At 38.9% G+C, this 72,089-nt stretch overlaps 3 protein-coding genes across 3 annotated transcripts; all 3 read right to left on the bottom strand.

The window, feature by feature from the left end:
- Window positions 1-1,517: 1,517 nt before the first annotated feature.
- Window positions 1,518-14,235, bottom strand: UBE2G2 (ubiquitin conjugating enzyme E2 G2). Its single transcript, XM_083364446.1, has 6 exons — window positions 14,063-14,235; window positions 11,483-11,518; window positions 11,361-11,406; window positions 4,689-4,807; window positions 3,462-3,602; window positions 1,518-2,631 (listed from the first exon to the last, which is right to left on the bottom strand). Exons 1-6 carry the CDS (start codon window positions 14,103-14,105, stop codon window positions 2,519-2,521), a joined length of 498 nt encoding a protein of 165 aa, XP_083220572.1. The 5' UTR covers window positions 14,106-14,235; the 3' UTR covers window positions 1,518-2,518.
- Window positions 14,236-15,651: 1,416 nt separating this feature from the next.
- On the bottom strand, window positions 15,652-25,348 carry SUMO3 (small ubiquitin like modifier 3). The gene is made up of 4 exons (XM_083364337.1): window positions 25,165-25,348; window positions 23,224-23,352; window positions 22,355-22,426; window positions 15,652-17,431 (listed from the first exon to the last, which is right to left on the bottom strand). Exons 1-4 carry the CDS (start codon window positions 25,183-25,185, stop codon window positions 17,369-17,371), a joined length of 285 nt encoding a protein of 94 aa, XP_083220463.1. The 5' UTR covers window positions 25,186-25,348; the 3' UTR covers window positions 15,652-17,368.
- Window positions 25,349-26,619: 1,271 nt separating this feature from the next.
- Window positions 26,620-48,273, bottom strand: PTTG1IP (PTTG1 interacting protein). Its single transcript, XM_083364335.1, has 7 exons — window positions 48,101-48,273; window positions 45,651-45,706; window positions 41,950-42,058; window positions 40,427-40,532; window positions 36,098-36,163; window positions 32,565-32,611; window positions 26,620-28,940 (listed from the first exon to the last, which is right to left on the bottom strand). Exons 1-7 carry the CDS (start codon window positions 48,198-48,200, stop codon window positions 28,894-28,896), a joined length of 531 nt encoding a protein of 176 aa, XP_083220461.1. The 5' UTR covers window positions 48,201-48,273; the 3' UTR covers window positions 26,620-28,893.
- Between the last annotated feature and the right edge of the window lie 23,816 nt (window positions 48,274-72,089).

Consider the following 72,089-nt stretch of genomic DNA (forward strand, 5'->3'; position numbering starts at 1 on the left):
CAGGCACACCCTTCTCAGCCAGCCAGGAATCCACGGGGTGGTTCAACACAGGCGCAGCCGGCCGGGAATGTGCAGGTAGCCCGGACTTGACGGGCGGCGTGTCCACGGCAGGAACGGTAAGGTCCGTGCTTGCTGGCTGCGACCCCCCTGCCGCAGGGTGGGCGGAGAGGACCCGTGGGTGGGGCATTCCAGCCGGCCACAACCCCCCTGCTGAATGTCGGGCCCGCGGGGCTCAACAGTTGGAAGGGACCTTTGAGGTCTTCCAGTCTAACCCCCTGCTCAAACAGAAGACACTATCCCATTCTGGACAAATGGCTGTCCAATCACTTCTTAAAAGTGATGGAAACCAACAACTTCTGAAGGCAAGCCGTTCCACTGGTTTATTGTTCTGTCAGGAAATTTCTTAATTCTAGGTTGCTTCTCTCCTTGGTTAGTTTCCAGTCCTTGCTTCTTGTCTTGCCTTCGGGTACTTTGAAAAATAGGTTGATCCCCTCTTCTCTGTGGCAGCCCCTCAAATATTGGAACAATGTTATCATGTCTCTGCTTTAATACTTCAAATTACTCATTTGTGCTAACACAATTTGCAAAGCACATCTTCTGAATGCTTTCCGGTCCTAATAGGCAATGTAAAAATCTCTTCAAATTTAAATAATCTCCCATCAAATGCCAATTAAATTAGAAGTGTTACTGACATTATCTCTACAATATTCCATTCCAAATTGGTTCAAATATTTTTGATCTCAGCAATGATCTGCATTTTACCAAGATGGACTTTAACTTCAGCAAAATACACCCTCTTCCACATTTGTTCCATGATGAAGTACAGTATTTTCCAAAGTATTAATATAATTAATGTATTTTAAGAAAAAAAATATTTTCACTTTATATTTGTATATAAATACAGGTAGTCATCAACTTGTGACAACTGAACTCAAAATTTCTGTTGCTAAGTGAGACAGTTGTGAACTGAATTTTGCTCCATTTTACAACCTTTCTCAACATAGTTGTTAAGTGATCTTTACAGTTCTTAATTTGTCCTCGTATGGTAGCGTCTGGGCCGTGTGCGATGCCCACTTGCAGATCTCAGCAGCTGCGTTCTACTGCAGCTTTTTGCACAGGCATCTTGCAATAAGTGCTTGTGGGTACCCATTATGCTTGAATTGTTCATGTCTACATGTACGCACAAGCATTTATTACAAAATGCCTGCATAAAAAGCAGAGAAAAGAAAGAATATAAAAGACCAACTATATGGCATAATCTGCCATACATCAAAAATATTTCAGAAGCTGTAAGAATGCAGCTGCCGAAATCTGCATCACACACTGCCCAGAGGCTATCATACAAGGACAAATTATGCACTGTAAAGATTGCTTGGAGGTGGGAGATACTTCCAATGTAATCTACCAGATCTCTTGAATAGATTGCCCCTGTGACTATGTAGGGCAAACAGGGAGGAAGCTAATCACCCAGATTGCAAGAAAACAAACAAGTGGTCAGACCAGGAGATCTGAACTCATTGCAGTGAGCAAGGACATACATTTAATTTTGTAGCAACTAAGAACATTGGACATGCAGGTACAAAGATAGCCAGAGAAATGATTGAAGCCTGGGAAACAGGCCCCTTGTCAATTAACAGGAATGCTGAATTACCATCAGCCTATCAAATACTTAGGAGCCGAGGGCTTGGGAGCCCAAGGAAACAGCCAATTGCCAGCCATCAACACACTGATCAGCCAATATAAACATGAGTCACAAGAACAGATCAAAGCATATATTCCAGTAGAGAAATTCCCTAAAGATGAGGTCGAGCATGAATCCAAAAGTTCGAAAGAGTAAACCTCTGGTCCTGGTGATTGACCCAAATACTATGTCATATATTCCTTTTGAATATCTTCAAGCCCAATCACAAAAAAATGTTATTAAATTAGGCAAACAGAATGCTATAACAGGAAGTAAAATTACACTGACCATTTTTTCCCCAGGACAAAGATAGTTCACTTTATTGTATAACATTTTGATGGTCAACATTCTTTTTTTTATTAAATGAGGTTATGTAAATAAAAATCCTTAAAAGGATAATTCTCATTGGCAATAAATAATTTCCACTAACAATATTTCACTACTTTTCTCAGCAGTAAGATATTCAAAGATCATCTCAATCCTACTACTTACACAGGTGAATGGTACTGTAATGAAAGATAATATGATCATTATTATAAGTATAACTGCAGAGAAGTTTTAAGTTTTAAGAAGTTTTTACTAATAGAAACTGATTACAGCTCTATAGTACTTGCATCCCATCTATTGGTATGTTTTAAATTGAGAAAGATTTTTCTTCCAAAGTGTAAAAAGGTTGGTGCATGCTTATATACAGGGAGGAGCAAAATTTAATGGACAGTTTTGCAAGATTTGTCTTTTGGTACCAGCTCAGAGTTCTACTATCATCTTCTCTCTATAAAATGTTCAACAGTAAGATTGTCAAGAATTTCAGATGTTTTGTTTTGTTTGGTATTTTTTTTAAAGACCAAGTGATTTCTGGACAATTTGTTTGGCTATTTTGTTGAACTGTTCTCTGTCTTCTCGCCACATTTTAGAAGCATCCACATTGGCTCCACTTTCATCATTTGGTTCTAAAGTGGGGAAAAAAGGCTGATCAATAGGGAAAAAAACAGTAATAACATCAGCTTATTTACAGTGTTTTTCATTAAAAGAACCACACACACTATAAGTAAAACATATATAAGTTCAGAATTCCAAAATTTTATTTCATTTCATGCGTTGTTCCAAAAAAATGGAGTACAATAACTCCAATCACTTACAACAAATACAAGCTATCAGGATCTTCTTTCTTAATAACTACATAAAAAATTGAACATATACCTATTCACCTAGATATTTCTTTGATTTTAGAAACTGTCTCCATTATTTATTTTAATTGCTTAATTGTATTTTTAATATTTAAATCTATATTTATATTTTTAATGAAAAGCATTATAAAAATAATAAACTAAAATGTTTCTATTAATTTTGTGTCACTTTGCAATATAAGCTAGAACCAAAATCTAAAATTAAAAAAATGTCTTAATTATTTCTTTAACTTTCAAGAATGGCCCTTTAAACTTGGCCTTCTAGAAGCTTAGCAAAAAGACTTCAAATTAATTCTTCATAGTTCCTAGCATTACATGGGTCACTACTGAGACCAACTGTATAACCATTAATCTAGATCAGCGTTTCCCAACCTTAGGAACTTGAAGATGCGTGGACTTCAACTCCCAGAATTCCCCAGCCAGCTGGGGAATTCTGGGAGTTGAAGTCCACGCATCTTCAAGTTCCTAAGGTTGGGAAACGCTGATCTAGATTAAACAACTTGGGACATAAAATGTTCTAGAAAAGTCTAGTGATTTGTGTTTTTTCAAATTATCTTCCCTGTTGTCTCTATGAATGCTAGCCTTTCTCATACCTGCTAGCATGCTAACCACTGACAAGAGGATCTTCTCCACACTTTGCACAGGACTCCATCGTTCTGCACTGCTCTCATAGCCCATTGGATCATCTCCAGGAGCATGAAGAATGGAAATGCAAACTCTCCCATCTGGATAAACTGAGAAGATCAGACAATAAAATGGGAAGAATTTTTAAAATTAGTGCAATAATGATTGAAGAAAAATTGTTAACAGAATTGAGAATATATTAACAAAAAAAGAGTTATTATAAAGGATGGAAACTATCTCATAATGCATCATTTGTTGAGATGTCTGACAGCAATTATATACTCTTTCAATTCTAATCTAGTTTTCTATAGGCTGGAGTTAATGCTGAAACTTAAACATCACTATAGCTTTCCTATATATTTTCATTTTTGTCAGAGAATGGCATTATAGTAATTTATAGCTAAGCAGCTATTTATAGGATTAATAAAGTTGACAGATAAAAGAAGTAAAGAAGAATGCAAGACAGGGAATATGTACTGGGGCAAATACCAGTTTCATCATAAAATAGCAAGATATCAACAAAAAAGAGGGAAGCTCTGTCTTTATGAGTTAATAAGTGTAGAATTGGCTTTGCAAAATTATGGTTGTATTTAAAATAAGTTAGCTTCAGTAAATAGCAATTTGCTGATCTAGTCTGGGCTTGAAAATTAAACAGGGTCAGGCCTGGTGCATACGGTATCTGCATCAGAAAATACCAAGGAATATCATGGCTGCAGGCTAGAATGAAGTGTTAAAAACATGCTGGAAGAAGGTGATGATACTTCTATACTGCTCCCAAGAAAACTGACTAAAATCATTAGAAGCCGAGTTCATTCTGCAAATGATTTTAGTTAAAATAAATTACACCTGGGAATTTATAAATGGGATAGAACAATTCTTAACGTTTAATATTCTTCTAATGTGCATATTCTTTATTTTCTTTGTTTTTAGTAACATTCACAAAATAGTATCCCGTAATTCAAAATATATTTTGAAATACATTGTTAGCTAAAGTTAAGAATTAAGAGTTCATATTGTAAAACTAAATCTCAATGGAAACTCCAGTTGAAAGTATTAGATCTTTCTTATTTATATTTTGAATATTAACAATAAAGCTGCTTCAGTCAAGTTCAACTACGGTACTAGTGACTCTGGCACATACCACCTATAGGGTGAGAAGGGAATTTTTCCAGTGTTAGTGTGTGTCAAAAACGTACTGTTGGGATGAAACATTTCACATGTGAATCTCATCTTTGGAGGACTTAAAGGATAATCAAGAGGAAAACTCAGAATAGCAGGAAAAACTCCATATTCGAAGCACGTGTCTTCTGGACCCCTAGCAGCACAAAAAAACAACAACATTAAATTAGCCACACATAAATGAATTATGTACAATCTGTAGCATTTCAAACTTTATTATGTATTACATTTAACATTTGTTTTTATGTAACTGTAATAAGAGAAATTCATTTCCAACTTGAAATAAGGAAAACCATTAAGGAATACCTACTGTACTGCTTCACTAAATGAGAAAGAATATATGTACTAGAGGCATACAAATTGTTTCAATATCAAAATATTCTAGCTGTAAAACATCTCATTCAAACTTTAGAAGAAGTATAATGCTCTTCCAATTTACTAGTATTTTATCCTTGAAAGGAATCATTCTGACTGTGAAACAGTGCTTGGGGATAAGAACATTAGATCCTAAATATTTAACACATATTTGTGTTACAGTTAGATGCAAATGAGAAAAGTCCCCTAACTTGCATATGGTTGTATAACTACCATAATTTTTTCCTTTTATTTCTTAAAAAATAAAACTGGCTATCTAATAATTACAAAAGTGTTTTTTTTAAACTAGTGACAGTGTCAGTTATCCAAAGAGAATAAATCAAGGCAGCTTCTCTAACGTATAAGACTTCTCTTATTCAAATATGGCTAGGGCTAATGGTATAAAATTTCATAGGTTTCTTAGCTGGAACCACCTCTATATCGTTAATTATTTTAGTAAAGATTACATAATGTTCTAATGAAATTCTGAAACATTAAGACAACTTTGGAAGTCTTAAATTTGAACTTTTGCTGAATTCTCTCTCTTTTGGTTTAGCATTTGCCAAATCTGAAGCACACGTTTAAAATACAATACATATAACAGAAATTATCAAAAAAGACAGCAAGTCTCTGCTCTCTACTGATCATTCTGCATTTCATTATCAGTTGATAGTCACAGCACAACAGTTCTGCACTGAACAGTCCCTGTATAGTAAATCTATACCAATTTCATCAGACTATTTTATTTTAGGAAAGAAGCCTAAAGGAGTTTAGGCTAAACTTTCTCATATCCATTACTCCTACCCTAAAACAAAAAAAGCTGAAGGGCTGAGAAATCAAAGTTTGTACATTTAAGTTATAAGGAAGGTCACAACACTACATAATTGCTAGGGTGTGTTTAATTATATTCAATCTATCTCTAAGGCATGTTCCAGATTTTAGTACCTGCACGTCAAGAAATATTACTAGCAAGTACTGAAAGTGCTGCTTTGAACACACTGTTTATTCATCATGGACAAAGGTGTCAAAAGCTGCAATTTAAAAGATTTTAAATAGCCAAGGCTTATAAGATAACTTTAGTAATGGCCTTATAAAAAGATGCATGTAATAAAATTTAACCCATCAAGTCAAATAATAAAAGCAACTTCAATATTCATAATTAGGAAATGCAGGCTGTCCTGGCTTAAGGAATGCATCCAAAATGCATGCCTAGCTTTTAAATAACTGCGTTTACAGTTATTTATACACACTAGAAACATATAAGTTTATTGTAGCAACTTAATGGGAAAACTTCTGAACATGTACAGCATCCACACAGGTTTCTTTAACCATTTTATCTGTAGAGAACTAGATTACTATGTGAAAAATATCACTATAGCTCTTATGTTATACTTCATTTTTTCCTGTTCTTTTTGCATTTCTCTAATTTCACTTATAGATCTGTCATGTTCTTCTTTTAAGGTTTATTTCAACAAAGCTTCATTTATTTCACTTGGCTTTACATTCAATGCTACCCTGTGTCCAATATAGTATGTTCATCCTACATAATTATTAAGCCTATTCTCAAGTTCAAATTTTTCTTTGAGAACTAGTGATACAACCTAGTGGTACAATACTATTCCATTTTCCTACCCTAAATCTTTCACTCTCACCATATTTTTTCCTGTGTATGTCTCCAACAGCATATCCAGATATGATTAATCTGCCCCAATACTTTATATTATTTAAATTAGCAGGAAAAAGGCCAATTTAAATCATATTTCCCACTAATACATCCACATATTTCTTAAGACATTGTACAAATATACTGTATATTAATGTACAGCATACAACTTGAATGTTATGTACATAAACAACTTTGAATCTTTTAATTCTAATTTTCTAATTTCTAATTCTAATTTCAATTCTCTAATTCTAATTTTCTAATTTCTAATTCTAATTTCAATTCTCTCCCAGTGTATCCCAGTCCAACAAGAACTCCAGCTTCTATCTTCTCAGCTATATCAAGTACTAGGCCTTGCAAAGATATCAAAGAATATATATTTGTTCAAAACAAAGCCCCACTATAGTCATTTGGGTGTACTCACTTACAAAGGGTATTACATTGCACCCAGGCGTGGAATACAGGCTTTTGCACACTAAGCAATTTGTGGTTTTCTACTTTCCAGTGTTATTGTATTCTAGTTGGCCCACCACACAAAAGCAAAGTAGAAAGGAAAAAAAACCTGTCCTCAATTGAAGCTGTAGTTTGCAAATATTTCATACACTGAGATTTCATCACTTGAAAATGAAACTACCATTTGATACAATCTTATTACAGCATTCATTCAAGTAAAAGATTTTGCTTAAAACTGAATAGTTTTATTGATAATTTCAATAACTATTATCTTATGTTATTTTTCTATTTAACATGTATATTGTAAATGCTTATTAAATTTTGAGGTTGTTTTTGGACCAATTGTCTGCAGTTTGTTTCCATATCTTTAGGAGGGGTGTTCCTCATATCCTGGAAGTCAATAACTGTAGTTTAACAAGAAATTATTTTTAATGTAAAAAAATGAATTGCAAGAATTTTCACTATACGTCAATGATTTCATCTTAAATAAGAAGAGATAAAATGGAACACCTCAGAATATTAGTTTTATACAGTCATCAGATATACCTGTATCCTGTAATGTACACAAAACATTCAACTACAACTTGCATTGTACAAAGTTAAAATATTGCTAAAGAAAATAAAAAGGTGGAGAATGTTCGTGCAATGATATGCTTAAATAGGCAAACATGAAGTCAGTTAATGAGATAATCAGTGTTTTATGTTCATAGGAAGCTTGTTTCTTCTGTTTTCATTTTATCCCACTCCCTTCCACTTCCTAATGCACAAAGGGGAATTCCAAGTTGAAACAAACTCACATATCATATAAACTAAAACATCTAATTACATATCTAGATAACCTTTGGAGATATTGGATTAAAGTTGTACTTATTATTTTAAAAATTAGCTGTAGGCTAAACCAAGTTCCAACAATGACCAGTGCCTACATTATTATAATAATGAACACTAACATTTTACAAATTATCAATTCCAAATCTAAGATATTTTGATAAGAAATAGAAACATATTAGCCTGCATATAATTCAGTGCATTTATTTGCATACAACAGTATTCACAATTATAATCTAATTTAGTAGTCAAATTAATTCATTTGTTGGAAGAAAGATGAATATTTGCATGCTTTAGACACTTGCGGAAGATTCTAAATGCTTTAAACAAGCATAGTTTATTAGCTATGGAAGAACTATTAAGCAAATGATCAACAGCAACTCTGCAAGAAAAAAATCACTCATATTTTGGAAATCATTTCAAGAAAAGTTATTACAGATAGTCTTCAACTTGCAAATATTCGTTTAGTGACCATTTGAAGTTATAATGGCACATGGTCACAAGATCAAAAATCAGGCACTTGGCAACTGACATCTATTTATGACAGTTGCACTGTCCAGGCTTATGCAATTACTATTAGTAATCTTCCTAGCCAGCTTCCAACAAGCAAATTCAAAGGGGAAAGCCATATTTGCTTAATGACCGTAAGATTTGCTTTACAACTGCAGTGATTCACTTAACAACTGTGGCAAAAAAAGTCATAAAATGGAGTGTAACTCATTTAACAACTGCCTTGTATAGCAATGGAAATTTTGGGCCCAGTTGTAGTCATAATTCAAGGACTACTTGTACAATAGTTTTGGTTTTTTAAAACTACAGTTTTTATGCAACAGTTATATAGTTATATTTCTATTTAGTGCTGTAAACATAAAATTATAATAAAACATGAACTGTGTGAAGAACTTTTAATTTATATTTTCTGTTGTATATTTTTAGCTTTATAATTATGAATATTTTCAGAGTCTGATGTATTGTATATGCCAGTACTATTCAACTTGGCAATTTTACGATGAGTGGACTTCAATTCCCAGAATTCTTCAGCCAGAATTGAAGTCCACCCATCTTAAAATTGCTGTAGTTGCTAACCCCCATACTGCCTAGAGAATTCTGTCAGTTGAAGTCCGCCCATCTTAAAATTGCTAAGGTTGCTAACTGTCATTTTGGGAATTCTGACAATAGAATCTACCAAACTTAAAGTTGCCAAGGCTGAAAAACACTGCCTAAATTCACTGTACCCCATTCTCTTTATGTTGGCCTTTGATCATATTAAGAGATTTGATTTGATTTGAAAGTGCAGGTCAGTTACTTAATGATGATCTTTAATTTATTTTAGTATTTCTATAATATATTGCATTTGTGTAATTTTAAAGCCTCACAAACATAAAAGGTCAAGAAAACAGTCAAATGCCAAGGGAAAAATACATTTCCAAAGAGAAAACCTGTGACTGCAAATCTTCCTGATGCTTACAATTTGTTTGACAATGTTATTACTGAAGAGGAAATGTCCAGGAGATCTCTTTCCTCTCTACCACCTTTCAGAAAGTTGAAGATGGTTAAGATATTCACTTTTCCCAGGTAGACTGTGAAAGAAAAACAGTGTACTGCACCATCACGTTTCCCTGCCTGCAGATCAAACCTCTCAAGACAGTATCCCAAACAGAACTGCTTCTTCACAGAATGCAACCTGTAACTCTGTATTCCTAGCAAGGTTGAGAAAGCCAGGATGATCTTCTGAAGCATCCATGTGTGTCTTGCAAAAAAACATGGCTTTAGTGCTTCAAAGAAACCTATTTTATTCACACCCATTCTTTAGTGCTTCAAAGAAACCTATTTTATTCACACCCATTCTTTCCAAAACATCTCTTCTAAATCCCAAAAGTGCTTTTTCAAGAGGCAATTGGACTTTTTTAATTTTTCCTTGAAGACATTTTATTTCTCATCCAAGGAGATTCTTCAGTTCTGAAGAAGACCAGGATGACTGAGAATCTCCATAGCAATATCTTCTAAATGCTTCCAAAAACCTTACTTCATATGAACAATTCTTATTGACCATGTACTCCATCCATCAGTCTATTTGGATGCATTTGGATGGCCAAGAGAAGGTAGGAATACTAATGAACCATCCTACTGCATAGAATTCTCTCTTCCTCATCCAGTCATGATGATGTTGGCATGGCATTGAAACTGTTTTCAACTAGGTAAATGTCCTAGTCAAAAGTCAAACAGGGTCTGTGTGTGAAATATAGATGTCTTATTCCTCCTAGGTCAAATCTATAATTTATTATATTTTTTCTAAAATTTAGCAGGGTTAGGTTTTAGTTACATTATTTGCAGTGGATCTGGCAAGTCTGAGTCAGTAAAACAGCACTGACCTACTCTGTGGTCAAAGATTCAATGTTATCTATTCTGCTCATCAACATCTACAATTAATCAACAGGAAAAGATTATCTGGAGCTTTGAAGTACTGTTTCATCACTTTGCTAATGATGCCCACTTTGCTGCTCCTCACCAACCAGTTCTAAGACAGCAGTTGTCCAAGTTCAATAATAGCATAGATACAAAATAAAGACCTTAAATTAAATCCAGACAAAATATCAATACTGTTGATCAAAAGGAAAATGGGCAGAGTCTGTTTTGGATGGGACTATACCATGTCCCTGAAAGAGTAGATCCATATTCAAAGAGTGCTCTCTGCCTCTCAGCTCATTCCTGATGGCAGTTGTAGCAAGGAACACCAGAACTCATTCATGGCATTATTATTTTACTAACAATAAACTGAGTAAACTAACTGGTGGGATACAAAATATAAGAAACTAAAAACCACTGCATTAGAAATTTGGTAAGTAAATTTATCTTTTTGTATTCAAATTGCATTTTGCAATGATTGTATTAGGTAACACAGAAGACTTCAATAAAATTCTCGTTCCACATTATAAATTTGTTCAGGAAGATAAACTGGCATCTTCATATCTACAATACATCTTATAAAGTACTATAATACTATGATAGTACTATAAACATTGAAGGTTCTTTCAGACATTGCAGAAAAGACCAATACAAACATTTATGAGCAAATAAAATGAAACCTACTTGATCAGCAAATTATACCTTTTATTATTTATTTACTTATACTTGTTAGGGCCACCTACTATGGGTGGCTTACAAAATCTTGTCTTATTGAGACAAAAAAAAATAGTGCATTATAGAATTCTATAAACTTGCAAGCATAATAGTAACTTATGTGGACAGATAAACAAAGTTTGAACTGTTTCAAAAGAATTCTAAAATTTGACATTCTGATTATTAGAGCATTCACAGTCTTTTTTTATTTAAGATGTTCAGCAGTGGAAATCCATCCATAATTTAAATGTACAATATTCAAATAACTTACATTATCAAAGCTTCCCACTCAAAGAAATTTTCTTCATTCATGGGCCCTATTTAAAAAAATATTATGTTAATATAGGATTTCTAATTTCAAGATTCAAATATATTTTAAATAGAATGTCATACCTGCTACAATGCCTTCAGGAGGATTCAAAGTCAACTCTATAATTAAGAATAAACATTTTAAGTATTTATTTATACTTCTTACTTTTCAGAACAAGAGATGTATGTACATTACCTTGATAATTTTTGTCTAGTAATAATGGTTAAATAAGCAAAGGAAAATCAATACAGTTTACAATAAAATGAACAATAAAAATGGCTACATTTTAAGAGGATATTCCCACATACATTTGCAAGAGAGGCTGCAAGGAGCACAAACTAAATCTACCTCCATTATGCACGTGATTGCACAGTTACAGTGGCAGTGTAGTTTGGAAAATTCTGGAAAAGCTTCTTGCTTCTCTTTGAAATTATCTATGTTAAAAAACAACTTTTTTAAAGTATGCAGCACATTTCTATTATTTTTGTTCTATCATACATATTGTTGAGAATTATTAGATTTGCTATTTCCTGTGAAATCTTTAACAGCAAATGTTTCATCTTCATCCAAAAGTTTAGATCCTCAATAATTTTTTAGGGAAAAAAATAAAGTAGAAAGGTAGGTGAAAAGGAGAATGAGAGACACCAACCATAGTGAAAAGAGGAGCTACTGCTCTCTCTAGTGGAAAAGATGCAACATCAAAAGACCATATGATTTTTTTATACTGAGTAATCATGGCCCTCTGTATATATGGACTAATAGTTAACTGATAGAATACATGACTGTCATTCATGAAATCCTTATATATATAGTTAATCACATTTTAAGGCAAGATTGAACTAGGTTACAATATACAGAGTTCATTGTATTCATCATTTTCATTCTACCATTTACCTCAGAGATAGCTACTATAGAGTTCTCCAGATATTATTTTTGAACTAAACTTCCCATTATACTTCACAAGTGTTTATGCTGCCATAAGTTAGTTAAACATCTGGAAGTTATCTCTAGTTTGTTTACCTAGCTCCAGTTTATTTAAGAAGAGATTGAAACAATAAAACAATGTTTCCTGTTAGTTATTGCTTTAGTACAGAGTTTGTGTATATGTCATGCAGTTAGAACACATGGTGAATGACACAAATTCTCCAGAGTCAGACTAGTGAAAACATAGAAATGACTGACTTTAGGCCAATCTGTTCTGTAATCAAAACAAAAGCTTCACCACTGTGCTTCAATCCAGAATCAGGTAACATTGCTGGTTCAATCACCATACTTGAACTCTGAGGATTAGTTAATATGGGAATACTCTCTCTGTTGAGTTATATGAAATACTACTTTCTCTTTTACATTTTCTGGTTTACTATTTCAAGCTGTCCTACGCAGAGGCAGTTTAATAACCAGTTTACACTCTCAATAAGAAACCATTGCAAAGTGGTTCAAGAACTGTATTAATCCAGACTATTCCATATTTGTTTCCTTATGAAAAAGAAAACAGCCATCTATATACTGCTGAAACTCTCTTGTACTTCTGTTTGTAACCTTCGTGACTAGATGACATACTATGAAACAGTATGTCATAGGACAAAATTTTTTGATTCAATGTACCTCAAATGGGTAAACTTATGGAATGCATCCAAAATCAGGGACCTATGATTCCCACGGAACTGATATTTTAAAGATTTTCTGATAGTTTGTATTGGCCCCTGCTGCATCACTGCATGATATGCATTCACATGCTTACAATTTCCAACACTCCCTGCCAACTTCCCACAAGCAGAGTCACAGGGAATGTTAAAAGGTAGTTGGAAGTAGCTCCTGCTCCCGTGCATTATGCCATAATAATTTTTTTAATCAAGGTACCTCAAATCCACTAACTTACCCAAGAATGCATTAAAAAATCTAAGATCCATTACTGCCATGAAGCTGAAATTTCCAGATGATCTAATAAATCATAGGTTGTCTACTTTTCAAGTAAGTTTGTATGCAGAATTACCTTTAAAGAAGGTAACACATACTGAACTCCTGTCATGCTACTTTTCCTCATGTAGGCATTCCTGATATCTAAAAGCATCAAGTGACTCTGACCTAATGACATTTATTCCATCATTCAGACGAGAGGTAGAAGGATATTGTCCTTTGGTGTTAAATCGCCCAAGAAATGAGATCATGAAATAGAATTTCTGGGCTGAGAACCAGACTCCCAGGCTTTTTTTCCGGCTTAATTCTCCATCTGCCTTCTATTTTGTTTCAGTTCAATATTTTTTCTACTTGGCAACAGGCGGGCTGGGGAATCGTGAGAGCTGAAGTCTACACATCTTAAAATTGTAAAGTTTGAAAAAGATTGCTGTAGTTTTAAAATTTGACTTGGCAATTTAAAACAAGGGGGCGGGGGGGTGGGATATCTGAAAGAGGAGCGATAGCCCAAGCCAGTCAAGCCCGCCTTCTCCTCTCCCACAGCAGCCTCCTTGTCGATAGTAAGACACGCAACCCTCGACCTCCTTCTCCGCCGTGCCAGGCAAAATTGTCGTAAGGACATTATCACAGGCCCAGAAGCAATCAACGCATGACCGGGCTAGAAAAACAGCCGACGCCACCCGAGAGGCAGTCGATCCATCCCGATCTCTTGTTTTCGCACACAGGCAACACAAAACCTAATTACTCACGCTTGTACTCCGCCATTAAGCGCTTGAGCGCCGTGCCCGCCATGGCTCAAGTAGCCTCGAGAAAGCCCAGTCGCCCTTTTAACTCGGCCTTTTGATTGTTTGCTCCGTAGCTTGTCCGATGCGCCACTTCCGGGCGGCTTTTACCATAAAGAAAATGAGACCAACCACAACCGAAATCTATCCCCCCCTCCCTTCGCAATCAACATGTAGAGCTACAAAACGTGTAGAGTCATTCAGGGCAGCTGACATACTTTGTTGCTACGGGCAAAAGCCGGAAATGAGACCAACTAAAACATATAAATTTAATGCTCTAAGTTTCACTGCAGAATTGAAGTAAAGTATTTCCTTCCTTCTGTCTTGATTTGATAGAATGCGAATCCTGAAAATACCTAATATATTTATCTCTATAAGGCAGCATATGACAAATATTTATGTTTCTCTAATAGGCGTGTCTATACAGGGCAGGAACCTCGTATTTTTGAAGTCTTCCCAGCCTGAATGAAACGTTTCTAGTCCTGCCCCCGGAATTACTGATAGATTTAGTTCAAACATTTCATGTATTCATTAATCCTGTTGCCCTCGACCCTAACATTTTTCAACAATAATGACTGCTCGCTCATTCCCTATGTGTTGGGCACCCTCTAATTGGGTAACGAAAGATGTACAAGCGAATCAGAGAACACAAAGGACCGCACAATTCAATCCTGAGCTACATACTTTCTTGCCCATTGACTGTATTGCAGATTGCCAAAGTTTTATAGGTGCCAATTACATTTTCTTAACTCAGATTTTGTCAATTACAAGGAAAACACCTTCAATTTCCTCAGGGAGAAGGGCGGTATATAAATGTTATTAAATAAATAAATAAATAAATTTGCGTGCAAAATAAAAAAAATACCGCAAACCATGGCATATTTCTAGTGCTTTGAGGATTTTAATTCTAGGTGGGAACAAGCATTTCAATGCTATTTCTCATATTTCATGACTGCGCATCATGGGGAAGAAGACATTTACTTTAAAGAGCTGGTTAACCTGTTTTCTTGAGTCACTAGATTGAGAGAATGCTTTCATTAGTAGCATGAACCAACGAACACATGAAATAGGTTAGTTTCTTTTGCAAAGAATTGCAAAATTGCTATTGCTAATATCTGCTTCAACTAATGTAAATTAAGTTACATTAAATAGCAGTTAATGAGGAAACCCAAATTTGAATCTCTCAACCATAAAAATGTTTTGATCTAGTCATGTTCTCTACAGTACCAGGTTATTGTTAGATTAAATGAATTGGCTTCAGTGAAGTCAACCTGCATTTTAGAGAAAAGTAAATCAGTCTATTTGGACATCACCAGATGGAATCAAATAAATTATCTAATACAAAATAGAAAATTTGAGATATGCAATTTAGTTACCCAAGGACACTTCCAAATGCAAATTTTGGAACAGACCATAAATTATTGGCATCAGATATGAATGAAATTCAGAAAATATGTAGACTGACCTGGACACTTAAAATTTAAGAATGTAAGGAAGAAAGTCAGTATACTTAGTGGGCAACCATTTTTGGAAAAATGAATGTAAAACATGGTCTTGCTCTTTTAATTGACTTATCAAGATTTTCTCTGCTTTTATAAACATTTTAAATACAAATTTAGACCAAGCTAGAACAAGGAAGTAACACATCAGCATCTGCTACAAAGTAACAAGTATAGAACCTTCAAGATGGACCAGTTACTAAAATTGTGTCTTTACTAGATACAATACCCTAAATATTAAATCCACTCAATAAAAGAATTTTAATAAAGATGTGCAAATGAATAAATTGTCAGCATTTCAGTGATACAGCTTTGAATATAGTCATGAAATTCAGCAGCATTAAACATAAGCCAAGAGACAGAGTACCAAATTAGGTTTACTGTGTACAGTAATAAAGGACAAGTATTGTACAATTTAATAAACAATTAACAATTTTAAATGAATATCCCTTCCTGGACCATTTACAATTATAGGGAATAAGTAAAGATAGGCAGTCTTCTCAAAAGGGTTTCTTGCAAATCAGTACTCTGTTAAATATAGATATATAAAAGGCAGAAATGTACTTTCCCAAGCAGCAATGAAAAAGCTTACAAAAAGTAAACAAAATAGTTTTAATTTAATTTAGGTGCATCCAAATCACATGTAATTACTAAGTCATTTAAATGTGAAATATTTTGAAAAAGGTCCTTTGCATTCAATATTTTCCCAATGATACACTTGCACATTTAATAGCCACTAATATTGGAATTCCTTGTTTTTAAAAATAAATTTACTCATCAGAAGATAAATTCTTGTATTGCATTCTGCTCCACTGGATTTCCCAAGTAGTGGTTGCAACAAAAGAAGCATAAGATCCTAATGCATAGGCAAAATACAATACACGGCTGTTTGAATCCCAGACCAGGCTATAAAGCAATAAGCCTATAAGGTCAGCTTTTAACAAAATATAGCATTTATTGTCCAATAAATAATTGACCAAATGCTTTGTGTGAAAACTGCACAAGGAGTTCCACAATTAACAAGAATTGCACAGGAGAGCTTCTTAAAACATCCTGATCAATTAGTTTAAAAATTATTAAATACTCTGGTACTCTACCCTGGTTATGTGAACTTTATAGTAAATGTGGAATATTATGTATGCAAATAGTGTAATTGCTGACAAACTCAATAACTTCCTATTACTTTAAAAATTGATTCTATACTATTTTATTATGAAAAAGCACATGTACATTTGCATTACCTTTAACTGCCACTATAATCAGCATTCTGCAAGTATTGCTTTTCATATATCCCCCGTTAACAGTTTTAGAGTAATAATTGTTTATGATAAAATTCTTTTCTTCTGTCCCAAACATCTTTTGAGAAAAAAATCCTATCACAAAGAAAAAGTATTTCAATATTTACACTGTCATAATTAAGCGATAAAACAAAAACAACTAAAGGCAACACTAAATATGTTCATTGTACAGTAGATTGGTATTTAGGTCACCATTTTAGAAGAACAAGATGACAGTAAACAGCCAGTAATTACTTATTTGAAAATTTAATTTTTTACTGGGCCCATTTTTATGAAGTTATTTTCCATAGATACAGCTTCAACTTGCACACGCAGAATATCAGGGACAGGAAAAGGATTTGGATAAGTGTCCTCAGAACATGAGAAGATTCCTGTATGATTGGCATGTTCATTTGTTTACTATTTAATAGCAAATCCAAGGACAGATGATGAAGTGGGTGACATTTTGTATTCCTCTTTCGAAATGAAAAGGACTTTTAGCATATGCCACCAGTTTGCTGTTGAAACACATCAATAGTATCTTCATCTTCCATTTCCAACTGTTAAAACACAGATGACAAATGTTAAAAAATGTTATGGTAATTTGATTTTTCTAACTTATTACAATTTTTTTGCAATAGCTCTATAAGGAAGATGGCCAGTTAAATGCTGTAGAAATTTCCCAGATATTATGGTTTCATACTGAAATACATTTTCACAAATTAGGAAACAAATTCATAGCCTTCATATTTTCAGGTCATACTTACTTAACGGTTATATATACAATTCTGATTCCTGCATAATCTTTGCTAACATGCTCACTGGATGTAAAGTAAAAACAGATCTTCAAAATTAGAACAAAGGTCCTTGCTGTTTTTTCTTAAAAATCAAAAAGCATTACATTTTAGGGAGGGGGAGGAGGAATTGTTGCCTAAGTTTATATATCCATTTAAGTAAACATCACACCTTTTCTGCTGACTTAGAGAACCTCATAATTAGAAGTGGAAAATCTCTACAGAGAAAAAAAGTTATACTGTATAACTTTCATGTACAGGAACTATAAATATATATATATAAATACTTCACTTATTCATTTTAAATATTATGTAAAATAAAAACAATAGTAAGAAATATTTCATAAATATGTATACCCTATGTTTTTCCAGTTGTGGTTTTTCAGTGTACGCTAATATGTCTCTTAAAGCATACATTAAACAAAGTCTTAATATAGCTGCTCCATATCTTCTATAAGAGCTTGGGGAATGAATATAATTGAAATATTAACAGTATTAAAAACTTATTTTCAATTATATTCCCTTATAGTCAAAAGTTATTCACTGATGCTTATTCAAAACTTAGTAGATGTTCATGCTATCCCCTTTCTTTCCCAAATACTTTATGCCAGTGTTTCTCAACCTGTGATCCATGAATTGCTAGGGGACCATGATGTCATCACAGGGGGTTCACCAAGGCTTGAAGAATGTGGCCACAAAGGGTAAAGGGGGTCCATGGTGAAGAAAAGGTTGAAAACTATTGTTTTATGCCATAGGTACTTGGCAAAAGATTGGTTAATGTGTCCACAAGCAATTACTGGCTAATGATTGAAATAAAAATTTAAATTTACAACACTAAAATGAGAATATTCATATTCAAATTATTTTTGATCCATGACTAAATGAACATATTTCATCCATTTCAAAACTACTCTTAAAATTTAAGTTCAGCTTGTTTTTTAAATCATGTAAAATAATATTTTCATTTTGACCCGGAATTAAAAACAACTTCTAATAGTTTTAAATCTTTTAGATATGTTTACAAGTGAAGGCAAATATGTTGATATGTTTAATTCATGCTCCCACCCAGCCACATATGTACAGACTTGGAAATTATATTTTAAAAGAATGTATTATCAAATATCAACAATATAAAATTGTAGCCTTACTAAGTAGCATGTACTTGTAGCATTTTCTCAATTCTCCAAAAAGTATATTCAAAGTGAAATATAATTAATTCTAATTTTATAGGTGAGGAAGCTCCCACCATGAAAAAATATTCCCTACAAACAAGAACATATATGTACAAATAAAAAAAGGAAAGGATTGTATTGTATCTGGTATTAACAATTTTAGAATGTTTATCATTTGTAATTATTATTAGGTGTATGATATGGAAGACCCAGTTAATACCATTCATATTTACACCAACCAACTTTATTATACTCAGTGAAGGATTATGCCCTACAGTTATTTCATTACTAGTATTATATGCCTGTCCTCTTACATTTCCCCATTTTATCAGAGTTGGATAGGAAAGTCCTCATTGTTTTTATTACTGATACAGTCTGGTACTTTATGATTTAGAAATGAAGAGAACATCTATTTCTCTCATGGAAGGTGCCTCATGGAATGAGGTATCATTAATATGTGGATTATGCTCAATTGTTCACCATTGTTGAATTTAGTGATGCTGTGGACATCCTATCTCAGAAGCTGGAAGGGGAACAATCTTCAGGTAAGCCCTGGCAAAATTCAGTGGCTTCAGGTTTTGAGCCCCTCTGGATCTGAGACCTTACTATCTTTGATACTAGATTTAATTTAACTTAATTTAATAACATTTATATACCGCCCTTCTCCCTGAGGACTCAGGGCGGTTCACAGGGCAGAATAAAATAGCAAATACAAACATTAAAAAAAGATTAAACAATTGCCCTAGTTAAAAACAATATAAATACAACGCTAAAAACCCCCAGAAAAATTAAAAAACGAAAGATAAAACAACCCCAACACTCCCCCTCAGGCTAGGCCGGCTTGTACAAACAGAAATGTCTTGAGATCGCTGACTCAAACAGACCTTGGGAGCAATCTGGAGGTCCTTAGATCAGGAGTGGGCAATTCATTTTCCCAAGAGGCCACATGTCATACTGGATTGTGGAGGGTCAAACAATAGGGCTGCTGCCATGGCCTCCGCTGCTACATGCCAGATGTAGCCAGTGAGCTATAAAGTGCTCATAACTCTTGCTCAAAGAGCAAGTGGCAGTTGTAACTTGGAGGACGTTTGCACAAGTCCATACTGTATGCCATTTGCACCCATTCCTATACCAGGGGACCTACTCACGATTATCCATGCCCTAGTAAACTAGATTAACTAGTGCAATGCACTCTACATGGGGCTGCCCTTGAAAAGTATCCACAAATTTCAGTTGGCACAAAATGCAGAGGGGCAAGCAATTATGTGTTTTAGTAGATACACATCACACCTCTGCTTTGCAAGCTGTATTGGTTACCAGTTTGTTTCCAGATCCAACTCAAGATATTGGTGTTGATCTTTCATGGCATTAAGTTGAGTTGTTTGAGGGACAGCCTTTTCCCAATTTCATTTGCCCATACTATCAGATCTAGTAGACAGAGCATGTTATGTGTTCTGTTGTCTAGGGAATTTACATTTATTATTTATTTATTTATTAATGGGATTTATATCCCGCCCTATCTCCCGAGGGACTCAGGGCGGCTAACAACAACAAAATTTAAAGGTCTCTGTACAGTAAATTAAAAATAAAAATTTGAAAGAAATAAATTAAAATAAATTAAAGAATAGTTAGAATTGTAAATATAATTAAAATCCCTATCAGTCTAGGTCAGCCAGGTGGAAAAGGAGTGTTTTGAGGCCACGGCGAAAGGACGGGAGATCTTGGGCCATCCGAAGCTCAGGGGGGAGCTGGTTCCACAGGGCTGGCGCTCCCACAGAGAAGGCTCTTCCCCTGGGGGTCGCAAGCCGACATTGTCTAGCCGACGGTACCCTGAGGAGGCCTTCTCTGTGTGAGCGTACTGGGCGATGGGAATTCGTTCCCGGCAGCAGATGGTCCTGCAAGTATCCCAGGCCTAAGCCATGTAGGGCTTTGAAGGTAAGAACCAGCACCTTAAATCTCACCCGGAGGGCAACCGGTAGCCAATGCAGCTCACGCAGGAGGGGTGTAATATGGGAGTATCGGGGTGCTCCCATCACTACCCGTGCAGCTGCACTCTGCACCAGTTGAAGCCTCCGGGTGGTCTTCAAGGGCAGCCCCATGTAGAGAGCATTACAGTAGTCTATACGGGAGGTAATGAGTGCGTGGGTGACTGTACGTAGGGTATCTCGGTCTAGAAAGGGGCGCAACTGGTGTACCAGGCGAATCTGGGCAAATGCCCCCCTAGCCACGACTCCCAATATGATCTTCAAAACTGAGTTGTGAATCCAGGAGGACGCCCAGGTTGCGTGCTCTATCAACGGGAGGTAATATCTCTCCTCCTATAATCAAAGATGGAACCTCTTGGACTAAATGAGATGTCGGTACGTAAAGCCACTCAGTTTTGGCCGGGTTGAGCCGGAGCCTGTTCTTTCCCATCCAAATCTGTACCGCTTCCAGGCAACGGGACATCACATCGAGGGCATCACTGGGTTGGTTTGGGGTGGAGATGAACAACTGGGTATCATCCGCATATTGGTGATACCTCACCCCAAAACCACGAATGATTTCACCCAGCGGCTTCATATAGATGTTGAACAGGAGGGGCGAGAGCACCGATCCCTGAGGCACCCCACAACTAAGGGGCCTTGGGGTTGACCTCTGCCCTCCTGCCAACACCGTCTGTGAACGGCCCGAGAAGTAGGAGGAGAACCATTGTAGAACGGTGCCTCCCACTCCCAACCCCTCAAGATGACGCAGCAAGATACCATGGTCGATGGTATTAAAAGCCGCTGAGAGATCTAATAAGACCAGGATAGAGGAGTAACCCCTATCTCAGGCCCACCAGAGATCATTCACCAGTGCGACCAATGCCGTCTCCGTGCTATATCCGGGCCTGAAACCTGATTGGTACGGATCCAGATACTCAGTTTCCTCCAGGACCAAAGGGAGTTGCCGTGCCACCACGCTCTCAACGACTTTCGCAAGAAAGCGAAGGTTGGAGACAGGACGAAAGTTGTTTAAAATAGCTGGATCCAATGCAGGTTTCTTAAGGAGGGGCCTTACTACCGCCTCTTTCAGGGCGGCAGGGAAGTACCCTTCACTCAGTGAGGCATTAATAACTGCTAGGATCCAGCCTCGTGTAACCTCTCGAGACGCATACACCAGCCACGAGGAACAGGGGTCCAATAAACACGTGGCGGCACTTAATTTCCCCATGATCCTGTCCACTTCATCTGGAGTCATTTGGCAAGCTCTAAACAGTGGGCTTTTTCTGCTGTGCCACCTGCACTGTGAAATCTTCTTCATGGTTAGGTTGGCCTCATCGCTGTTGAGTTTTCAGAGGTTCAAGACCCAGTTATGCCAGCAGGCCTGGGAAGCCAGAGAACGGGTGAAATGGGGAGGTGGCTCTATTATTTTTTCACATCCCTTTGTCTATTATTCTTCTAGTTTGCTTTTATACTTTTTAATTTTATTAACTGCTTCCAGCATTGTTGTACACTGCCCAGAATCACTTTATCATATGAAATGAGACTCTTACCTGTGCAGGTGTATCTGTTTCATTAATTGGTTGCCCATCAAATCTGAATCTAATCTGTCTCATTGACAAACCCTAAAAAAATACATATATTACACACATACAATCCTTGCATTGCTAAATCTGCATAAAATAAATCTTAAGTTATGTCAAAGTGGATATAGCGTAAAGATAGCAACCAGAGTCCCTTTGTGTTCGAGATAGATGGTTCCCAAATGTGATAAATAAACCAAATCTCCCATTTTATAAAGAGTAACAACTGGTTAGTCATGTATATGCATTTGATAAATTAAGTCAAGAACAAAGCTGCCCTCATGCATGTATGTTTAATACATGTCTATTTTACTAATCTAAACCACCCCATTACAAATATAATTTCCTTGGCATAAAGACAGCTATGTGTGAGATCTGCCCCTAAATAAATATATACAAACAAGTAAGGTAATAAATACTGGACAAGGTAACAGTAAATTGGGATCATCTAAATCCAGTTATTCCTTGTCAGTGACAATATAAAATGAAAAATAAATATCATAAAAATGAAAACAGGTCCTACAATACAGATATACTTAGCTCTTTTTTCTTCCCTAATAGGAGAAAAGTAAAATACATTAAACAAATACAGCATAAATAGGTACAATTTAAAACAGAAAACCTGTTGCAGGTAATCTAATTTTATGTAGCGTATTTGCTATATTATAATCATTAGTAAAATGTTGTTTTATGCCACCACTGCAGTTAAATGTTTTATATCACCACTGCATTAGCACTTGAGAAACATTTCAGCATCAGATCTCGCTGTGAAGACAAGAACATGGGCAGACAGAAATATACTCAGCATAAATGTTAGGTATTAATGTTAATTTAATTACCTGTCTCTCACAATAAGCTTTCATTAATTTACTTAATGGCGTGTGGCGTTTTATTTTAAACTGGACGACCGATCCATCTTGACCAGCAACTTTTAAATTGATATGGTCATTTTCTGTTTTTACTCCTTCCTGCAAACAGAATATAAATATATCAGTGTTTGTGAAGTTAAATGTCAGAGAATCCTCCAAATATATGACACTTTTCAATTTGGTATTTAGAGAAAGTAATTACCAACATGTGCTCCCTTATGGTGCTCAAACTTTATGATGCACTCTGAAAGGTACTTTTTCAAAAGGCAACTGTACTGTTTTTTCCTTGAAGAAATATTTCACTTCTCATCCAAGAATCTTCATCAGTTCTAATTGCAGGAAGATGGAAGGATAGGTACTTCTTGGATGAGCAGGGAAACATTTTCTTCTTCCTCAAGGAAAAAAACAATCCAGTTGCCTTTTGAAAAACCAACTTTGAGACAACTATGACCTGGATGACTGAGAATCTCCACAGGCGTTCATGATGCACTATTATTACTTTACTTATGTTACTTTATTTAATGCGGTTTGTCTTTAAGATTTTAATTTTTATTTAATATTGCTTTGCTGTGTCTTTTTATACTCTGGGAGCCTTTAGGTAAAGCTATTGTATATGATATATAAACAAATGCTTGGAAAAAAGTGAACTCCAGACACTACACCTTAGTAAGTTTTCTACATTTCTACCCAGTCAAATTATTTTATTGTAAGGCTATGGAATGGTTTTACAAGAAAAGAAGACCTAAATGACCAGGTTAGGGACAGATGGAGAAGTTCTAGCTATGTGGTTGCTAAGAGTCAACATTGGCTTGATGACACATCTGATGCATACTGTATTGGAAATAAATGCCACAGAACTAAATAGAAAGTATCTCCAATTAAATTTGTATTTGTAGCTCTTTTAAGTTTCATGAGTTTTACTTCCCAATCAGCACCCAGAAGACTGCAACCAAGAGCGCTCTCTCTCTCTCTCTCTCTCTCTCTCTCTCTCTCTCTCTCTCTCTCTCTCTCTCTCTCTCTCTATATATATATATATATATATATATATATATATATATATATATATATATATATATATACTCATTCGGTTCTTCAGTTAACGATATCCTATCATATATCTACGATTATATGGTTTATAATCCAAAGCATGGAACAATTTTGGAAAACGATTTCCTGACGAAATGAATTTCTTCTAGAGCAACTGGGGAGTAAAATGCCTTTTGAAACCTTGGTAAGGACTCTGAGCCACCTCCACTAATTGCACGCAGAAAGACAAAAGAAGGGAGGGAGGGAGGGAGGAAAGGAAGTCGGGGTTGGCCCTTACTTAAGCTGAGACTCCCAAACACGTGGTGATCCCGCGCTATTTAACCCTCGACAGCGAGAGGAGATCGGGAATAGGGTTGCTCGGTCGCCAAACCCAAGCGAACGCAGGCACCCCACCACAGATGTCCTTTGGGCAGCTCACCGAACAGGTAGTCTGTTGAAGGCATGTGTTATAGAAGACTAAGAACGGGCCCAGGTACCGAAAGTGTCCGAGGTGTAAGAAAAACACGCGGCTGCGGCCTAAATACCCTTTCAATTCCTGCGGGAGCAGCTCGGAGAAAGAGCGTAGGCGAGCCGCCCCTTCGCAGTGCCCTCCTTCCGGGTGAGGCGGGTCCGGTTTCTCGCTCACAACCGGGGCGGGGAACACTCATCCTCAGGCCCAAGACGGGGAGCGAGCTGGGTTTTCCTTTCCGGAGGAGCCCGCTCTCCAAAGGCGCCGAGCGCGACCGCGGGAGCACAGAAGCCGAAGAGCCGCTATGGGGCGATAGCCCGCCTGCAGACTCCGAGAGGCCTGGCCTCCATAGGGAGGCAAGACAGACATCTAAGGAAGAAGGCGATTGTGCGGAGCGAGAGAACGACCCCACTTACCTTAGGTTTCTCCTCGGACATGGCGACGCGTCAGGCAGAGACCTCTCGGGGAGCGAGTCTGCACGCGCTCTGCTCTGAGCCCCGTTCCCTCCTCGCTCGCCTCTCCCGCCTGCAGCAACTGCTCGCGAGAACGCGCTTCGCGCCCAGTGATTTTCTGCTTCCTGTTGGCTCTGAGCGGGTCACGTGGTACGTGCACGTTCTCGACGCGCGCTCCCGAGCGATGCTTTGCTCGTCGGGAGCGCGCTCTATGGGGTGGAGGAGGTGATGGCGCCGAAGGCGCGTCACGATCGGCTGAAGTGGGAGCTCTGTGGTTCCTAGAGAATGTACGAGGTGGGGGCGTGGTCATTTAGAGCGCGGGAGGAGGAAAAGGCGGAGCCACTTCCCCTATTTTTTTAAAAAATGCTGGGTAACTGGGTGGGGCCATAATATTGGCTTATTAACCTAAAGGGGATTTGAACTATAGTGTTCAGTGGTAGTAAAAGAAAAAGAGGAGCTAGTTTGAAACTTTATAACTTATGGACTTCAACTCCCAGAATTCTTGAGCATGAGTCAGGAATTCTGGGAGTTGAAGTCCACAAGTCATAAAAGGGCCAAGGTTCCCCATCTCTGCTCTAAGCCATATAGATTGTAGTCTCATGATACACTAATTATGAACCTAGACTCAATATGCAGGATTTTGTTTTGAGTGTTACGTGAAGGGTGGCACTAGTTAAAAAAAACAGTGGTTTATGGCTTACCATGTGTGAATTCAGCCACCTGTGGCACTACACGCATGACCTCTTCAGTATTACTTTTAAGTCTTTTGTTCTTTGAAGGTTAAAGCTTTTCCTACATAGCTTTAAAAAGCAGGAAATAAGATGAGCAATAAGACAATCCTACTTGAAGCAATAAAATTATTTCCCTATGGAACTTGAACTTGCAGATTTATCTCCATAGATTGCAAATGGGATGAGGTACAATTTAATACAGTTCTCTGGATAAATTGGCAGAAGGCATGAGCTAAAGGAACTAGTCTATCTATTAAATTGCCCCTCAAAAATGCAGAAATTTCCTTTTCTGAAAATGTGAGAAGTAATGAATCTGTATAAGGACGCATGCATTCACAGAAAATAAACCAGAGAAGGTAAAGACTTTGGCCATTTTCTTAATTTAACTGCAATATTTTTTTAAAAAAAATATGCATTTAAATTTTACAATTACCCCTTCTACTTTCTATTGTTCATTGCCAGTATATAATTGTTTGTAGTATTCTTTGCAAATATGGTACTAAGTTTGATTTTTAGAAAGTTATTTCCTAATTTAAGCACAATGGCAAGCATATTCACAGAAGAAAAATGTGTAAAGGCATGTTCCTTGTGTTTCTTTAAAAGGCATCCAAGTTTCATTAAGTCAGTCACTAAAATCTTTATTTTATAGTGGTAAAGAAACAGCAAGAAATTAATTCTAAGTCACTGATTTAATACTTTTAGTGGCTATTATTTCCAAGCACCTGCACATATATATCATGTTATACTTTTTATATCTTATCAATCTAGAATTCTGATAGAAATATCTTTATAAAAGGTGTTTCTACAGTGTTTTTCATATCTCAAGTATTTAATGCACATTTTGCTACAGCTAGGTGATCTGGAATACCATTAAAAATAAGTTTAAAAATGTACTTGCTTAAAATAATTTTTTTACAATCTTTACATAACCTGTGGAGTTCCAACAGTAGCCAACCCACCCAGATGTCTTCTACAGAAAATATGACATTTCTAGTCCAAATGGAAGCACAATCAGGGTACAATTTAGGGAAGAATACAGTTTTGTAGAAGGATATGTAGGATCAAAAAAGAGAACAGTAACCTAGAATTACACAAGAGGGCACTGATTACCTTTGTTAGCAAATGCCAAGACTGATCTTTATGATCTCCAAAGAGAACTAAGGCTAGTGTTTATGATCACCAAAATCCAGATAATGTTCTCAAACATCCTTTGAAATCCTTAACATTAATGAACTGATTAATAATTCCAGTACATTAAGATGAATTTTGCATCAAGATTAATATATATCTTAAGAGGAATTTCAGTGTTAACTTCTATTAGGTAAGTTCATGAGAATGTTCTTAGGCAGTGTCTAATACTGCATTCAAATGCAAGTTCTCATTTTAAGCTCAAGAGAGTTCTAAAGGTTATTAGAAGAGATTTTAAAATCTTAATTTCTTTCAGTTAGCCAAATATTTTACATTTTTTACTATTAAACGTAATGTGGCAAACGAATTGCATAAAAGTTTTTGTAATACAGTGTTCTATCTTTTGTAAATATATATATTTAAGCAGGGAAAGTTCTAGAGAAGCTTCACTTGGACTTTTATAAAACAGTCATCTGAAGAGTAAATATAAGAAAGCATTTCAAAGGAATTGTAGTTACTGTGCAATGGACAACACAATATTCATAGGACTACAGAATACTAAATATTTCAGGGCATGAACATTTTATTTAACTTCTTCATATGAAAAATTAAGGCTAATGTTCCATATTCTTCACCAAATTCTTTGCTGGTGTTTTATTTTCTTTCATTCATTTCTCACATAGGTAAAGAGTTCAAGTAAAAATACTCAGGGAAAAATATGTAAATTATAAGTACCCTTTCTTTTTTTAAAAGTTATTCAAAATAAATTCAAGATAATTATTTCACTCTTCCAATTAACATTAAATATTACAAAATCAATTTTTCTTAGTCTTGATATGCCTTCAGAAAAAAATAAAAATGTTTACCCTCCAGTGCATAAGACACCAAATGTAGAATTGCCCGAAAACAGACTATTGCATTAAGCCAAAAGATTTTATCAATAAGACTTAAAAGTACATACATTTACATTGTAGTTATAAAGGACACTCTTTCAGACATTATACAATAGGTTACCATTTGGATACATAAGGATAGAATATGATACACATACATTAAAGGGTTTGGCAAATTTGTATTACAATATTAAAGTAATTCAAGAAGACTGAATGCACCTGAACCTTTACAGCATATAGCTAAATGAATGCCAGTATAAAATTTAAAGCAACATTACGCTCTTATTAACATTCAGTTAACGACTTCTCTGGTAGATTTTTTTTAAGGCACAAAACAAAGGACTATACATATTTTGCAAAGAAATATAGAATCAATTTATAAAAGTGCAGACTCTTAGAATTCCATGACAAATGTATTTTGAGAGCAATTTCTTTCTGGAATAATTTAGTCACTTTTGCCAAAGAATCTATTAAAGTGTATGATATTTTTTGTATAGGAAATTTCTAAGTATATACAAAGATCTTTAAAACCTTGTCTTATTTCTACTATTAATATTAGAATGTCTTAAACTGTTGATCACAGAAGAAAAGGATACAGTATGTGCACCATCCTGTCCCTATTCATCAATAAATTTGGCTTAGGACTTGGCTGGCAATTGAATAATGCACAAGAAGCAAAATATTATAGTAGCACAAGCATCTGCTTAATAACTAGAAAAAAATAACATGAATATATTGCAGCCTCCAGAGTTTTAGAGGTATGTTGGTTTGTTCGTTAATCTCAGTCTTTATCAGTCACTGTAGTTATGGTCAGCTCCATCTTGCCTTAAGATCATTTTTCTATTTGCAATTAAAGCATATAATGTACATATCTTTTTTCACAGCTGTATGTTATATAGACAGCACTTCCAGATGATATTTGGGGTATTTCAAAAGAAGACTTAGTTATTTTCAAATTTGGCATATGGATTTTCCTCTTTAAACAAACCTAAAAGAAAAAAAATACATTTTTAGAACATTACAAATATTAATGGTAGTTTAAAAGGAAGTGGAACAGAAGCTAAAGAGAGAGGTTTCCTCCAAAGGACAAGAAGAAATTTTAATTCCTGATTTCTAGCTACAGAGAAGGATAACACATTCCTATCTGGTCCATTCTGATGACCCAAAAGAGGAAACAGAATTAGTTGCCAATTACTAAAAATGAAGACCACAATGTGATACAACTGCCAGAAACAGAGTTTAAAGAACCTTAAACATAGCATAGTAGCCAGAAATGATTAGGAATGCAGATACAGGCATGCAAGGACAGTGAAAGATTACTGCACTGAGGCAGCAACCAAGGAGCAGAAAAAAAAAGTTGCCACATACATTGAGTGGTGAGGTAGCACTAAGGACTGGGGACAGATCATGGAATAAGAGGCAGCTATACAATATCCTGGTCTCTAGCCAGCAGTAGATCTTTGCCAGCTGCTAGCACATGAGGCCAGAAGAGAAGACAGCAGTGCGTTCGCTGGAATCAACAAACAAGTGGTTTTGCAGGGAAAGGAATAAAGTATGAAGAACTTATAGCAGAAATGGCCTTAAAGATTAAAGTAGGACAGAGAAGACAGATCTAAAGTTATTAAAATATTAATTATAAGTAGAAAGACACAGATTAAAAAGCAAAACAAGTTACAGAAATACAGGAATTCAAAACAGAAAACAGACTAACATGTAAAAAAATTATAACATAGATTAAAAATAAGAATATCAAGATAAAATAAGGCCATAGTAACTAGTAGGTATTACATAAAAAAGTAAGAATAAGATAGGAAAAAATAAAACTACCGAAATTTCATGTAAAGCATAAGCTTGTAGTATATCTTTTTATTATTGCAATAAAGAACATTTTCCAATGAAAATGGGACTGCGTTTTGCTTGAATCTGTACTATCCCTGAGCCTACAATAGTCAATATTTAACATTCAGATTGCAGATGTGATATGGTACAGTAAGAAAAAAGAAATTACTCAACACCTTCAAATTAGCAACTTCAATTATTTCAATAATTGTTATAATTTATTACAGTTAAGCTATCTATATCTACTGCGTAAAATTGCTTTCTCAAATACATGCATTTTCAGTTGCAGAGAAACTACCATGTATTTTATTTCTGAATATTGGCTAATACGTATATGAAATATGTTCTACATTCTTTAGATAAGACACTAAACAATACTTCAAAGTCCATATCACAATTACTGAAACACAAATACTGAAACCAGTCTGTATTCACCATTCATGCAATTGTTTTCCTCCACCCCTTTCAAATTCAACTTTAGAGGCAGGAGTCAAGAAGTATCAGTCACGCTAAGGACATTTGCAGATGACTTGGTTGTTACACTATCACAACCGATTCAATCGGTTATAGATTTGATGGAAATTATAATTCAATATGGGAAAGTCTCTGGGTTTAAGGTAAATAACAATAAGACTAAAATATTAGCTAAAAATATGACAATGAATGAAAAGGAAATGTTAGTAAAATTGACAGGTTTTGAAATAGTGAAAAAGGATAAATATTTGGGAGTATATATCACAGCTTCTAATGCAAAATTATATAAGAATAATTATGAGATGTTATGGTTTAAAGTACAAAAGGATTTAAATAATTGGAAGAAATTACAATTATCTTTGTTGGGGAAAATTGCAGCTGTTAAAATGAATGTTTTACCAAAGTTTCTTTTTTTGTTTCAAATGATACCTATTTTGAAAAAAAGATGCTAATTTGGATGCTTGGCAGAAGGGTATTAATAAATTTATCTGGGCGGGGGAAAAACCAAGAGTTAAACTTAAGATTTTACAAGATGCACGGGAAAGAGGACTTAAGGTGCCAAATTTGAAATTATACTATGATGCGGTGGTTTTAACACTGGTTAGTGATTGGCTTAATTTAACAAACAAAAGTATACTTTATCTTGAGGGATGGGATTTACTTTATGGGTGGCATGCATATTTAATTTATGATAAAGTTGATAAGGCTTTTAAATCTCATATTTTAAGAAGTGCTCTATTGCGTGTCTGGAAAAAGTATTATTATAAGTTAAATTATAAAATACCAATCTGGGGAATTCCTGGACATGCGATAGAGAGTGTATCCATGGGTGTAAATTTGGATATGACTTCTTATAAGGAATTACTTAGATTGGTAGGGAGTGATTGGCAATTAAAGTCGTTAGGTGAGTTAAAACAAGAAAATATTGTACAGTCCTGGTTCCAGTATACTCAATTGCAAGCTAGGTGGAAGTTAGATCAGAACGTTGGCATTACATTAACGGATGAAAATTTGGTAAAACAGATCAAAGACCAAAACCGAGCGCATATAAAGAGAATTTATAATGCTTTAATAGAATTGGACTCGGAAACGGAACTAGTTAAAGATTGTATGGTAAAATGGGCCCAAAATATTCATGAATCGATTCCATTGGATATATGGGAGGTAATTTGGGTTAGAAATGTAAAATTTACTCAGGCCCAAAATTTAAGAGAAATTTTTTATAAAATGTTTTATAGGTGGCATTTGGACCCTAAAAAGTTGTCTTGTATGTATCCTAATTTACAGTCTAAATGCTGGAGATGTGGTAGCTTAGATGCTACTTATTTTCTATCTGGTGGACTTGTAGTAATATAAAAGCTTTTTGGATTAAAATTTGGTGAAACATTCAAAAGATTTTTAAGAGAAAGATAAAGTTCACTCCACAGTTATTTTTATTGGGTGTTATTACAGATTGTGATACTAAAGAAATTAATTTAATGTTGAATTTGATAACTGCTGCAAGGTTATTGGTAGGGCAATATTGGAAGAAGGATTGCTTACCTTCCATAGAAGAATGGATGCTTAAAGTGTCAAACTTAGCAGAAATGGCTAAGATTTCTGCTTACTTGAAGGATCATTCACAAGAAAGGTACATTTCGGTTTGGAGAAGATGGATAGATTATATCCAGGATACAAATGGGACTAAAAAGTTCCATTTAGCTTACGAGTAAATTTTAGATAGTTATATTTAGTATTAGTATTGTTTAATAATTTGGATATTTTTTGTTTGCTTGTATTTATGTTATAGGGAGTTAAAGCGTATTATGTATTTGGTTATTTATATTTATTTATTTATTTATTATTTAAATTTATATACCGCCCTATTCCCGTAGGACTCAGGGCGGTTTACAGGGAAAATTAAAATACATAACATACAAAATTAAAATCGGTTAAAACTATGATTAAATTACAGTCCCTGAAGTTAAACTATGATTATTATATATTTGTAACCCTGTAATCAGCTCTGGGAAGTGGGGGGGAGGGGGGGTCAAGGGTGGGTTGGGGGGATAATATTGTAATTTTTATAAAACTTTTCAATAAAAAAAGAAAAAGAAGTAACAGTCATGAAAGGAAGAATATAGTCCTGAAAACTATTTCGGGGCTTTATAATCAGAAACCACCAATATGATAAACAACATTCTTTGTAACAAAAAGATCATGATATAAGATAGTTTATCTCACCCCTGTATTTTATTACAAAAATGGCTTTGTAACAAAGGCTTTACTTTAAAAAGATGTAAAATATAGTACACATTACCATATTTTTTCCGGATTTCATCGTGTCTAGATTTCATCTCTGCTCTCCTGTATGAAAGATCAAGCATGTTATTTTATGGAAGGAAGAGAAGGAAGTCCAAATAAATTACCATTTATCTGGCAAATAACAAAAATAAATAAATAAAAAATATAATTGGTTAGAATTATAAGATATTCTTGACAATTACCAGAAAAGCTCTCCACACGCTAGTAACAGAGGAAAAAAATGTTCCAGCCAAGCATCAAAATAATGTAATGAAAATTATTGGGTGAATGCATATAATGCAGAGATTTAATAAAAGTCTCATTTAGTCTGATCAACACAAAACTACTTCCACAATTTCAGTCCAAATATAGACCATTCCATATTGCTTGTTCTAAGCATTTTACATTCTGTACTTCCCTAATGCTAAATAAAAAAATTACATTTGTGTCCAAATCGTTAAAAAAATGGAAGTGAGACTTATCTATATTAAGGTAATTTCCCCTAAAATATGTGTTTGGAAAAGGAGGTGCTTTATACCCAGCTTACAGATCTCTTTTTAAAATCCACAAATACTTTGGCTAATGTAGAATCCTTTATGCAAGAATTTTGTTTTTTTAAAAAAAAAAAACTTTACATTTTCAAACTTCATTTATTACTATCTAGGTGTAAAAAGATATAGGATTTGCACTGATTATTCTGGCAGATTTACAGATACCGTATTTTTCGGACCATAAGACGCACTGGACCATAAGACGCACCCAGTTTTTAGAGCAGGAAAACAAGAAAAAAAAATCTTTCTCCTTCTCTCTCTCTCCCCCTCTCTTTCTCTCTCTCTCTCTTTCTCTCCCTCCCTCTCCCTCTCCCATTGTCCCTTCCTTCCTTCCTTCCAGTCGCCATTAAATGGATTGGACTTCAGGCAATGCTGAGCGTTACTCGAAATACTTTACATGGGTTATTGTTTGAATTATCCTTCACTAATCCCGCAAGATGGGGTACCAGCAACTCTTTATTTTGCATCCCAGAGAAATTACGAGAGAGGATTGCAGCGGGGGTCTTGTAGACACTCGGTTACACAGACAAAAACTATGGCTGGGCCGCTAACACGTTTATAAGCAAGCATGGCTTGTGGTTTGTCACCATTGCAGATGTAACCTGAGAATTTTCACTTTGTCTGGAATTAAAGAAACAAAACAAAACCATGGATCCCTTTTTAAAGTTCACTTGGTTGACGGCTTCCTTCCATACTCTTCCCAGCAGAGAAAAGAACATGAAACTTAGCTAACTAGATTAGGGACAGTTTGGGAACTTTTTACCAGTCAGGCCCAACTTACTGAGGCTCATTTGTTTTGCTTGTCACTTAAAACAAACTTGTGGCTCCTTGTGATGTGTAGACTTCCTTCTCTCTGAATTGCAGTTCCAGATTGTTTACCAGATGTTAAACGGGATCTCTTCTCAGAAATGCAGCTGGCCCTCTGTTTGCTTTCACTCGTTTTCCCACTGAAAATCTGAGCCACTCACCTTGCTGGTCTTTGTGCAATAGGAAATGGTCCGTGTGTGAAACGGAGCGAGGGAGATTGCCAGAAATGCGAATCGGCTGATCTCACGCTCCTCCAAACTCCCTCGCTCGGTTTCAGCTTCCCTTGCTACAAGAGAAAGCAAGCTGAAACGGAATGAGGGAGATTGCCAGAAATGCGAATCGGCCGATCTCACACTCCTGCAAACTCCCTCGCTCGGTTTCAGCTTCCCTTGCTAAAAGAGAAAGCAGGCTGAAACGAGGCAGATTGCAGCAGCGCGAGATCAGCCGATTCGCATTCCTGGCAATCTGCCTCTTTCGGTTTCAGCCTGCTTTTTCTTGTAGCAAGGGAAGCTGAAACCGAGCGAGGGAGAGTGCAGGAGCGCGAGATCGGCGTTTCTCAGCACGTGCCGATTCGTGCTCCTGGCAATCTCCCTTACTTTCCACTTGCGGAGGTTGGGGCTGGCCATACGGATCACCTTCGGACCATAAGACGCACCCTCATTTCCCCCCCCCTTTTGGGAAAAAAAGTGCGTCCGAAAAATACGGTAGATTACCACACACATATGCAGTTAATCTAATATGGAATTTTCAGATAATTCATCTTGGACATCTTGGACTCCTATAATGAGATCTTATTACAATATTATTAAAAATTCTTCTGGGACCTAAATTAAGGTTATGTGTCCCACTTGCTTTTTTTGCAGTATTTTAAGAAGTCCAGAGCATAAGTCAGTGGCATGAGCTCAAGATCTATTAGATGAATTGATCAACATTTCTTTGCATGTGACAAGAGTTGACTACTTTGAGAGTTGCTGCATGAGTACTGTGCTGCCACCACGTGGCTGTTCTTGGGAAATTATAATATGCTAATTGGGTCTACCAGTACCTTCCCCTTTGTGATGTATTTCCTATCCTGCTCATGATGCTGTATTAGGATCCACCCCTTCTGGGTTGGACTTCCTCCTTCTCCTTTGCTCCTTGTGTTCCATCCTCCATTGTAACATCTGAACACAAGCCATGCGGACAGTAATCCTGTTACTGTCTTTCGACTGTTCTGGATCAAACACGTTGTGATCGTGATTTTAATTCCTTGTTAAGACACGTTGGTCTGTTTAAGCGAATTTAGTCACATTTAACGGCCCTTTCCAGACAGTGAACTCATAAAGCACCTGGTTCATCTGAAATACCTTTATTTTGCATGTAGAAGGTGGTTACAGCAGAGAAGGTGTGGTCAGGTGAATCTGGACGGAGCTTTAAGTTCGAAAGACTTAAAGACAGACAGGATTACTGTCCGCATGGCTTGTGTTCAGATGTTACAATGGAGGATGGAACACAAGGGAGCAAGGAGAAGGAGGAAGTCCAACCCAGAAGGGGTGGATCCTAATACAGCATCATGAGCAGGATAGGAAATACATCACAAAGGGGAAGGTACTGGTAGACCCAATTAGCATATTATAATTTCCCAAGAACAGCCACGTGGTGGCAGCACAAGTACATTTCTATTTTCCTCTTGTATGGCTGAAGCATCTGTGCCTGGTGTTCTACACAAATATCTTCCAGAATGATAAACGGTGGGATAAAGGCAGGGACATCAGCAATGGCTGGGAAGGTAGGAAGAGTAAAGTGAATCATGTCTGGATTCAAATGAAGCTGCAGCTATAGGGAAGAAAGGTGCTGGGAAAATTGGCAGGCAGGCTGAGGCACAGGAGGAGTGCAGAAGTAGAGGAAGGGAGCAGCCTTGCCTTTTCCAATTCATACAACCACTCTGGATTTTGTCTTATCAGAAACTGTTACATGTTTTGCTTTGGTCAAATGGGAAACAGTTTGGACAAACATTCAATCACAGTAAGTTTGCTTCATTCACAAAGCAAAAACATTTCCTTTTTTGTGCACATTCCTATTTATTGTATCTGTACAAAATTTCAAGAAAACATCCAATTGTGAAGCAAGCCTTATTTCTTGATTGGCATGGAATGACCAAAGACTAGAAAAAGCAAGCCTGACTGGCATCCATAAACAAGAAGGAACGCACCTTTCTTCCTGCCGAACCCTCCTTTGCTCTCTTTCCCTGGCAGCCTTTTCATCCTCTTTATCGGTCCTGTTTAAAATAAGATTATTGAAAACAGACTGCAGTGTGTCATTATTCCATATTATGAACTCATCAAACCATTAAAAAATTAAGCAAAAATAGACTGCCATGATGGCATCTGGGTGAGATTCCATGGCTAGACAGATGTCTCTGAAGGAACAGAAATGGCACTGGGGGGGGGGAATGAATGGTGGTGATGTCTGGCAGGCAATTCTTTGGAAACACTTTCTTAATCACTTTCAGATACAATAAATTTACAGTTGGAAAAGTCTCTGAAATCAGCAGGACAGAGAAAACAGGAGTCAGCATTCCTTCCAAATTACAGGAAATAAAGCAAAAAGTAAAACAATATTTTGAAGAGTTTAAAACAAAACAAAGAGATTTTGATTTAGAAAGACATAAATGGACAAAGGGAATGGTACAAATGTAAAAAGATTAATATTCTGATGAAAGTGCTTTTGGTGCTATTTGGAATTAAATAAATAGACCAGGTTTCCAGATCTTTGTGGAAATGAAGATTGTTGAACATCAAAGATAAAAGGCAGTGGAATTTGCAAAACATGGTGATAAGTGTAATGTGAGATCAACTGTGTCATTTAAAAATATAGACAAATAGACTGACCTAAAACCTTAAGGGTATAGAAAAGGCAAAGGGTGTGTGTGTGTGTGTGTGTGTAGCTTGCCATTTTATTTTCATCTTCATAATTGATACACTTTTAATTTTTGCAACCACCAAAAAAGTTGCAAGCCTTGGGAAAGATTGTTGGAGCAACTGATACAAAATAGAGATTACTCCAGAAATATTACAAAAGATCAGGTGGAAAAGCAGATACCTGAATCTGTAAAATATGTTTAAAAAGAGCTAGTTATTTTTAAAGTGGAAGAAATGGGAGAAAGGTTTGTAAAGAAGAGATGAAGGAAGAGGTTATCAAAAAAAATTGAAGAATCAATAGGAAAACTTATGAGAGAAGTTACATTAACGATAAAGTGAAAATTTTAGAAACTAAAATTTAATTTTAGAAACAAACAGAATAAAGAGAGAAGGAAAAAAAACTTAAGACAATTCAGCATTATAGGAATGAGATAAAAATAATTTTGCTTGAGATTTAGAGCAGTTCCACAGGATTTGGAGAAGCCATTGGAGATCAGTCAGATGTTCAGCCATTAAGAATTTTTTCTGAATAGGATGCAAATGATATAGAGGCATAAAAAAGGAATTACTCCAAAGTGCATAGAATCAACATGCAATCTGCAAAAATAAGAAATGTACCAAGAGATATTAGTGTGCACTTTGTTAGGAGGAAGACTAGTGATCACATTTTACAGCCACTTTTTACTTCCAGATAGATTAATAATGCAGATTATGATTATACTTAAACAAATCCCAGTCAGAATCAGATTACTGAACAATAGAGTATTTTATTTTTACTGACAAGTTCAAACAGTAAATATACCACTTCGCTGGGAAAAGTTGGAAAAAGTGATCTTCTCTTTTGAACACAGATTTAAATGAATTCAGTCCAAAAGAATTCCTAGAATTAAAATTCAAAGGGAAATGGAAAAAAACGTAAATGGAAGTGATAGGAGCCCAGACAACAGCCACAAGAAAATAAGGAGAAGATCAGCATGTTAGGTGCTACAGGTATTGATATTTCTAAGTTTCTGGCATATGTGGATTTTAAATTCCTATTTTTTTTTCTTCCTAATGTTTTTCCTGGAAGTGCAAGATCTCCTTTTTTTCAGATCAACAAAATGTTGATCCGTTAATTATGACAGTTTGATTGACTGTTATCTGAGCCTAATATTGTGGATTGAGAGAGAATGATAGCCCAGTCAACCAGCTGGTTTTTATGCCAAAGGCAGGATTAGAACTCACAGCCTCCTGGTTTCTAGCCTGGTGCCTTCACCATTAAACCAAACTGGCTCTCTTTAAATGCCTAATGTGGAGTATATATGGAGCAAATGCTCCTCAAAAAGGAAGAAAATTATTTCATTATAAAAAAAAATTGAAACAAGATGTAAGGCATAAATTCAAGATCACGTGAAGCGTTAGTACCACTTTATAATGCCTTGGTAAGACCACACTTGGAATATTATATCCAATTTTGGTCACCGCAATATAAAAATGAGACTCTAGAAAGAGTGCAGGCGAAAACAACAAAGATGATAAAGCGACTGGAACTAAAATGTATGAACATTTTATGACATATAAAATACGGTTGCAGAAATTGGATAAGTTTAATGAAAAGACAGATTAGGGTGACCTGATAGCAGTGTCTATCAATATCTAGGGGGCTGCCACAAAGAAGAGGAGGTCAACCTATTCTCCAAAGCCCCTGAAGGTAGAATTAGAAGCAATAGATGGAAACTAATTAAGGAGAAAAGCAACCTAGAAATAAGAAGACATTTCTTGATAGAGCAATTAATCAGTGAAACCGCTTGCCTTCAAAAGTTGTGGGTACTGCATCACTGGAGGTTTTTAAGAAGAGATTGGACAGTCATTTGTCTGAAATGGTATGATCTCCTACTTAAGCAGGGGGTTGAACTAGAAGGAACTCCCTTCCAAATTTGTTATTCTGTAATTTGTTCAGAGAAATGCACATAAGAAAAAAGGATACAAAATATTTGAGTTGCAAAAACATGAGTAAAGAATTTATTTCACCAGGAGCCAAAAAGAGAAATAGTTTATATATAAACCCCTAATTACAACCAGAATAATGACTGATAATTATGGTAAATATGTGGGGTTGAAGCTATTTGCATGGAACCAAGACTCCAATAATGGGAATTTATGCTCCAAATCAGGCTAAAATAGCATTTTACAAAAGGTCTTATGGATAAACCAATAGACTTACTATATGAAAGCTGGTTTATAATGGGAGATTGGAATGGAGTAATGTGTCCACAAAAAGACTGAATTTTTGAGAAAGATATTAAAATGACCCAAGGTAAATTACCAAGAGGTTTTTTTAAAAAAAATATGATGGACAATTTAGAACTTATGGATGCATGGAGATACAAAAATGGTGGTGCAAAAGAATATACTTTTTCCCCCAAAGATATACAGTGCAAGTAATCCTCAACTTACAACAGTTCGTTTAGTGACTGAAGTTACAACAGTGCTGAAAAAAGTGACATGACCATTTTTCATACTTACGACCTTTGCAGCATCCCTATGGTCACATGATCAAAATTCAGATGCTTGGCAACTGGTTCATATTTATGACCATTCGAATGTCCTGGGGTCATGTGTGTCTGACAAGCAAAGTTAATGGGGAAGCCAGATTCACTTAACAATGTGTGACTAACTTAGCAACTGCAGTGATTCATTTACAAAACTGTGGCAAGAAAGGTCGTAAAATGGGGTAATAGTTACTTAACAAATGTTTCACTTAGCAACATAAATTTTGGGTTCAATTGTGGTCGTACGTTGAGGACTACCTGTAGATTTTTTTTTCAAGAATTAAAATATTAGATATCTAAGAATTTAGCTACTAGTGTTTACAAAGTGGAGATACTGCCAAGGACTTTTTCAGACACAACCCAGTGCCTTTAGCACTTAAAAAGAAAATTGATCCTTTCAGAGGGAGGTTAAATGAAACATTGTTTCAGAAATGAATAAAAAACAAAATAATTTTTAATAATCTTAATAAAGGTACAGACATAAAGATGATTAGGGGTGCAAGTACAGCTTTTATGAGGGGACATTTTATATAACAAAAGAAGCTCTCCCAAAAGAGACAAGGAAAAAAAGCAATTTTAAATGATAACCTTAGAGAGAGAGAGAGAGAGGGAGAGGGAGAGGGAGAGGGAGAGGGAGAGGGAGAGGGAGAGAGAGAGAGAGAGAGAGAGAGAGAGAGAGAGAGAGAGATAAGATTATAATTTTTATCTACTTCTTTGTAATTTAAGGAGGAGCCATGGTGGCACAATGGTTGGAATGCAGTATTGCAGACTGACTCTGCCTACTGCCAGGAGTTCAATCCTGACCGGCTCAAGGTTGATTCAGCCTTCCATCCTTCCAGATTTAGTAAAATGAGGACTCAGATTGTTAGGGGCAATGTGCTGATTCTGTAAATGTTTAGAGAGTGTTGTAAAGTAGTATGAAGCAGGTATAAATCTAAGTGCTATTGCTATTTTTCATGTCTTTTTTTACTTATTACTCCTCTTTCAAAATTTGTATTTTTATTCTTTTAAAGATGTATTTAATAAAAACTATATTAAAATAGATTGCTATTCTAATATAAAATTCCCCAAAAATCATTTGATACTTGCTTTCTGTTCTTTTTTTTCCTGCAGCAGTAACAGCAACAGATGAAAAGTGTGATAAGGATTATTCCTCCCACTACAGACATGGCAATGATCAGTGCTTCAAAATTCACTGAAATATTTAAATAAAAAAAAGTTAGCGCCATAATTGTCAAAGAAGTATTCATTTAATCAATTTAGAGCCCTAATTGTTTATTTAAAAAGATAAATTATTTCAAGCAAAGATTGAAAGCTTATATCATAAGGAACCTTTATACATTAGAGCAGTTTCATACAAATGAGTTATGAAGAGGCAAATTAAAGCCCCCTGCAGTAAAAAAAAATTGAATATATTTAGTTTCAGTGGTGGCTGATTTCCTCCCACCAATACTTTAACATTCATAGTCATGAATATGAAATTTGAAAGTTCACATTCATGACTGTAAGAGTTAAAATGGGGGGATTACCTGCCACTGAGATTACCACTCCAAAAATTTTTAACTCTCATAGTCATGAATACAAATTTTAAAAATTAGAAGCTGTATATTTTCTAGTTACCAAATGCTGCAATCAAGCAGAGAATGATACAATAAAGGTAAAGGTAAAGGTTCCCCCGCACATGCGTGCTAGTCGTTTCCAACTCTAGGGGCCGGTGCTCATCTCCGTTTCAAAGCCGAAGAGCCAGCGCTTGTCCAAGGACGTCTCCGTGGTCATGTGGCCGGCATGACTGGACGGCAAAGGCGCACGGAACGCTGTTACCTTCCCACCGTAGTGGTCCCTATTTTTCTACTTGCATTTTTACGTGCTTTCGAACTGCTAGGTTGGCAGAAGCTGGGACGAGTAACAGGCGCTCACTCTGTTACGTGGCACTCGGGATTCAACCCGCCAAACTGCCGACCTTCTGATCGACAAGCTCAGCGTCCTAACCCACTGAGCCACCGCGTCCCTTCTACAATACAGTTATACCTATATTGTTATACCTTCTACAATACAGTTATACCCTGTCTATTTATTAGATTTTTTTTCTGCCTTTATTACTTTATAAATAACTCAAGGTGGCGAACATATCTAACAATCTTTCCTGCTCCTATTTTCTCCATAATAGCAATCCTGTGAGATGAGTGTGTGTGAATGGTCCAAAGTCATCCAGCTACCTTTCATGCCTTAGGCAGGAAAAGAACTCACAGTCTCCTGGTTTCTAGACCTGTACTTTTATCACTACACCAAACTGACTTTGTTTGCAACTCTTTGTGCAATCAGCACAGGCTTAATATTTATACTGATTAGCAACTGATCAATTTTTAATCTATTAAATATTTATATGACACAACTGGGAGATACTGATGGCTGATACTAAAAGAGGTTCTCTTCCTATCATCTTGAAAGCCACGGTAATTTGAACTGTACATGTTGCAAAGTAACTGTAAGCTTGTTAAAAAGTTAATCCTACAAGAGTTTATAGTAATATGAAATATTTGCGGGAGGAACAATATTGTCTGAAATGTAGCATGCTAATGACAACTAAAAGAAAATTTCTAGAGTGAATTTACCCCAACATACGCCCCAGCGTGCAAAGCTTAGCTCACAAAGAGAACGTGGAGGGAGGATATTCCGAACAGGATACTCGATGCATTTTTTGCTGCTGCTGCACCATAAACACTGCAAGAAAAAAATGTGGTTAAATAACGCAAGCTAAGAGATTGCAGAAGTCAATAAGTGAATCTGTACCTTATTATGCATTACAAACTTTTGAGGGGGTGTTGCTTATGTCACATGCCTTGAAGCAGCATGCAAGTCAAAGAATAATGAAAATAGTACAATAAATTTTTTATCAATACAATAATAATGAATCACAACTGTCATCACCATAATATGGCATTTAGCTCAGATATTCTTTTTTTAAAAAAAAAGTTTTTAACCAGCTTCCTATGTACCGTATTAAGAATGAGAGCCAAAGGCCCATTTCTGGTGGCAAGACATTCTATAATAGGGGAGCTTCAGCAGAAAATGGTCACTTCTAAGTCCTGTCATGTGTGATTGGGAACCCTTAGTACATACTCTCTGCTGGCATGCCTTGAGAAGATTTTATTTCAGGTAAGTACTCTGGGGAGATGCTCAGGATTCAAGCTATGTAGAATCGTATGGACTATCACCAGCACCTTGAATTACACTGAGAAATTAACTGGTAATCATGGAACTAATTTTATATGGCAACAACAAGTTATCAATGCATGTAGGTAGATTGCTATCTTTGCTATAACTGGAGTTTCTAGATGGCATAAGTAACAATAAATTATCCAAACTGTGACAAAGGATGAGCGATCTTTATTAGATAAGAACAGTCATCAGTGGTCCACTAGCCGGACCAAAGGGCTCAATGAAATAAAAGAATCAAGCATTGTGGCATTTCATACTGAATGAAATGACCTTCGATCCTTCTGCCACGACCTGAAGACATGGTTGTTCCAACAAGCGGGCCTGGACTGATCATGGTTTTTTAAATTTGGTTTTTATCGGCTTAAATTGTCCTTTATTTATTGTGTAATTCTTTTTTAATCTTTGTATTCTATGTTTTTTAATTTTTTATTGTTGTGAGCCGCCCTGAGTCCTTAGGGAGAAGGGCGGCATATAAATTTAATAAATAATAATGATGATGATGATGATGATGATGATGATGATGATGATGCACAGTGGCTCAACCTTTCATTCTCACCGTCTGAGAACGTCCATTCAGGAAAGAGCAGAGCCACTATTAAACAGTGTTCCAAATTCCCATCCCTTTCAGTCCAGGCATCCAGAAGGATGATATTTTTGAGGCTATTAAAGACTGCCAAGAAATCTAACAGTATAGGGCAGGGGTAGGCAACCTCGGCTCTTTTATGACTCATGGACTTCAACTCCCAACTCCCATGCTAGCTCAGGAATTCTGGGAGTTGAAGTCCATGAGTCATAAAAGAGCCGAGGTTGCCTACCCCTGGTATAGGGTCATGGTCCTCATCCAGGTCCTGCCACAGGTCATTAGCAGGAATGACTAGCACAGTTTCTGTCCTTTACTTTTAGAAACATTTGGTTGCCTATGAAGAAAACGAGGCTATTCATTAAACCAATTTAGCAATGCTTATCAAAATGCTGAATTTAGCACATAATATGCCAAGAGAATTAAAGAAAAAAATCCAAATCAGAATTTTAAAGAAAAAAGGAGCACACAAGTGGTCTCTGAAAAACATTATGCACTAGTATTATGAAAAAGATACTAAAATTTATAAACAAGAACATTTGCAAAGTAAACAGAGAAACAAACAGGTAAAAACTTATTAACAGCATTTAAACAGCTTGATACAAACTCTTCGGATAAGCAGGATTTCTGTTAATCAGTACAAGTATTTTGTGCCCATGGGGTACAGCAAGTCCAATTAAGTTCCAGAACTGAATAACACTTTTGTCCTAATCTGGCATCAAGGGCTTTAGAAATGCTTCATTTAAGAACTTTAACTTGCAAACGTACAGATAGGCTTAACTGACAGATTAGTTGATTAAAAAGTGAGCTCTGTCATGTCATGTATCTGACTCTTTCCCATGCTGATGTCTTGCATTTTATTCTTCTTTTTTGCCACCCTTCCAACCTATCTAAGACAAAATGTTGTTTATAATTACTCATTCTCTCATTTTCCTATTTTTAACTTTGTCTTTCACACAAATAGGTAGAAATGGACTTCCAGAATATCAGCCTAAAAACAATTATGAGATTTAGTACAGACAAACAGCAGGCTTAGAAGAACGAAACCTTCCCAAAACATTAATCTAGACAAATCATGCAACAGAATACTAATATTTAATTTTAGACTACAACTTCTATGAACTCCAACCAGATGGGAACCAAAATTCAGACCTGAGTATCCTGTGCCATGTCAAACATTTCTTCTCCTGGAATGTACACAACAAGGTTGTGAAGAATAGATGCTATAATTCATTCTCCCTTTCAGATGATTATCACAAAGCGGCAGCAAGAACAAGGTAGCTTCTCAAATGCATTCGTTCTTACTCTGTTCATCTAAAAAGAAGGTAGCTTCACCAGTGCAGCTGCATATTCTGCAGAGCAAAGCAGGAGACCTTTTGGGGCCCGCTAGTAATTTAACAGCTCAAGAATTGAAACGTTCAGTACCCAATAAAGTCCAATGGGTCCAATTTCCAAATTAGAATACACATAAATATACATTTATATACATATAAATGTAGTTAGGCTAATTACTCAGTAAGATTACTTTTGCACCATTTTGATTTTCCTTTTAGAAATCCTTTTTAACTAGAAAGCATAAACCTACCGTAAGCCAAAAATAAGACAGATGTACTTAGCTTTCTTTTGCATGACAAACTTGGGTTGTGTGTTGTTGTTTTTTTTACAATAGCCAAACCATTGTGCAAACAGATAAATGGAGTAGACATTTTATGGCTGAGCAGCATTTCACCATCTTATGACTCACACTATTAAATTATCTGTAACCTCAAGGCATTCTTGGAAATTATGATGATAATGAAAGCTGGAGCTTTTCATCCTATTGTTGTTATAAGTATTAGCAACGATATAAAGTCAGATGGAATGGGGAACTCATCTAGCACCAAGGAAGATATCTGCAAGCACATTGATATCCCTAGGCATCATACTGAAGAATCTGATGTACGAATCTGAATTGCATTCATTAGTAATATACCATTTCTGTATAATTAATATCTAACTTTCAATCTTCCTTCCTCACTCTTTAGCATTAGCTTAGGTTCTATAATTATACGATTCAAACTGTTTCTAAACAGAATTTAGCAACAATTTGAAATAGGTTGTGAATGTTTTTCAGAGCATTATAGCAGTACAAGAAAGGAAATTGCAGTATTTTCTTGAAATTTAACATCACATTTTTAAACAAAATAAAATACATAAAGAATTCTCTTTTTTCTACTGTTACCATTCCCAGTCTTAAATAAAATATATAGATATAGCCACCTGGTTCTATTTCAAAAGCCCACTATCTACACAGTCATATGATATCCTAATCAGGAAGCTGAGTAAATATGTTCATATATCCTATAACACATGCAGAAATAATTTTTATGACACTAGTTTTGGTAGTTTATAACACAGGAACTTGTTATATAAATCAGAATTATCTGAATTAGGCTGCCCTTGAAATCACTGCATGAAGTAAGTTAGATCAGGATTTTATTTAGAGAACAGATGTTTACTAATTGTGTTACTTACTGTGACATTTTTCAGGCATTCTTCACAAGTTTTATTTGTGTACTTCTGGCACCCCACTGTGAAAATAAGTTAATTAATAATTAAGTTAATCTCTTCATTTTCCCAGCTTTCCTCCTGATTTTGTTTTGTTTTGCAATCAGATATAAAGCTGGATCCTTTGAGACTGAATGTCCAGAATCATAGCTATTTGTCTGTAATAGCTTACTTCTTGTTTGGAGAGATAACAGTAAGTCAACATCCAACACTTTGTTTTTATACCTTAAAGGTAGCTGTTAAGCCTCTCTTCTACAAAAGCAGTACCTAAACCTATCACCTACAGGTTCTATCAATGATAAAGACCTATCGATTGTGTGTGTGTGAATGGTACACTGAGCACCAACTATGTTCTGTTGCAGGGGTGTCAAACTGCTGGCCCATGGGCCGAATGCGTCATGCCAAAACTGTGCCCACCCCATTGCCGGCATTGGGAAAAAAGTCACATTATGTCACAACATGACACATGATGTTGCGAATTTGATACCCCTGATCTATTGGATACATGAAGCAAGTAAATAGGAGATACATTATGCTTCTAATTCTACTATGCAGCCTCCCAACTGACTTATATATTCACATGTAGCATCAACTTTAAGATCAAAGACCTAAGCAGTCTTTTTTCCATTTAATTATGTTCGATTCTCAGAGACTTTCTGGAGAAGTCCCTCTAGTTTTCTTGGCAAAGATCAGAGTGGTTTTCCCTGCCTCCTTCCTAGGGCTCAGAGAAAATGACTAGCCCAAGATCATCAGCTGGTTTTGTGCCTAAGGCAACACTAGAACTCGTGGTCTCCTGGTTTCTAGCCATAACTTACAACAAACTGGCTCTCACATAGTCTTATACAATTCTTAACATGTTACATGTACTTTATTCAAATATAAGAAAATAGTTTTAGAATCAAGGCTTTCACATAATGCTTTAGGCTTTCTGGTGGTTGCATATACTATGGGGTCAGACATTTCATTTACAAGTAATACTGACAGGGTTACATCACCACCCTATTTTATGCAAATTAAATGTTAAACTCAAATGCCATAATTTGTGTCCAAGGAATGCAGACCAATAGGATTAGATGTAAATTATTATATCAGTGCTATATCCCATTTTGAAAGGCAGTTTTGTATAGGCACCAGGCTAGAATCCAGAAAGTGTTCTAGCCCCATCTGAGGCATGGACTCAGCTGGATGACTTTGGGCTAATCACTCTTTCTCAGAGCTAGGAAACTGGCAATGGCAACCCACTTTCGCAAACACTTTCCAAAGAAACTACAGAAACTTGTACAGGCAGTCACCAGGAAGCAACACTAACTCAAAGGCATACAAAGACACATACATTCACAATTCCCTTTTTGGATTGCCTAGAACAGTGGTCTGCAACCTTTTTGGCAACAAGGACTGGTTTTGTGGAAAACAATTTTTCCAACGACCAGGAGGGGGGATGGTTTTGGTTTCACTTGCTTGCCCACCATTCACCTCCAGTTGTGCAGCCCGGATCCTAACAGGCCATGGCCAGAGGATTGGGGACCTCTGGTCTAGAGTTATCATCAAATTAAAGCCATCTCAGATTGCAGTCCTATTTACCCTATACTCAAAAGAAAGCTCCAGTGAGTTCCGGGAACTATATATTCAGTTTTAATTACAGTTGAAATATTAATCGGTATAAAAGTTTTGAAACAACATACTGTGCATCTCCTATATACAATGGAAAAATGGGTATTACGTTTTAATACTGTTGTGTTATGGGGCACTTTCATAGTTTTTTGAATTTCAAAAATTGGAAAAGGGAAAGAATGTTGGAATACAATAAAAACGTTTAAATCAATTCAATAGCTAAGTAACAGATTAAACATCAGTACTCTGGAGTAGAAATATGTAATTTTACAGGTGCTGACAAAATGCATCTCCCATTAATTTCAAATTATGAGTCAAGCTCAGAGCGTTAGTTCAACCTCTTGCAGAGCCAGAGGTGGTGGTTGTCCACCCTTGAGTTACAGCAGGGGTCTTCAAACTTGGCCCTTTTATGACTTGTGGACTTCAACTCCCAGAATTCCTCAGCCAGCTTTGCTGGCTGAGGAATTCTGGGAGTTGAAGTCCACAAGTCATAAAAGGGCCAAGTTTGAAGACCCCTGAGTTACAGGTTTCTTTTTCGCCTGCTTTCTTATCCAGACACCCATATCATAGCAAACAGCCCACAAGACTGGCGCCGTATTCCCCTCTCCGCCCCCATTCTCCAAAGTATGCCCGGTGCTCTCTTTGCTTTTTAAGCTGAGAATCAAAGCTGAAGAGAAGCCGAAGCGGCTGCACAAACTGCACAAGAGCCTCGCAAACTGCTCCGACAACATTGGCAAACAATCCCCCGGCCCCCACGGCCGCCTCCACCGCCCTTGTCCCACGGCAGGTCCGGGGTCTCTTCTTACTTCCTTGCCCAGCGGTCGCCAAAGTGCCCAGGACCATGGTATTCAGAGTCGAGAGGAACAAGGGGAGGCAGAGCAGAAACAAGCGCCGCAAGAAACCCATGGCGACTAAAACAAGCAAGGAAGCCGCCTCCGCTCGCCCGAGCCTCTTCGGCTCCCTCGCCCTTACTTTCCAAGACCGGAAAACAACCCCGGGAGATACGCCTCCGGCCCGCCCATTGCCGTGCACGCGCGCTGTTTTTGACGGGAGCACGCCGTGGGCGGGACGAAGCAGCTCCCGAAGATGGTGCGCGCTCCCGAAGATGGTGGGCGGCTTCGTATTTATGCTAACAGCCGGCAGAACTGAATGCTTCGGTTGCTTTGATGTTATAAATTCTTATTTCCTTATTTTCTTTTATATTGTTTAAACCAGGGGTCTTCAAACTTGGCCCTTTTATGACTTGTGGACTTCAACTCCCAGAATTCCTCAGCCAGCAAAGCTGGCTGAGGAATTCTGGGAGTTGAAGTCCACAAGTCATAAAAGGGCCAAGTTTGAAGACCCCTGGTTTAAAATATTGAAAAACAAAAGACCCGAGAGCTCGGCACAGAGCACCAGCTAATATGTTCTTAGGGATATTGATGCCAAGAGTTGAAAGCTCCAACTTTATAAATGGGGCGGGGGGGGCGGAGGGTTGGAATAAAGAAGAGCCCTAGCCCAGGGATAGGCAACCTCGGCTCTTTTATGACTCACGGACTTCAACTCCCAGAATTCCTGAGTCAGCTATGCTGACTCAGGAATTCTGGGAGTTGAAGTCCGTGAGTCATAAAAGAGCCGAGGTTGCCTACCCCTGCCCTAGCCGAAGTTTCCAGACTGTGATTAAGGAGAAAGCAAAAAGAAAAGCAAAAAAAAGCAAAAAAAAAAAAAAAGAGGAGCCTTGGTGGAGCAGTGGGCTAATGCCTCCTTAAGTAACCAGCTGCCTGCAATTAGTGCAGGTTCGCATCCCACCAGGCTCAAGGTTGACTCAGCCTTCCATCCTTCCGAGGTAGGTAAAATGAGGACCCAGATTGTTGGGGGCAATTAAGCTGACTTTGTAATAATGCCGCTTGGGGTGTGTGTGAAAGCCCTAATAAGCAGGCATATACATAGAATGAAGGCTACTGCTAAGTTTGTAAGCCGCCCTGAGTCTTCGGAGAAGGGCGGGATATAAATGGAATAAAAATAAAATAAAAATAAATAAAATAAAATAAATAAAAACAGACGTTTGCCGCCAAGTTCTCTCTGGGCTCTTTCTGATTCCATCTGAAATGTCGCTCGTTCGAGGGCGGATTTGCAAAACATACCAACTCGTGTATGTAGTAAATTAAGCCAAGTAGGACTTCACAACCCTGTTGAACTATTAAAACACTGGCTTTATTTTTAGCGTAATTTATAAATTTAGCCGTTATGGTTTGTAAGCCATAGTTTATAACAAAGTGTATGTTAACCAGGTTTGTTCAACAAACCTGAGTAAAGTAAATTACACCATTATGGTGAATGATTCCAGGTAAGTTTCTCCCACTGTTCATAATGTACAACTCTGCTGCAGTGTGTTAAACACAAAACTTCATCCAACATGAAGGAAATGTGGCTCTCCAGCTCAACTGTTGTTTGCTTTCAGCAGAGCAATTCACTTGTGGCTATTGAGTACTGTATTCACAAACCAGATTGCCGTTTTGGAAAAAACATGACAAGGTGGGGTGGTGTAATTAAAGTAATTCAGGTTTAAACTCACTCTCATTTGGAAAGTTCACTATGATTGGAATCTGATTCCAGCCTAGTCTATCTCGCAGGATTGTTGTAAGAAGAAAATGTAGAGTTCTACACAGTATGCCTTGTTGCCTAAATCTCTTAGAAGAATGTTGGAATATAATAAGTAACAAAATTAATGGGTTAAAATTGATGCTTTGTTTTCCCGTGGGGCTTCTTAAACAAACTGGCTCCTGCTAGCTTCCTCACTTCCAGCTATCAAAATATATCAGTGCATTAACATTGTTGGAAAGTAACCAACAATGTTGATGCTTCTTCCCAATAATTTTAACTGAAATTACTATTTCTCCAGTTTATTTTTTATTATTTGTTCATAAGTCAAATTTGTGGGCAATGACTCTGGATTGTATACCATTAAGGTACACCCAACACAATATAAAAAAGAAAGCAATAAATCTGGATCTTATCTTAAACACTTGGTTGATCCAGGACAGGGAGATCAAACATAATTTAACACAATTTTAATAGAAAGTTATGTAGAAGGGAAAAGTGTGGAAGAAAAAGGTGCACAAGCAGCAGGGATGACCGCAGCCTGGAGAGGATTGTCAGGAAAAGGCCATTCAAAAGTGTTGGGGACTTTCACAAGGAGTGGACTGAGGCTGGAGTCAGTGCATTAAGAGCTACCACACAGAGACGGATCCTGGACATGGGCTTCAAATGTCGTATTCCTCTTGTCAAGCCACTCCTGAACAACAAACAACGTCAGAAGCGTCTTACCTGGGCTAAAGAAAAACAGGCCTGGTCTGTTGCTCAGTGGTCCAAAGTCCTCTTTTCTGATGAGAGCAACTCTTGCATCTCATTTGGAAACCAAGGACCCAGAGTCTGGAGGAAGAATGGAGAGACACACACTGCAAGATGCTTGAAGTCCAGTGTGAAGTTTCCACAGTCTGTGTTGATTTGGGGAGCCATGTCATCTGCTGGTGTTGGTCCACTGTGCTTCATTACTGTAAGTCCAGGGTCAACGCAGCCATCTACCAGGAGGTTTTGGCGCACTTCATGCTTCCTTCCGCAGACGAGCTTTATGGGGATGCTGACTTCATTTTCCAGCAGGACCTGGCACCTGCCCACACTGCCAAAAGCACCAAAACCTGGATCAATTACCGTGGTATTACTGTGCTTGATTGGCCAGCAAACTCGCCTGACCTGAACCCCATAGAGAATCTATGGGGCATTGCCAAGAAAAAGATGAGAGACATGAGAGCGAACAATGCAGAAGAGCTGAAGGCCGCTATTGAAGCATCCTGGTCTTCCACAACACCTCAGCAGTGCCACAGGCTGATAGCTTCCATGCCATGCCACATTGAGGCAGTAATTGCTGCAAAAGGGGCCCAAACCAAGTGCTAAGTACATATGCATGCTTATACTTTTCAGAGGTCCGATATTGTTCTATGTACACTCCTTGTTTTATTGATTGCATGTAATATTCTAATTTTCTGAGATTGTGGATTTGGGGTTTTCATTAGCTGTAAGCCATAATCATCACAATTATGACAAATCACGGCTTGAACTATCTTGCTTTGCATGTAATGAGTCTATCTCATATATTAATTTCCCCTTTTAAGTTGCATTACTGAAATAAATGAACTTTTGCACAATATTCTAATTTTTCAAGTTTCACCTGTAAATAATAAATTACCACATGATGGTGCCATAATATTGAGTTGTTTACTGAAGCATGAAAATAACACAAGTTACTGAAGTGTCACTAGTTTTTTTTAAAAGTTGTAAGATTCAAGTCATTGTATTCATTAAGTTTTTAGAAGTTTATTTGTGCTAAATAGTAAATAAGAGACAAAATTCTAAAGCAGAAGTATGCAATTCTGTATAGACCAAGGGACAACACAGTTTCTAAATGGCATATGTGGACTGGGTGCAGCAATTTTGGTTTGATATTATTTGTTTTTGTACTTCATTGAAATTATATATAATTGATATAATTATTCCAGCCATGTATTAATACATCTCCTCTCCAGATTAGATTAAATATTACAGTGTTTACAGTCTCCCTAAAGCCTTTATGGATCTTTAGGCTGTCACTGCACGTTTTTTTTTTGTTCGTCAGAAAAGTTCATTTCTAACTGTACATTTTTCCCCTGCTCTCTGCACCTGTTGTGATAACTTATCTGGTAACCATAGTGAATCCCATATGACTAGCTATGTTATGGTTTCAGTCTGTTTAGTGCGCATGTCTAGAAGAAGTTCCCAGGGTTATTATCTGTATTGTTTTTCTTCACTTTGCTGTTACTGTCTGTTACGTTAGGATGAAGCTAGCTAGCTCTGTATAATATATATTTAGTTTTTATATTTTTGTAAGTAAAAGGTATTTAGTAAGATTATGCGTCGTGTTTTTCTTGCCTTCCTGCAAGTGTATCATGCATTCTCCGAAGCACGGTCCGTCGCCCTCTACAAAGGTGATTTTTACCTCGACATTTTGGTAGCAGAGGATGGTTTGATTTATGTTTTTGGAGAAGCATGTTTCTGCGGCTGTTATCAGTTAGTTAGTGCTAGTGAGGCAGCGGTGATTAACTGCTGAAACATGTCAGGAAGGAAGCCACGGCTGAAACGGGAGGCCAGGAGTTTGTCTGTTGGGCATCTCCCATCGACCTTAAGAACTCCGATAGCTTCGGCCACACGCCTTGGAGAAGACGCGCCTGCTCCTGTCCACGATGCAAGGTCAGTCACTCCTTTTTCTACTTTTCCAAGCTCCCTGGCAGCTGCTTTTGAAAATGTTCACACTCCAGGGGCTCAGGATGAATTTCAAAGGCTTGGAGCGAAACTTAAAGTTCAGCCGAAGAAAATTCCTTCTGCTCCTTCAAGCCCCAAGCAAACTATGCGAGATAGGGCTATGCAAGGCTACTGTGAACAAATTGGTTTTTTTGAAAGGCGTTTGCAGCAGGCAAAGAAATATGTGTCAATGGTTCAGCAATATGAGAGGAATTATGAGCATGAACCGGCCATATTGCCACACCCACAAGGAGAAGCCATATTGCCTCCTTCTTCCCCAAAGCTAAAGTCACGCCCATCATTGAGTGTCATGCAAGACGAATGGGAACCGGAGGCTCCTGTGTCACATGATTATGGGCTGTCCCAAAGGACATACAGAGCCACAGTGATGCCTGAAGCAAATGTTATAGCACCATCTACTGGTGAAGCTGCATTAAGACATGAATTGGAGCTCTTACTCTCGCAATTGTCTATGGAGGAGTCTTTGCTCAGAGATACAAGATTTCTGCCGTTATCTGAGGCTCCAGTCCCTGATGGTGCTAGGATTCCTGTTACTATTGCTTCTCCTGTTAATATTGCTTCTATGCAAGCCCCTCTACCTGGCAGAACACAGCCATATTTAACCCACATGCAATTGTCACCGGGTTCTTATATGCGAAAGCCAGTGTCATCTGCAGGTTATGCTAATGCATCAGCCCCAGCACCAGCGCCTCCTGCTGGCCAGGGTGGAATAGCAGCTCAAAGACAGTCACAGCCAGCTCCAAGACTACCGGCAGCTTCAATGCAACTGCCGCATGTCCAGGCACAGACGCCACTGGTGCCCCCTGCAGGTTATGGTCGGATTGCACAACCTGCACAGCCAGTACCTCAATTGTATATTCCTCATCAAACACCTTCCATTGTACCACTGGCTGGTGACTCAAAATTAAAGAAGTCAGGACAGAATTACAGGGCATGGGTCAGTGAGGTTGAACTTTTGTTACGCAGAGAAGGTACTCACATGATGGTGTTTAACCCTCCTGCCCAGCCATGGACTCCTGACATATGGGACTTGGATAATAGAGCATGCACAACATTATTGATGTCAATGGACATTGAATTGCAGCTCACGTTTTCACAAGATGCAACTGCCCAACAAATTTGGACTCAGTTAGAGACATGTTATCGGCCTACATCAATTGAGTCTACATGTTTGCTTTTGTCTGAGTTCCATGGTTCCAGATTAAAACCTGGTGAACATATTGGAGCACATTTGACTAAAATGAAAGGTATTAGAAAAGAACTGGGTGAAAAAGGCTATCCTATTGATGATTTTCAAATGATTAGCATTATCATCAATTCTTTGAATCATGAGTGGAAAGATGCTATTTCCAAGATCAATCAAGTGCCTATTGCTCAACGCACAGTGGATCATGTATGCAGAATCCTAGCCGAAGAAGAGGCAGTTATGCAAGCTGCGCCACATTTAAGGGAACCACCTGCATCAAGAGCTTCAGCGAGGCGTGCCTTCCGTGGAAGGACCTACGTTCCAAGAATGCCAAGATGCTACATCTGCAATCGTGTGGGACATGCCACCCGGGATTGTCCCCAACGAGTTCCAGCGCCCGTCACATACCAGCCCAGAGGAACAGATTCCAGAGGAGGCAGAGGTAGAGGCGGACGACAAAGTCGTGGTCGTGGTTCCAAGCGTGATCCACAAGCTCCACTTGCCACATTGGTTGTGACCAACGATCCACAGCCTCAACCAGAGTATGACAGACGACTTCTTTGGACTTTGGACAGTGGAGCAGCATTACATGTAACCTACAGAAAAGAGCTTTACACTGAGATGCACGAGCCTGAACCTGAACTTCGTGAACTTTACTCTTTTTCCAATCATCCTGTTCAGGTCATGGGAAAAGGAACTGTCTACATTGAAGAGCTTGATGCTCTCATTCCAAATGTTTACTATGTTCCATCTGCCAGTAGTAATTTGCTTAGTCAGAGTCATTTGTCTAGGTTTTCTCATTTTCAGGTCCACCATCTTGAAAAAGCAAGTTATATAGTCAAAGATGGAGATATTGTTGCTGAAACCATGTTGATTGGTGGTGTTTATTACTTAAAACCAAAGCCTAAGCAGCAAGAGCAGGCAAGTATACACGTTCCAAAGAGCACAGGCCCAGAGAGAGACGTCCCAGAGAGAGATCCTGTTGCTACTCCAAAGGTTCCTAAAGATAATAAATATACAAAAAAGACACAGGTTGCTCACAGCAAGCCTGGGGTTCCTAATAAAAATGCTAAAGTTGAGAATTCACTAACAGGTAAACCTTTGCATTCCAGGTGTATCCATAAGTGGCACAGAAGATTGGGTCATGCCAGTTTCCGTGTTCTGAAGAAGATGCCAGAGTTCGCAAGAGGTTTGGATCTAAAGGGGTGTAAGGTGTTTTTGGACTGTGCTGTCTGCAAGAAAGCCAAATCCAAGGCAGCAGCAATTCCAAAACGCGCTACACGCCTGTCAACACGCATTTTTGATTTGGTACACACTGACATAGTTGGTCCTTTTGCACCAACACTTGGTGGTAAAAGATATTTCTTGACAATCGTTGACAATTATTCTAGATATGGATATGTATATCCTATGAAAGAAAAATCTGAGACCTTTCAGATCTTTAAAGACTTTGCTAGTCTTGTCTATACCCAATTCGAGGTCAACATTGCCAGAATCCAGAGTGATCGCGGTGCTGAATTCATGTCTCAGCGTTTCCAGGACTGGATGCGTAAGAGTGGGATACTACACCAGACCTCAGCTCCTTATACTCCAGCTGAAAATGGGGTGGCAGAACGCAGAAATGGGGTTTTGCAAACCATGATGCGTTGCCTCCTTGAAGATGCTAACCTCAGTCTTCCATACTGGGGTGAAGCTATCAAATATGCTAACCATATCGTCAACCGTACTTGGAGTAGTGTGATAAATCAGACCCCTTATTTCATGTTGTATGGACACAAGCCTGATCTCTCACATCTCCATATTTTTGGTTCCTATGCTATGGTGAATATTCCTTTAGCCCAAAGAAAGAAAGGGGGTCCTGCAGCAAAAAGGATGAGATTTATGGGCATTGATGATAATTCAAAATGGAGCAAATACATTGACTCTCATCATGTTATTGTGATTTCACAATCTGCTACTTTTGAGGAAGATGCGGACTGGTCCAGGATTCATTCTAACGATCCTGGAGTTTATTTTCCTAGAGATGATGTTGCTGATGCCACGCAACCTGATCAAGATGCACAGGAGAATGTTCCTTCCACGAGTTCTTCTCAACCTACTGTTCCGTCTTCGCAAGCCGCTGATGTTGCTGCTGGCGACGATGATGAAGACGAGGACGACACAGAAGAAGAATGGACGGTTGGCCCGAGACGTTCCAAGAGGTCCACAAAGGGAATTCCTCCAAAACGGTATTCGTGGCAAGTAACAAAAACACCTGTACCTTTGATTTGTAATGTTACACTTCCACCTGAGAAGTTCACACAGATCAAACATCTTCCTGAATCAGAACAGGATAAATGGTTTGAGGCAATGCAGGCTGAAATGGACAGTCTAAAGAAGCTCCAAGTGTTTACACCTGCAAGCCCTCCAGCAAACAAGAAAGTTTTTGGTACTCGATGGGTCTACAGGATCAAAAAGAAGCCGAATGGTGAGTCGTTGTACAAGGCCAGACTCGTAGCCCAGGGTTTTGCTCAACGTTATCCTGAGGACTATACAAATACATACTCACCCACGGTGCGGACTGAAAGTGTGAAAATTGCTTTAGCCACTGCAACTATCCTTGGCCTGGAAGTTTTCCAGTTCGACGTTGAAACGGCTTATCTACACGCTGATCTTGATGAAGACATCTACGTCAAAGGTCCTCCAGGTTTCAGACAGCAAGAAGGGGATACCTGGTTTCTACACAAAAGTCTTTATGGTCTGAAACAGTCTGGTTTAATGTGGTACTTATGTCTTTCTGACAAACTAAATTCAATGGGCTTTATTAAGTCCGAAACAGATGAATGCGTGTTTACCAAAAGATCCGGTAATAGGTATGAGATAATTCTTGTTTATGTCGATGATATTGTTTATATTGGTCCAAATAAGCAGATGAGTGAGTTTTTTGCTAATGCTTTACAAAAGTTTTTCACGTTGAAGTGTTTAGGATGTATTAACACTTATTTAGGTGTTCAAATTGCCAAACCTCAGAAGGGGTTTAGTCTCACACAAGGAGAGAAGACTTTCACATTTTGGCACATGAACCAAGTCCTGAGTTCGAAGATCAAACACTATATCGCTCAGTCATTGGGTCGCTGCTGTATATTAGTAATTGGACTAGACCCGACATTGCACTTAGTGTTAATCTTTTATCACGACACGTAGGCAAGGCAAAACAGTTTCATTGGACATGTGTTAAAAAGTTATTGAGGTATCTAAAACACACCAAAGACATGAAGTTGTTGTTGGAACCAACACATACTGACTATGCAGAGTTATGTTGTTTTGCAGATTCAGATTGGGCAAGTGATAAGAAGTCACGGAAAAGTACATCAGGTTACATGATGTTCTTAAATGGATGTCCTGTTTACTGGCATGTGCGTAAACAGAATTTTGTTTCTTGTTCCTCTACAGAAGCTGAGTATGCTTGTGTGTCTGATGCATGCAATTCTTTAACCTGGTTTGATGCTTTGGTCACAGATATCTGGACACATCCGATTCGACCGATCACAGTAATGGAGGATAATGAATCTGTGGTTTATATTTCTGAAACACGTTTTACAGGTTCAAGGTCCAGACACATTGACATCCGATATCAAAACATAAGGCAACTGGTGAAACAAGGTTTTGTGACATTACAGTATGTGCCTACACGTGATCAAATTGCTGACATGCTGAACAAACCACTTCCTACAGCCCAGCATGAGTATCTGCGTCAGAAGATGTGCCTTACCTGAGTCTTCACTTTGCTGACGAAAGAAGGGGAATGTCACTGCACGTTTTTTTTTTGTTCGTCAGAAAAGTTCATTTCTAACTGTACATTTTTCCCCTGCTCTCTGCACCTGTTGTGATAACTTATCTGGTAACCATAGTGAATCCCATATGACTAGCTATGTTATGGTTTCAGTCTGTTTAGTGCGCATGTCTAGAAGAAGTTCCCAGGGTTATTATCTGTATTGTTTTTCTTCACTTTGCTGTTACTGTCTGTTACGTTAGGATGAAGCTAGCTAGCTCTGTATAATATATATTTAGTTTTTATATTTTTGTAAGTAAAAGGTATTTAGTAAGATTATGCGTCGTGTTTTTCTTGCCTTCCTGCAAGTGTATCATGCATTCTCCGAAGCACGGTCCGTCGCCCTCTACAAAGGTGATTTTTACCTCGACATAGGCAGCTCAAGGCCTCTTGTGGTGCAAAATGGTAGGGAGCAAACTTACAGCCAATGGAGGAACTGGAGCTTCCTTGCCAGTTTGCCTTCAATAAATCTATATTATGTGAGTGGTTTTGTCTCACTAATAATCCTTTTTGTAAAAGTGCCCAGATCGTGCTTTAAAATATTCTAGATGTGTCCATTGGCTCTAAAGCAGAGGCATTTTTAGAGGTTCTCTTGGAATTGAATTACGGAGGTCCTCTTACAATTTGGTTCTAGCCTGCCCATTAGCAGCAGCTCCCATGAACACAAAAAGCAGAAGTTTTCTGGGATGGTTCCCCATTTAAAAATAAACTTGTTGAACATAAATATTTAGTTGCTTCAGCCAACTTGAAAAAAGAAAAATAGGTGTTCTGGGATCCAGCTGTGACTCAGTATCTTTGGAAACAGGGGGTCTCTTTCTTCCTTATATTTGTAGTTCCCTTATATTTGTAGTTTCAGTCACAAGAATGTAAAAGATGTTCCTATGTCCATATCTGGATATCTAAAGCAGAGCTTTTCAACTAGTGGTACGCATACCACTGGTGGTAAGGCAGGTGGTACACGACCACTAGCCAAGTGTAGCTAAAGGGAACCAGCTAAAGCGACGCCACACAGACCTGGAGATCAGCTGGAGCTGCAGGGCTCGGCAGAAATTCCAGGATCTGCACACGCAGCTGCATGCTGGTTGGAGTTTCTGGCATACCCAGAAGAGAGAAGAAGGAGGAGGGCAGAGAGAGGAGGAGCTATAAGAGGAGCAGGTTTTCGCAGGAGAGAAAAAACACACACACGGAGAAACGGAAAAGAGAAGATGCTTTTGTTAGCAAAGTGGTGAGGAGAGAGCTGGTGAGCAGCCTTCATGAGTTAAGGGTGAGTGAAAGAGTGAGCGAGCGAGGGGCTTTTGCAAGCAATATGTGAATGAATGGAGCAAGAAGCTTTTGCGAGCAACGTGTGTGAGAGCAAGAAAAAAGCTTTTGTGAGCAACATGTGAGTGAATGGAGTGAGAGAGAAGCTGTTGCGAGCAACGTGTGGGTGAATGGAGCAGGAAGCTTTTGCGAGCCACCTGTGAATGAATGGAGCAAGACAGAAGCTTTTGCAAGCAACATGTGAGTGAATGGAGCAAGACAGAAGCTTTTGTGAGCGTGTGTATAATGTATTGGCTTTTTACATGCTGTAAGTGTTGCTTATGTTGTAATGCTTGCTAATTGCTTAAGTTCAATCGCTAAGTGCTTAGTTCACGTGTATGCTTGTAACGGTTGCTAGCTGGCCCAGACTGGTTGTCTCCAGCCGGTTATGTAGGTCTTTGGGCGGGAAACCTATGCTTCAAACCTATTGGTCGCCACCTACCAGCTATAAATAGCTGCGCAGCAGCTCCTATGTTGCTTCTGTTATGTTCTGACCTTCAATAAAGCCTGTTGCTGTTTGAACCTCCCATCTCGCTCAATGCCTGCAAAGAACTGGCTACACAACACTGGCGATGAAGGTGGGATGTGCTGCTTCATCGTAAGAGCCTGAAGTCAATAGGGGGTGAGACCAGCACAGAGCCTGGTAGGGAACAGTGTTTCCCCACCCCTCGGTCTGCCCAACAAGCCATGCTGGAGACCACCCTGCCCTGAGGATCCGTCCCAGGGCCCACATAGAAGCCAATAGCACGAGGTAACGCAAGACACGAGCTATGAAGACTTCTCACCATGGCGAAGGTTGGAAAGCTCGAAGAGTTTGATGTGACGCACTCAGAGAGATGGTCGTCCTACATTTCCTGCGTAGAGAACTACCTGCATGCAAATCAAGTCAGCAAAGATGGGCTGAAGGCCGCAACCCTCCTCTGCATGTGCGGCTCAGCCACCTTCGATATTGAGTAGGGTTCTGCTCCAGCCTCCGGAGCATTTTTCGCACAGGTACCCACTGACCTCTTAAACATAAGTTGTGACTGCAGGTCAAACTTCAAGGCGTTCCATGTAAAATGGAACTGGACACAGGCTCCATTGTGTTCATCATCTCCATCAGAACTTTTCGGCACGTTTGCAGCCGTAGCAACAGATGAGTCAAGCTACGACCATCTAATATCTTACTTTAATTAATATTTAATATTTAATAATTTGATTTCTATACCGCCCTTCTCCCGAAGGACTCAGGGCGGTGAACAGGGCAATACACAATAAAAATCGAATACAAAAATTAAAAAACCATTAAACATCATGCCCATAAAATCAATACATATTAAAGTTAAAACTAGTTTTAAAAACCCAACCCCATCCCGTCAGACCAGGCCAGCTTGTTCGAAAAAGAATGTTTTAAGATCGCGCCGGAAGGAGCGAAGGTCGGGGGCCGTCCGGAGCTCAACCGGTAAGTGGTTCCAGAGGTCTGGCGCGCCCACAGAGAACGCTCTCCCCCTGGGGGTCACCAATCGGCATTCTTTGATCGGCGGCACCCTGAGGAGGCCCTCTCTGTGGGAGCGCACTGGACGGAGGGAAGTTGACGCCGGTCGCAGGTATTGCTGTAGGTAATCCGGACCCATGCCATGAAGGGCTTTGTAAGTCATAACTAACACCTTGAACTTCACCCGGAGAGCAACCGGTAGCCAATGCAGCTCGCGGAGCAAAGGTGTAACATGGGAGTATCGGGAAGCTCCCAAGACGACTCGCGCGGCTGCATTCTGCACCAGCTGGAGTCTCCGGGTGGACCTCAAGGGCAGCCCCATGTAGAGAGCATTACAGTAGTCTAGACGAAAGGTCACGAGCGCATGAGTGACTGTGCGCAAGGCATCCCGGTCTAGATAGGGCTGCAACTGGCGCACCAGGTGAACCTGGGCAAAGGCCCCCCTAGTCACAGCTCCAATATGCTCTTCCAAAGAGAGCTGTGAGTCTAGAAGGACCCCCAAGTTGCGGGCCCTATCTACGGGGGGTAATAGCTCACCCCCCATGACCAATGATGGAATAATCGGAATTTCCCGGGATGCCGGCACGAACAGCCACTCAGTCTTGTCAGGGTTGAGTCGAAGCCTGTTCCTCCCCATCCAGACCCGGACCGCCTCCAGGCAACGGGACATCACGTCGAGGGCATCACTGGGGTGGTTTGGGGTCGAAATAAAAAGCTGGGTATCATCAGCATATTGGTGATACCCAACTCCAAAACCACGAATGATCTCACCCAGTGGCTTCATATAGATGTTGAACAGGAGAGGCGAGAGAACCGATCCCTGAGGAACTCCACAAATGAGAGGTCTCAGGGTCGATCTCTGCCCCCCTGCTAACACCGACTGCGAACGTCCCAGGAGGTAAGAGGAGAACCACTGGAGAACTGTGCCTCCCACTCCTAACCCCCTGAGATGTCACAGCAGGATACCATGGTCGATGGTATCAAAAGCCGCTGAGAGGTCTAAAAGGACTAGGACAGAGGAACAACCCCTGTCCCGAGCCTGCCAGAGATCATTCACCAGCGCGACCAATGCCGTCTCCGTGCTGTACCCGGGCCTGAAACCCGATTGGTACGGGTCTAGGTAGTCAGCTTCATCCAAGAACAAAGGGAGCTGATGCGCCACCACGCTCTCAACAACCTTCGCCAAAAAGCGAAGGTTGGAGACCGGACGATAGTTGTTTAAAATTGCTGGGTCCAAGGCAGGCTTCTTGAGGAGGGGTCTCACCACCGCCTCCTTCAAGGCGGCGGGAAAACTACCCTGACTCAAAGAAGCAGTAATCACTGCCTGGAGCCAGCCTCGTGTCCCATCCCAGGTTGCATAAGTCAGCCAGGAGGGGCACGGGTCCAACAAACACGTGGTGGAGCTCAGCTTCCCCATGATTTTGTCCGCTTCTTCAAGAGTCACAGGATCGAACTCTTCCCAGATTAAATCGACAAGACCGCCCGTATCCTCTTCGTCAGACACTGCCCAGTCGGAGTCCAAACCGGTCCGGATCCGAGCGATTTTGTCCGACAGAAATCGACTAAACTCCTCGGCTCGACCCTGCAAGGGTTCCTCCCTCACCTCCTGATTAAGGAGAGAGCGAGTTACCCTAAACAGGGTGGCCGGGCGATTATCTGCGGACACAATGAGGGTGGCAAAGTGGTTAGACCTAGCCACCCTCAATGCTGCGAGATAAGTTCTCGTAAACGACCTTAGTCGTAACCGGTCGGATTCGGATCGGCTGGACCTCCAACAGCTCTCTAGGCCCCGTCTCCGACGCTTCATCTCGCGGAGCTCCATGGAGAACCATGGGGCCCGTTGGGATCTGCGTCGGGTCAAGGGCCGCATGGGTACAACTTGGTCGAGTGCCTCTGTGGCTGCCCTTTCCCAGGCTTCCACTAGGGCATCGACCGAGCTGTGAGCAAAGGAGGCAGGTGGGGGCCCAAGCGCCGTTTGGAACCGCTCAGGGTCCATAAGGCGTCTAGGGCGGAACCATCTTATTGGCTCAGCTACCCCACGACAGGGAGTGGCAAAACAGAAGACCATCCGCAGGAGATGATGATCGGTCCATGACGGGTAAATTAATTGGAGAACCCCCCCCAAGATCATCTAACCACCGTCCGGATAGAAAAACCAGATCGAGCGTGTGACACCCCCCCCGTGAGTTGGGCCCAGAATAACCTGCTTCAGGTCCATGGCCGTCATGGAAGCCATGAACTCCCGAGCTAACTCAGATGATCCCCCCAGGGATGGTAGGTTGAAGTCACCCAAAACTATAAGTTTGGGGAATTACTTACTGATTTCCAGAATTCCAGGGTGGCAGTCAGGGCGAGGCCACCCTCGCAGTGAAATTCAAGGGGCTTTTAGGCCCACTAGATGTTATTGTGGTAGATGGCCAGTGTACAAGCCTCATAGGGCTCGATTGGTTTGATGCATTGGGCATCCAAGTAACCGGCATTCACCAGACTCAAACAATAGATTTGTCTTTGGTCTGCAAGGAATTTGCAGATGTTTTCAGCCCAAGTTTGGGAGAGTACAAGGGTCCTCCGATAGCTTTTAAACTTGATCCCCAGGTCGTGCCAATTCAGGTTAAGCCCTCCATGTGCCGTTTGCGTTAAAGCATAAAATCGATGCAGAGCTGGACAATCTTGTTCATCAAGGGGTTTTGCAGGCCCTGGACAGTGGGGAATGGGAGACCCCCATTGTAACACCACTCAAGGCCAACGAATATGTGCTGGCTACAAGTGTACCATTAACCGGGCATGCATACCCTGTCCCAGTCGTCAGCCATATTCTGGTGTCGTTGCAAGGAGTCCGCGTGTTCACTAAATTAGATTTGGCACAGGCTTACCAACAGCTGCTGGTGGACGAGGCCATGGCAGCCGCTTAAATGATTGTTACGCACAGGGGGGCCTTCACGGTCAAGCACCTTCAATTCAGGGTGAGTGTAGCCCCAGGGATTTTTCAGAGGATCATGGAGCGCATGCTCAAGGGTATTCCGGGGGGCCTGCCCCTACTTCAATGGTGTACTCATCACCGGGTAGTCCACAGAAGTTCTGGCTGAGCAGCTTAGAACCGTCCTTCAGCAATTCTGCACCATGGGATTTAAGATTGAAAGACAAATGCAAGATTGGGATTCCATCCACAGAATTCCTTGGGTTTCGAATCGATGCCAAGGGCATCCATCTGGCAGAGTCAAAGCTGAAAGCGATTCAGCTGGCACCAAGCCCTAGATCCAAGGGAGAGCTTCAAGTCTTGGGCCTTCTGAATTTTTATCATTCATTCCTCCCTAACAAGGCCACAGTGGCAGAGCCACCACACCAGCTCTTAGACAACATACTCCATGGCAGTAGACCAAGCTCCACGAAAGGAGTTTCCAGGTAGTCAAGGCGTTCTTGTCCTCAAACTTGGTGCTCATGCACTTTAGCAAAAAGCTGCCAGTTTGCATTACGTGTTATGCATCCCCATACAGGGTTGGAGCTGTGCTGAGTGCTGGGAACCTGCTGCTTGTGCAGCCGGGTTGAGAAATTAGCTGCTGGTGAAGCTGGGCAGAGGCTGCTCCTGCCCAGGGTTGGCGCCCATGAAAGAAGGACAAAGAGATCTCTTGGGGGAAGGGCCCCGCTGCTCCTGGGATGCACACTCAACCTGGGATGCACTCTCAACCACGAGGAGCAGTGGACCTTGTTTATTTATAGTAAAAGCAACCAATCATATTTTATTATTGTTCAAATAGACCAATCATGATTACACATGTGTTCTTCTAAACTATCCTGAAAGGACATAGGTATAAATGGTAGATTCAAATACAGTAATGACCAATCATCTGCAGGAGGCGTCAGAATTTGCCTTAAATGGAATAGCCAATGGTGTGAAGGAATACTGTGATTATGCCCTTATCTGGCTGTAGCCAATGACATCTCTCCTAGGTTTCTTTGTTTTCTAGGTTTATGGCTTACTTCCTTACACATGGTTCACTGAAGATTTTCCATGGCAGAAAAGTACTAGCCAGAAAAGTACTAGCCAGCTTCATGTATAGGAACAGAGATCATGGTTATTCCAACAGCTGAGTCACTTGGCGGATGGGAGACAGTCATCCATCGCTTATTACTTGAGGACCTTGTCCTCAGCAGAGCACAATTACGCACAAATTGACAAAGAGGCCTTGGTCATCGTGGCTGGGGTTAAGAAGTTCCATGACTATTTATATGGGAGGCAGTTCACAGTCTTTACTGACCACAAGCCCTTGTGAGGCTTGTTCACAACAGACAAGCAGACACCTCAAATTCTGTCGCCATGAATGTTGAGGTGGTCTATCTTTCTTTCGGCCTACGACTACAGGCTGGTTCACAAACTTGGCAAAGAAATAGGCCACGCGGACGGCCTTAGCAGATTGCCCTTGCTGCATGTGGAGCCCGATCTGGCTCCAGCTGCACACATTTTAGCAATACAAGACTTGCCAGAGTTTCCCCTACATGTGGGAGATGTCACTGCAGAAATGGCAGCCGACAAAATCTTAAGTTGCGTTTTGGCTTGGATTCACACAGGATGGCTGGAAAATAGCAGGGGCCCCGGGTTTCAGAGTTTTTTCAGTCAGAAAAATGAGCTTTCAGCTCACAAGGGGTGCATCCTTTGGGGCAGCAGGGCCATAGTCCCCAGTTCACTCGGGCCCAGGGTTCTCCAGTCTCTGCATGAAGGCCATCCAGGCATCGTCCGGATGAAGGCACTAGCAAGGAGCTACCTCTGGTGACCAGGGCTAGATAAAGCTATCGAGGCCCAAGTACACGGGTGTTACATGTGTCAACAGTCCAGACCAGAGATGCCACAAGCCTCTGTCCACAGATGGGAGGAAACGCACACACCTTGTTCAAGAATCCACGTAGATTTTGCCGGGCCCTTTCAGGGACAGTTGTTTTTAATAGTGGTCAATAGCCACTCTAAATGGTTGGAGGTGGTTCCAATTCCCAATATGACTACTAGAAGGACCATCAAGGTGTTGCGGTCACTGTTTGCAATGCATGGGCTTTCGGACATCATAGTCTCTGACAAAGGAGCCCAGTTCACTGCATCAGAATTCCAGGCCTTCCTCAAGGCCAATCTCATTAGACACGCCACGTCGGCTCCTTTTCACCCGTCATCGAACGGGCAAGCAGAACGGATGGTTTGCACAATGAACCCTTAAACGCATTACTGCAAGGGACTGGCACCACAGGCTGGCCGACTTCTTGTTATGCCAGCATACGATGCCTTGTATGGCTACAGGCAAGAGCCCTCCAGAGCTGCACTGGGGCAAGAGACTAATAAAAAAACTGGACAGACCACCCCAATAGAGTAGCCTCCAACACGGCACGTCCAAAGGCACCGAGGAATTTACAGGTGGGGGACCAGATTTGTTCCCGGAACTATGGGCAAGGGCAGTTGGGGGTGCCAGCAGAAGTCGTTAAAGTATCAGGACCACTCTCCTATGAGGTGGTCCTGGAAGATGAGCGAGTCATTTGCCAACATGTTGATCAGTTGTACCAGTGACTAACAGAGCAGTCGTTGGCTCAGGACTCCCTAGGGAAGCAGACCTGGAGTCCACAACCTCACACTCCAGCAGAGCAGTTCGTACACTCTGAGACATTTTGTGCAAAACAGAACGGGGGCAGGGTTGTAAAAACGCTTCCCCCAACCGGACCACAGGGGCTGGACAGTCATCCCACACCCAGCAGCAGCCCTGCCGACTTCACGGCACCATTAGACTTTGGGTTGGGCCAACCGGGACAGGCCAGCCAAAGGGACTTGAGTTGTTTTGACTCCACTGAACCACTGAGCCTGGGTCTACCTAGCATGGCAGGTGAACTGGTAGACTGGGACATTCCGGCAAAACCCCCCCCCATGTTCTGAACGAGCCCAAAGACCCCCCAGATACCTACAAGATTTTGTAACCAAATGAATGTACCATCCAGGGGGAAGGGGTGTAATGCATTGGCCTTTTACATGCTGTAAGTGTTGCTTATGTTGTAATGCTTGCTAATTGCTTAAGTTCAATTGCTAAGTGCTTAGTTCACGTGTATGCTTGTAACGGTTGTTAGCCGGCCCAGACTGGTTGTCTCCAGCCGGCTAATTAGGTCTTTGGGTAGGAAACCACTGCTTTAAACCTATTGATCGCCTCCTACAGGCCAACCGTATAAATAGCTGCGTAGCAGCTCCTATGTTGCTTCTGTTATGTTCTGACCTTCAATAAAGCCTGTGGCTGTTTGAACCTCAATGCCTGCAAAGAACTGGCTACACAACAGTGTGAGTGAATGGAGCAAGAGAGAAGCTTTTGCTTTGGAATTAATTAAGGAATCAAGAACACATTTTGTGTACTGAGAGGAAGGCTGCCAAAATTACTATAAAATGGAAAAAATAAATTTAGATCTGTTATAGTGGATTGTTGATGCATTATGTTTCTCCAATTTTTTCAGTTACTGTTTTTTAATCAAAGGTGCAAGGATGAGGAGTTTTGGTTAATCTGGTCTAATTCTTTTTTACATTTTTTACATTTTTTAGTATTTATTTCATCGTGGTTAGAAAAGTTGACTATAGCATACTTGATCTGAACAAAACAATTCCAGAATGTACACTTGTGCACAACTTGTTTAATAAAGCATTTTTAAGGTGGCTGGATGGAGTCACTGAAGCAGTAGGTGTGAGCTTAAATGGACTCCAGAAGATGGTAGAGGACAGGAAGGCCTGGAGGAACGTTGTCCATAGGGTCGCGATGGGTAGGACACGACTTCGCAGCTAGCAACAAGCCACAAAAAAAGCTTATGAATATACATGCATGGATCCACCTATGATAACATACAACTTTTCATTTTTAACTTTTACAGGAAGAACTAAAAGCAATTTAACAACTTGGGGAGAGAGATTATGTAGATATAATCAGGTATATTTGTGAAATTATTAACAATTTACCAGGTGAGGTTCTGCACATTTATAGATGTAAAAAACCTCCTTATGAAACATAAATGGTTAGCCGGAAAACAAATGTGTCAATAGCTGGTGTTGGAAGAAGTAGGAAGAAAAGTCACATGATAAGTGGTAGCCTAAACTACCTGACATTTTAAACTGGCTCTATTATTGATAAAAGGAAAATAGTGATTGAATGTGCATTTCCAGAAACTACTGTGGATTTTGAGATAACATTTGTTTAACCCAGGAAGATATTACTGCCTGCTAACAAAAATCATTTTATTAGTGACACAGAAAAACAAATAATTACATGTTATTTAATTATTCTTTCTACCCTGCCCATCTCACCTAAGTGATATATTCTGGAAATTGATTGAGAATGGTCATATAGATGCTATTTTAGTTACGAGTCCAATTAGAAATCAACTTTCATTGAGTGGTTTCCCTGGCATAGCATCTATTTAATGGAAGAAAATTGAAAAGGAAGGCTGAACACTAAAGAATTGATGCTTTCAAATTGTGGTGCTGGAGAAGACTGTTGAGAGTCCCTTAGACTGCAAGGAGATCAAATCAAACCCTGACTGTTCTTTGGGAGGACAGATACTGAAACTGAAGCTAAAATATTTTGGCCACCTAATGAGAAGAGAGGACTCATTGGAAAAGACTCTGAATGTTCGGAAAGATAAAAGGCGACAGGAGAAAGGAATGGCTGAGGATGAGTTGGTTAGATAGTGTCAGCCACACAGTGAACATGAATTTTGGCAAACTCTCAGAGACAGTGGAAGATGGGATCCTGGCATGCTGTGGTCACATAGAGTGGGACAGAATCTAATGACTGAACAACAACAAGGGAAGAAGACAAGGATATGTGATTATTGATAATCTGAGGAGTCCTTTGTGCTCTCCAAGCTTGGTTGTTTTCTTGCAGATATTTCATTATCCAAACTAGATAACGACATCAGTGACAATAATTTGTTGTCTAAATTCTCCAGCTTTCCTTACCGTCTTGACATGAAATGAACTGCTGTTATAGAATATTCATAAATATTCTCATTTTAGGGCAATGTCAATAATATTGCAAAATTATTCCTTTGCTTCTAGAGAAATCTTAGATCAGTCTAGAGATAATGATAATCCTATATATTCTTATAAGGTCAAAATTATTGAAAGGATTTAGGATTTGCATTAAGGTTTCAATATGCATTGTACGTATCCTAAATTCTATTTCTAGATAAACCTAGAGAAGTGAAGCTGTTTTTAAACTGCTGCTGTTCTGCTATTATTATTTTTCTGGCATATAATTAGAGTTTCTATGAATCACTAACAAATACAGCTTATATCTGTGCTGAACAAACAGTAGTTGATCTCCACAAAGGGAGTGTTTCAGTTGTTTTTCTCATTTTTATCTTTCTGAAAACACCTGCTCAGGAGCCCAAAGAATGAGCCTCTCAGACATGCTTCTCTTCATGGAACTTTGCATGTGCTCCAGCAGATAAAATATATGAAACACATTAGATTTACTTTATGTTTATTTGAAGTTTCCGTGTCTGATTGTTGCCTGTCCTCATTTTTTCCTTTTCCCTCATTCGTTTGCTTAAATTCATTTTTCCCAAGTATTATAGATTCATTTCTGAAAATCATTAAGAAATATTGTATTATGGAATGATATATAAATATCTTTAAAATATGCTAAAATGCTGATTACAGTATTTTCTTCATATCTCTGCTGCTCAATACGCTCTATTTTAATGTTGGTGATTTTGCATTGCAGCTTCTTTTCCCGTCCAGGTTATCAGTTCCTTCTGATGAGTGTAAATTTTGGGGAATCTGAAGCAGACATGGGCACTCTTCACCATTTAGGAACTCCCAAAATTCTTTTCTGAAAAGCTCCCATCTCAAAGGAAACAAACATTGGTGACGCACTTTCCTACCATGTAGATGCAGAAGTACACATGGAAATAGTGTACTGTAACATCTAGAAAGAATTAAAGTTTAAAAAAACAATGGAATCCTCTCAGTAATGGTTGAACTACAATTCAGCAACGTCAGTAAACATGGCTAATGATGAAGAGTAATAGTAGTTGTAGTTAAGCAAGTTTCTTATTCCCCTGGCTAGGGCTCTTACATAGTTTTAAAAACTAATATGTCTTCCAAAATTGTGGAGGCAGAAGTGTCAGGTTTGAACCAGGAAGACTTGTTTTTCAAATAGTTTGCATGCTCTGATGCTCATAGTTTCTGCCTAATGGGAAGAAGAATGTTCTGTTGGGGATGAATGAACAGTAATAAAGCTCTTTGCACATTTAACAGAGGATGTAAATAATAATTATTGGAACAACTGTAAGGAAAACACTTCTTGTTCTCACACATTGTCTAGGAGTTCAGTCAGGAAGAAGCTTTCCTCATTTGTTTATAAACATTATGCATTTGTTTTTCATTTCCTCTTTATTCATGGATGGTCAGCTATACTGTCCAATTCTTCTTGGTGGGGGAAAGAAAGAGATCAGACAGGAGAGATATTTGGGGCAGATTGTTATGCTAAGGAAGAATGGAAGTTGGCAGAGGAAAGAGATTATTTGAATTATTTATATGGCCTCCCAGCTACCAATGGTATCCATTTCCTCTTAAGAAGTGCCTAAATTTGTCAACCCTATCCTTGAGGAACAAAATTAAGGATCAGCCCCCTTATTCAGGTCATGGGCTATATTATTTATTTATAAAATTTATTGGCCACCCATCTTACCATAAAGTTACTATGGCCACCTTACAGTCATAATATATATAAATGAAACATAAATTAAAACCAAACATTAAAATCTAAGGACATGTGGGGAGGACAGAGGTGGAATGTGGGGAGGTGGGATCTGTTGTTACTTGATCAACCAATTCCACTGTGCTATTCCCGCATTGGAGCCCCAGGCCAACTGGCAGAGCCAGGTCTTTAGGCCCTTATGAAAGGATAGGAGGGTTGGGGCCAACCTCACATGGGGCAAGATGTTCCAAAGGGCAGAAGCAACAGCAGAGAAGGCCCTCCTCCTGGACCCCACCAGCCAGAATAATCAGGCTGACAGGACCTGTAGCATGCCTCCTCTTTACATAAATGAGATGGGCCAATCCCAATGGGGTGAAACAGTCCCTCAAGTAACCTGAACCTTTGCTATGAAGGGCTTTAAAGATGATCCCCAACACCAACATTCAAACATAATGCATGTTATATTTGAATTAGATCCCAAATATGGGTTCTTCTGTACGTGTTGGGCTTCATCTCCCAGAATTCATAAGTTTTGCCAATATTGGCTAAAAATTACAGTTAAAGTTCAGATAACCCTTGGTCGAGAACATAGTTTTAGTTGATAATTATCAACATGATTAGTGTGTAGATTGGGAACCACTAGGGAATTCCAGGATAGAAAGTAAAAAAAAAATCCTGAAAGAAGGCAACGGCAAGCTAGTTCTGAACCATAATTAAAGTAACTGCATGGATGTGTCTTTGTGGTCAACAGAATTTGAAATGAACCTTCACTTTTGAGTAATTCAGAAGAAAGAAGATGAGCCACTGACCCAAAAGCACTCAAAGTAAATCAATTTCAGTTGTGGTAGACATTTAACTAGGGCCAGGATGCATACTGTTTGTGGAAGGTAGTCCTCAACCATGGATTATTTGCATTCAGACAATACCCAGAGAAAAGGAAACAAGGTAAGTGTGATAGGATGGGATGGACAAATACTAGCATTGCCTTGAAAAGTGTATGTTAAGCAGACAGTAAACAATTCAAGCAGCCTGCAATCCTATGCACATTTACCATCAGCTCACTAAACTCAAATCAAATTTGAGTTGATATATACCATATTCCATTATAAAGTTGCATATAGATTGGAAACAAATATTATTGAACTCTTTAAAAGAGTATAAAAGATTACCTTGATGGAGATAAGCAATGTTACCAAAGCAAGGGGTGAAGCACAATTTAACACTACAAGAGAACAAAATTATGTGGTAAAAGCTAGAACTGACACCTTTGTAATTCACTATTATAAGGGGAAGCAGGAATAGCAAAACCAGAATTTCCAGAATATTATTAAAGCCTTCTCAATAAAAGTAGTTTTAGTTCTCTTGCAGACTTGATTTCCTGGTCTTATCTAACTGGTGGAGTTGACACCTCTGCAGCTGCGTCCACACAACGCACTTAACTGGGTCAGCTAAAGATCTAGCTGCTCACCCAGAATACAAAGTTGGGATAAGCTTTGGGGGCTTAATATCTTGAGTAATGCACACCTGTACGTTTATGGTCCAGCAAACCGTATTTCCAGAAAAATTAATTCAGTTAAGTGGTTTGTATGAACTCGACTAGTGTTTCAGCTTTGTACAACGTCAGGCAGACGGCAGTCAATTTCCAGACGAGAAAGTTTTACCCAAGGTCCTGTCCGTGTGTGAATGCCAGGGTAGCCGCTCTCGGCCTCTGATCTGGTAAGGAATATAATCAATCTGCCGGGAGGCGCGCCGGGCGACCGCTAGGGGGAGAGCGCGCCGGGCCGCAGCTAGGGGCTCCCCTCGCGTCTTGCAGTCGTTGCTGCCGCTCGCCTTATTTTTCTAGGAAGGGTATTCTCAGCCCCTCCAAGATGGCCTCGGAGTGGTTGTCAAGGCAACGGTGTGAAAGTCATCAGTGCCATGGAAACCCTTTGCGTGGCCGAATAATATAAATATTTTTTTTCGCGAGGAAGGAGCCTGGGGATGA

Source organism: Vipera ursinii (genome assembly GCF_947247035.1).
Source record: "Vipera ursinii genome assembly, chromosome: 5".
In the NCBI taxonomy this organism is placed as follows: domain Eukaryota; kingdom Metazoa; phylum Chordata; class Lepidosauria; order Squamata; family Viperidae; genus Vipera; species Vipera ursinii.

What these genes read in the sequence shown, in the direction of transcription:
- PTTG1IP (XM_083364335.1), bottom strand. Translation starts at nt 48,200, where the DNA reads ATGGGTTTCTTGCGGCGCTTGTTTCTGCTCTGCCTCCCCTTGTTCCTC. An exon ending in GGCGACCGCTGGGCAAGGAA is followed by an intron (nt 45,707 to 48,100) that starts GTAAGAAGAGAC and finishes TTATTTTCACAG; the next exon opens with TGGGGTGCCAGAAGTACACA. An exon ending in ACGCTGGGGCGTATGTTGGG is followed by an intron (nt 40,533 to 41,949) that starts GTAAATTCACTC and finishes TAAATATTTCAG; the next exon opens with TGAATTTTGAAGCACTGATC.
- SUMO3 (XM_083364337.1), bottom strand. Translation starts at nt 25,185, where the DNA reads ATGTCCGAGGAGAAACCTAAG. An exon ending in TGTCCGAGGAGAAACCTAAG is followed by an intron (nt 23,353 to 25,164) that starts GTAAGTGGGGTC and finishes TTCTGTTTGCAG; the next exon opens with GAAGGAGTAAAAACAGAAAA. An exon ending in AAGCTTATTGTGAGAGACAG is followed by an intron (nt 22,427 to 23,223) that starts GTAATTAAATTA and finishes GTATTTTTTTAG; the next exon opens with GGTTTGTCAATGAGACAGAT.
- UBE2G2 (XM_083364446.1), bottom strand. Translation starts at nt 14,105, where the DNA reads ATGGCGGGCACGGCGCTCAAGCGCTTAATGGCGGAGTACAAGC. An exon ending in TGAAATGTTTCATCCCAACA is followed by an intron (nt 3,603 to 4,688) that starts GTACGTTTTTGA and finishes TGATCTTCTCAG; the next exon opens with TTTATCCAGATGGGAGAGTT. An exon ending in AGTGGTTAGCATGCTAGCAG is followed by an intron (nt 2,632 to 3,461) that starts GTATGAGAAAGG and finishes TCCCCACTTTAG; the next exon opens with AACCAAATGATGAAAGTGGA.